The 71,537-nt window shown below is 42.5% G+C and overlaps 6 protein-coding genes and 1 long non-coding RNA gene across 27 annotated transcripts in view; 2 read left to right on the forward strand and 5 right to left on the reverse strand.

The window, feature by feature from the left end:
- ptprnb (protein tyrosine phosphatase receptor type Nb) overlaps positions 1–2,919 on the forward strand; it is a 20,343-nt gene extending 17,424 nt beyond the window's left edge. For all 3 annotated transcript variants that reach the window (XM_035526411.2, XM_035526413.2, XM_081710215.1), the window contains 3 exons: positions 60–124; positions 412–485; positions 1,945–2,919. In XM_035526411.2, the coding sequence (XP_035382304.2) occupies positions 60–124; positions 412–485; positions 1,945–2,016 (211 nt within the window). In that variant the 3' untranslated portion in view covers positions 2,017–2,919. The remainder of the gene's footprint in view (positions 1–59; positions 125–411; positions 486–1,944) is intronic.
- A 5,683-nt stretch (positions 2,920–8,602) lies between these two features.
- gca (grancalcin) lies at positions 8,603–17,464 on the reverse strand. 2 transcript variants are annotated; one of them, XM_027004629.3, is made up of 8 exons: positions 17,324–17,464; positions 14,369–14,605; positions 14,165–14,234; positions 13,911–13,954; positions 13,563–13,710; positions 12,827–12,940; positions 12,594–12,652; positions 8,603–9,079 (listed from the first exon to the last, which is right to left on the reverse strand). In XM_027004629.3, the coding sequence occupies exons 1-8, from the start codon at positions 17,345–17,347 to the stop codon at positions 9,053–9,055; spliced, it is 723 nt and encodes a 240-aa protein (XP_026860430.2). In that variant the 5' UTR covers positions 17,348–17,464; the 3' UTR covers positions 8,603–9,052. The 2 variants fall into 2 exon arrangements, with proteins under 2 accessions (XP_026860430.2, XP_081566347.1); XM_081710221.1 differs by lacking the exon at positions 17,324–17,464 and adding an exon at positions 14,743–14,760.
- Positions 17,465–18,238: 774 nt separating this feature from the next.
- On the reverse strand, positions 18,239–24,895 carry etv5b (ETS variant transcription factor 5b). Of its 3 annotated transcripts, none has more exons than XM_027004743.3 (12): positions 24,770–24,895; positions 23,495–23,571; positions 23,159–23,246; positions 23,012–23,059; positions 22,823–22,873; positions 21,695–21,818; positions 21,272–21,562; positions 20,495–20,784; positions 20,142–20,204; positions 19,754–19,992; positions 19,561–19,662; positions 18,239–19,414 (listed from the first exon to the last, which is right to left on the reverse strand). In XM_027004743.3, exons 2-12 carry the CDS (start codon positions 23,540–23,542, stop codon positions 19,196–19,198), a joined length of 1,563 nt encoding a protein of 520 aa, XP_026860544.2. In that variant the 5' UTR covers positions 23,543–23,571; positions 24,770–24,895; the 3' UTR covers positions 18,239–19,195. The 3 variants fall into 3 exon arrangements, with proteins under 3 accessions (XP_026860544.2, XP_026860542.2, XP_081566345.1); XM_027004741.3 differs by having other exon boundaries at positions 19,555–19,662; XM_081710219.1 differs by lacking the exon at positions 24,770–24,895 and having other exon boundaries at positions 19,555–19,662; positions 23,376–23,935.
- LOC145656934 (uncharacterized) lies at positions 22,996–29,564 on the forward strand. Its single transcript, XR_014122585.1, has 3 exons — positions 22,996–23,135; positions 25,765–25,891; positions 29,373–29,564. It is a non-coding gene; the product is annotated as an uncharacterized LOC145656934 (long non-coding RNA).
- A 3,202-nt stretch (positions 29,565–32,766) lies between these two features.
- cacnb4b (calcium channel, voltage-dependent, beta 4b subunit) lies at positions 32,767–55,580 on the reverse strand. Of its 5 annotated transcripts, XM_027004704.3 has the most exons (14): positions 55,361–55,580; positions 53,901–53,984; positions 47,464–47,595; positions 42,651–42,773; positions 42,126–42,253; positions 40,980–41,029; positions 40,704–40,723; positions 40,440–40,520; positions 37,094–37,152; positions 36,889–36,998; positions 36,398–36,549; positions 35,943–36,038; positions 35,521–35,706; positions 32,767–34,853 (listed from the first exon to the last, which is right to left on the reverse strand). In XM_027004704.3, the coding sequence occupies exons 1-14, from the start codon at positions 55,421–55,423 to the stop codon at positions 34,563–34,565; spliced, it is 1,575 nt and encodes a 524-aa protein (XP_026860505.1). In that variant the 5' UTR covers positions 55,424–55,580; the 3' UTR covers positions 32,767–34,562. The 5 variants fall into 5 exon arrangements, with proteins under 5 accessions (XP_026860505.1, XP_026860507.1, XP_026860509.1 ...); XM_027004706.3 differs by lacking the exon at positions 40,980–41,029 and having other exon boundaries at positions 40,704–40,722; XM_027004708.3 differs by lacking the exons at positions 53,901–53,984; positions 55,361–55,580 and adding an exon at positions 51,974–52,570.
- Positions 55,581–57,463: 1,883 nt separating this feature from the next.
- LOC113574061 (inosine-uridine preferring nucleoside hydrolase-like) lies at positions 57,464–60,364 on the reverse strand. Its single transcript, XM_027004725.3, has 6 exons — positions 60,292–60,364; positions 59,821–60,008; positions 59,455–59,634; positions 58,991–59,102; positions 58,640–58,776; positions 57,464–58,310 (listed from the first exon to the last, which is right to left on the reverse strand). The coding sequence occupies exons 2-6, from the start codon at positions 59,995–59,997 to the stop codon at positions 57,963–57,965; spliced, it is 954 nt and encodes a 317-aa protein (XP_026860526.3). The 5' UTR covers positions 59,998–60,008; positions 60,292–60,364; the 3' UTR covers positions 57,464–57,962.
- A 3,261-nt stretch (positions 60,365–63,625) lies between these two features.
- inpp4ab (inositol polyphosphate-4-phosphatase type I Ab) overlaps positions 63,626–71,537 on the reverse strand; it is a 44,795-nt gene continuing 36,883 nt past the window's right edge. For 5 of the 12 annotated variants that reach the window (XM_027004649.3, XM_027004646.3, XM_027004652.3 and 2 more), the window contains 5 exons: positions 70,531–70,798; positions 70,333–70,430; positions 69,934–70,046; positions 69,571–69,725; positions 63,626–65,142 (listed from right to left, as the gene is read on the reverse strand). In XM_027004649.3, the coding sequence (XP_026860450.2) occupies positions 65,010–65,142; positions 69,571–69,725; positions 69,934–70,046; positions 70,333–70,430; positions 70,531–70,798 (767 nt within the window). In that variant the 3' untranslated portion in view covers positions 63,626–65,009. The other 7 variants (XM_081710226.1, XM_081710225.1, XM_081710223.1 and 4 more) reach the window with 2 other exon arrangements.

The following is a 71,537-nucleotide window of genomic DNA, read 5'->3' on the forward strand; positions in this document are numbered from 1 at the left end:
GTGTGTGTGTGTGTGTGTGTGTGTGTGTGTGTGTGTGTGTGTTCTCCTTTCTTCTGCAGTGATGGCACAGGCCGAACTGGAACATACATCCTGATTGACATGGTTCTAAATCGCATGACTAAAGGTGGATCTTAAGATGTTTGTTTTTAATGCCTACCTGCCATTCCGTCTGCATAACACCTAATATAACATCATCCTTAAATGTTAGTCCCATATAAGTAGACTTGTATGTTTATCTGTTTAGTGTTGGCAGGGCCACAATGACCTTGTATTTCAGTCTAATTCTACATGAAACAACGGGGGATTGGTTTGCCTTAGTCTTTGGTGCCTGGAAAGGATGAGCTGTGTTTGGAATGATGTAGGAAGTGCTGTGTCTGAGGTGTGTGTGTGTGTGTGGTGGTCATCACACAGGGGTAAAGGAAATCGATATAGCTGCAACCCTGGAGCACATCCGTGACCAGAGGCCGGGAATGGTGTGCAGCAAGGTATGACAGCACAGTCCACACTGGGAAAAGACAAGCTCCCAGTACAAAGCAATAAACAGCACTTTCAAGTGCAGTACTCTAGTACTGACTCCAGTACTCACACTTGCTGACTCTTGTTGACTCTTGCTGTGAGGTGTGTGTGTGTGTGTGTGTGTGTGTGTGTGTGTGTGTGTGTGTGTGTGTGTGTGTGTGTGTGTGTGTGTGTGTGTGTGTGTATATATGTGCTGAACCCTGTGAGGTGTGTGTGTGTGTGTGTGTGTGTGTGTGTGTGCGCGTGCGTGCGTGCGTATATGTGCTAAACCCTCTGAGGTGTGTGTGTGTGTGTGTGTATAAGATAAACCCTGTAAGGTGTGTGTGCATGTGTATCTGTGAGATGTGTTTTTATGTGCTAAACGTTGTGGTGTGTGTGTGTGCGTGTGCTAAACCTTGCTCTCCTCTATGAAGGGTCGTTTAGGGTGAAATCAGTGAAACACTACTTACGCATACCTATAAAACACTTGCACATACCTATTAAACAAATGTGCATAAATATGAAACATTTTCACATAAATAATCTACTACTTACATTTGTGTGTGAAAACTTACACTTGCATATACACACACATGCACATTCATTCACCAATGTGTAAACAGTTTAACTAGGTTTGTGTGCATGTGTGCAGTAGCGTGTGTGTAAAGCAGTTTTCAGTGCACCCGGGAAGTCATTTCATTTGTAACAGAAAGGCAGATATTTAACATTTGTACAGCACGCTCATCAATATGAGGTGAAGAGAGGTATCTAAAAAAGGAAGAACATCGTCATGTCAGCATCTAATTCTGATTATACGACAGTTTGAAGATCAAAGACAATAATGAAGGAATATTCTTACAATTCCAACATTTGGAATTGATCTATGGATGTTTGACACAGAAAACATATTGGTCTCCCACCACTAGAAAACACTAGTTTTATCACATAAGAATTTTAAGCAAGTTTTTGAATACACTCCAAGTGGAGCTAGGGAGAACTATGTTCAGATATTTAACGTTCAAACATTCTAGCGTTAACTGAATTAGAAATGATAAGATTACATGCTATGTAGCCTGTAGACCTGCTGGTAACGACGTGGCTACATCATACCATTAGGCTACATGTTAGCTTCACAGTGTCCTCCAATCAGCCTACAGTATGTAAGAAAATATTCAGAACACATATCTCGTCATCATTTATTAGAATATACTCCCGATATCAATGACGTTCGTATCTAAATATAATTTCTAATAGCTATGTGCGATCATTAACCCACAAACTTAAATTAATTTCACACGTGCACAATCTTAGTTAAACTCTCTGTTTATGCACCAGTGAATTAATGTGCATGTGTGTGTGTGTGTGTAAGTAGTAGATTATTTATGTTAAAATGTTTCATATTTATGCTCAAGTGTTTCATAGGTATGTGTCATACTCCTCTTCCTGTAGGACCAGTTTGAGTTTGCGCTGACTGCTGTAGCTGAAGAGGTGAATGCCATTCTGAAAGCTCTGCCGCAGTGAGACCAGCTGGACCACACACAGACACACACACACACACACACACAAACACATACACACTACAGCCATGCATGAGAGAAACCATGCTGCATGAACCTGCCTGCCTAGACGACTCCAACACACACACACACACACACACACACACACACACACACACACACACACACACACACACAAACACAGATGCACATGTGCACACACATACACACACACATACACACACACACCATGCATGAGAGAAACCATGCTGCATGAACCTGCCTGCCTACAATACTCCAACACACACACACACACACATGTGCACACACACCAACTTGGGCTGCCTTCCTGAACCATACACCGTCTAATGTGGGCTTGGGTTGAAGTTTGCAGAGTCTCCACATATGCAGCTAAACTTCGTTAAGAAAATCAGACCCATTCCAGATTCATCAGGTTCCCCCTTTACCCTTGACCCTTGACGCTTTCCTGAGTTTAAAAAATGAAATGAGGTGAAGAGCAATCCTCTGGCCTCGTGTTTACCATTGGACAAGGTTCCGCCTCCCCTCTTGTTACCATGGTGATGGCATTGTCTCCTTCCCACCTAAACAGTGCTCTGAGTGTTTTTCCCAGGCAGCAGAAGTTTAGGGAACACATCTGATCTGAGATCTGTACAAACTCTGTGTCTCCATCTCTCTCTCTTACTTGTGATCAGTTTATTGTTCTTTCCCTGTTGCATAATACTATAAAAATTACATAAAAATACGTTTATATATATATATAAGATTTTGTATTGTGTGATTAATAAAACCTTTGTGAAGTGATGCAGCAGCAAACTGTGTACGTGAGTTTTATATTTTATGCGTTTTACATGTTTTAGATGTTTTATGTGTTTAATGTGTTCCAGTGTAATAAAGCATGTGCACTTAAGGTTTTGGGGTTTTTTTATCTAATGTTTTTTGTTTGTACTTTTTTTGTATAAGTGATTTTATTTTCATGCTGACAGTCCTGAAAGATAAGAGCAGAACATTCTAGTGAAGAACAAACTGTACAATTATTTTAATGGTCAAAGAACTGCTCTGAATATAACAATATGAATATGAATATAACGGTAATGGTTGGCACCAGGCCGAGGCCCCCTCCGGCCCCCAGAGGGAGGCCTCGAGTCAGGCACGCCACTAATCAGGCTTAACAGCCAACAGCTAGGCTAGATCTTATATAATCCCAGTGACCCAGTCATTTAGTGCTGGGTTTTTGCCAAAGTTCTGAGCCAAGCTCCTAGCTGGTAACTTTGGTGATTGAGGTCTGTGAGCCCTCGTGGTACACCTCACTTCTTGTCTGTGAGGGTGTTGGTGCTTTTACACATCACCTCTCCAGTTGTCTATCTCCCGAGGCTTCCCTTAGCCATTAAAATTCCTCACCATTTTCTGGTTTTGTTTGGGAAGTTTTAGTTTGGTTTTCCCCGGTGCATCGGGGTTGCCATTTCTTCCTGTGGTGTCCTTTGTTCTCCCTTTCTCCACGCTCAGCATGGTGGTTAGGTTTGCCTGATCCAAAATCTAACTGTTTTAGAACAGGCCTGCCATTGTTAGAGTGTGGTTGCTCACCCAGTAGGCTGTTGCTGTTATCACCTAGCTAACCTGGGTTTGAGCCCACCTTACAATAACGATATTCACTAAAAGGAGACGTGATAACAGACATGAAGAATGAGCCATGATTAACAATAATAATACAAGTAATTAATAATTGCATGGTAAGTAAACCATATTGACATGAGGATTTTTTTACTGCATAAAACACATGCAGCCAACACACCGTTCAATATGAATGATTCACTTACTGGTAATGTTAGTAGAAGGAAACCTTTTCTTGCTGGTTATTACATCCACCAAGAATATTTTACTAATGCATACAATATAACAGCTCTGTCACGGTGGGTGTAGACGTGAATTTACTTAAAAACACACACACCACTGAAGCCTCTAGTAGTGTCACCATCATCAAACTGAACTAAATTAAAGATTACTGGTTAAAATGTCAAATCTATTATTATTTTGTGAGTGAATCATAGCCCAAACACTGAAATATTTAACTGAAATATTTTACAGTTTCCCTAAGGACACTGGTCAGAACAGTAACCACATTCTCTAACCAGCCAAAACAGCCTGACAAACATCAATACAGCCGAGAAAACCCGACATCTCTGAAAAACTTTCAACTTCAATCAAAACAATAAATACATGCTGCGGCACTGTCTAACTCTGACAGTAAACACACAGCAGTTCAACAGTAAACACATACAGGCATTCATGACTCATGGACAAACATACAGGCATTCATGACTACCTCCATGGCTCACATGCAGATCACATTTGGTGGTTGATTCGAAAGTGCTGTGGATGTCCACCATGACTCACTGGAATTACAGGAAAATCATCATAGTGTGTGTGATATTACTGTCATCATTGTGTATATATTAATGTATATTATATATTATTATTGTTACTATTATTATTAATAGTGTGTGTGATGTTATTGTATATTATTATTATTATATAGCGTGAATGTTATTGTATATATTATATTATTATATTATATTAGATATGTGTGTATGTTATTGTATATATGATATTATTATTAGATATAGTGTGTGTATCTTAGTGTATATATGATATTATTATTAGATATATTGTGTGTATGTTATTGTATATATTATATCATTATTAGATATAGTGTATGTATCTTAGTGTATATATGATATTATTATTAGATATATTGTGTGTATGTTATTATTAAATATAGTGTGTGTATGTTATTATATATATTATATTATTATTAGATATATTGTGTGTATGATGTAAGCCGATGAAAAGATTCTGCACATTATTTTTCTTAATATGATGGAATCACATAAATGTTCACAAGTAAAATACGAAGGTCAAAAAACAGTGAAGATTGTGTGCCAAAAATTAAATATAAAAACCCCTTTAGAGAGAAGGGAAACAAATGGCTTTATTGTTGTCATAGTGTGTATATTATTGTATATTATATATTATTATTGGTATTATTATTAATAGTGTGTATGATTATATATATACATACATACCATATATAATATATATATACACATACATACCATATATAATATATATATACACATACATACCATATATAATATATATATATACATACATACCATATATAATATATATATACACATACATACCATATATAATATATATATACACATACATACCATATATAATATATATATATACATACATACCATATATAATATATATATACACATACATACCATATATAATATATATATACACATACATACCATATATAATATATATATACATACATACCATATATAATATATATATACACATACATACCATATATAATATATACATATACATACATACCATATATAATATATATATATACATACATACCATATATAATATATATATACACATACATACCATATATAATATATACATATACATACATACCATATATAATATATATATATACATACATACCATATATAATATATATATACACATACATACCATATATAATATATATATACACATACATACCATATATAATATATATATACACATACATACCATATATAATAGATATATATACATACATACCATATATAATATATATATACACATACATACCATATATAATATATATATACACATACATACCATATATAATATATATATACATACATACCATATATAATATATATATACACATACATACCATATATAATATATACATATACATACATACCATATATAATATATATATATACATACATACCATATATAATATATATATACACATACATACCATATATAATATATACATATACATACATACCATATATAATATATATATACACATACATACCATATATAATATATACATATACATACATACCATATATAATATATACATATACATACATACCATATATAATATATATATACACATACATACCATATATAATATATATATATATACATACATACCATATATAATATATATATACACATACATACCATATATAATATATATATACACATACATACCATATATAATATATATATACACATACATACCATATATAATATATACATATACATACATACCATATATAATATATATATACACATACATACCATATATAATATATATATACACATACATACCATATATAATATATATATACACATACATACCATATATTATATATACATACACATACATACCATATATAATATATACATATACATACATACCATATATAATATATACATATACATACATACCATATATAATATATATATATACATACATAACATATATAATATATACATATACATACATACCATATATAATATATACATATACATACATACCATATATAATATATATATATATACATACATACCATATATAATATATATATATACATACATACCATATATAATATATACATATACATACATACCATATATAATATATATATACACATACATACCATATATAATATATATATACACATACATACCATATATAATATATATATACACATACATACCATATATTATATATACATACACATACATACCATATATAATATATACATATACATACATACCATATATAATATATACATATACATACATACCATATATAATATATATATATACATACATAACATATATAATATATACATATACATACATACCATATATAATATATACATATACATACATACCATATATAATATATATATATATACATACATACCATATATAATATATATATATACATACATACCATATATAATATATACATATACATACATACCATATATAATATATACATATACATACCATATATAATATATATATATACATACATACCATATATAATATATATATACACATACATACCATATATAATATATATATACACATACATACCATATATAATATATACATATACATACATACCATATATAATATATATATATACATACATACCATATATAATATATATATACACATACATACCATATATAATATATATATACATACATACCATATATAATATATATATACACATACATACCATATATAATATATATATATACATACATACCATATATAATATATATATACACATACATACCATATATAATATATATATACATACATACCATATATAATATATATATACACATACATACCATATATAATATATATATACATACATACCATATATAATATATATATACACATACATACCATATATAATATATATATATACATACATACCATATATAATATATATATACACATACATACCATATATAATATATACATATACATACATACCATATATAATATATATATATATACATACATACCATATATAATATATATATACACATACATACCATATATAATATATACATATACATACATACCATATATAATATATATATATACATACATACCATATATAATATATATATACACAAACATACCATATATAATATATACATATACACATACATACCATATATAATATATATATACACATACATACCATATATAATATATACATACACATACATACCATATATAATATATACATATACATACATACCATATATAATATATATATACACATACATACCATATATAATATATATATATATACATACATACCATATATAATATATATATACACATACATACCATATATAATATATATATACACATACATACCATATATAATATATACATATACATACATACCATATATAATATATATATATACATACATACCATATATAATATATATATACACATACATACCATATATAATATATATATACACATACATACCATATATAATATATACATATACATACATACCATATATAATATATATATACACATACATACCATATATAATATATATATACACATACATACCATATATAATATATACATACACATACATACCATATATAATATATACATATACATACATACCATATAATATATATATACACATACATACCATATATACTATATACATATACATACATACCATATATAATATATATATATACATACATACCATATATAATATATATATATACATACATACCATATACAATATATATAATATACAGTAATAATATACAGTAACATCATATATATATATAGTGTATGTTACTGTTATACATTATTATATATCTAGTGTGTAATGTTACTGTATATTATATATAATGTATGCTATTGTATATTATATTATTAGATATATTGTGTGTATGTTATTGTATATATTATATTATTAGATATAGTATGTTATTGTATATATTATATTATTATTATTATATATATTGTGTGTGTATGATGTAAGCCGATGAAAAGATTCTGCACATAATTTTTCTTAAATTTCATTATAATCTAATTCATTTGTTAGAAAAGTAATCAACTAATATATATATATATATATCACATAAATGTTCACGCATTCATACAAGCACAGTACACAAGTGTTAAAATGATAGACAATTTATTAATGTAAGTAAAATATGAAGGTCAAAAAACAGTGAAGATTGTGTGCAAAGATTAAATATAAAAACTCCTTTAGAGAGAAGGGAAACAAATGGCTTTACAATAGATTTTGTGTGTCAAAATGGTTTAATATTTTAAATTTACAAAAAATATATTACGCTGGCACAAATCATATATATATTTCTGCAGGTTGATATCGTCTGACCCACCCCTAAACCTTATGTGTACAGAGTATATCTCTCTCCGGGTTATTATTAACATATGTTTTAAAAAAGAAACCACTGGTACTTGCATGTTGACAGAGGTAGCCACGGGAAAGCTTGTAATCAACACAGATTTTATTTTGCACATTTGCACATTTGCTTCCACACTGTTGCAGAGCCTGAGCCTCCGGGCTGTCCCACACCCCCGGTGCAGTGTCTCCAATTGCCTTATATAGACATAGTGCACTGGATAAACTGCAGTGAAAACACACAAAGAGAAAGAGAAAGATGGAGGAGGGGAGGAGGTGCACACTGGTATGAGTCATAGTACGCACTGGTATAAGTCATAGTGCACACTGATATGTCATAATGTGCACTGGTATAAGTCATAATGTGCACTGGTATAAGTCATAGTACGCACTGGTATAAGTCATAGTGCACACTGATATGTCATAATGTGCACTGGTATAAGTCATAGTGCACACTGATATGTCATAATGTGCACTGGTATAAGTCATAGTGCACACTGATATGTCATAATGTGCACTGGTATAAGTCATAGTGCGAACTGGTATAAGTCATAGTGCACACTGGTATAAGTCATAGTACGCACTGGTATAAGTCATAGTACGCACTGGTATAAGTCATAGTGCACACTGATATGTCATAATGTGCACTGGTATAAGTCATAGTGCGAACTGGTATAAGTCATAGTGCACACTGGTATAAGTCATAGTACGCACTGGTATAAGTCATAGTGCACACTGGTATAAGTCATAGTGCACACTGATATGTCATAATGTGCACTGGTATAAGTCAGTGCACACTGATAAGTCATAGTGCACACTGGTATAAGTCATAGTGCACACTGATATGTCATAATGTGCACTGGTATAAGTCATAGTGCGAACTGATATGTCATAATGTGCACTGGTATAAGTCATAGTGCGAACTGGTATAAGTCATAGTGCACACTGATATGTCATAATGTGCACTGGTATAAGTCATAATGTGCACTGGTATAAGTCATAGTGCGAACTGGTATAAGTCATAGTGCACACTGATATGTCATAATGTGCACTGGTATAAGTCATAGTGCGAACTGGTATAAGTCATAGTGCATACTGGTATAAGTCAGTGCACACTAGTATAAGTCATAGTACGCACTGGTATAAGTCATAGTACGCACTGGTATAAGTCATAGTGCACACTGATATGTCATAATGTGCACTGGTATAAGTCATAGTGCGAACTGGTATAAGTCATAGTGCGAACTGGTATAAGTCATAGTGCACACTGATATGTCATAATGTGCACTGGTATAAGTCATAGTGCGAACTGGTATAAGTCATAGTGCATACTGGTATAAGTCAGTGCACACTAGTATAAGTCATAGTACGCACTGGTATAAGTCATAGTACGCACTGGTATAAGTCATAGTGCACACTGATATGTCATAATGTGCACTGGTATAAGTCATAATGTGCACTGGTATAAGTCATAGTGCGAACTGGTATAAGTCATAGTGCACACTGATATGTCATAATGTGCACTGGTATAAGTCATAGTGCGAACTGGTATAAGTCATAGTGCATACTGGTATAAGTCAGTGCACACTAGTATAAGTCATAGTACGCACTGGTATAAGTCATAGTACGCACTGGTATAAGTCATAGTGCACACTGATATGTCATAATGTGCACTGGTATAAGTCATAATGTGCACTGGTATAAGTCATAGTGCGAACTGGTATAAGTCATAGTGCACACTGATATGTCATAATGTGCACTGGTATAAGTCATAGTGCGAACTGGTATAAGTCATAGTGCATACTGGTATAAGTCAGTGCACACTAGTATAAGTCATAGTACGCACTGGTATAAGTCATAGTACGCACTGGTATAAGTCATAGTGCGAACTGGTATAAGTCATAGTGCGAACTGGTATAAGTCATAGTGCATACTGGTATAAGTCATAGTGCACACTGATATGTCATAATGTGCACTGGTATAAGTCATAGTGCGAACTGGTATAAGTCATAGTGCATACTGGTATAAGTCAGTGCACACTAGTATAAGTCATAGTACGCACTGGTATAAGTCATAGTACGCACTGGTATAAGTCATAGTACGCACTGGTATAAGTCATAGTGCGAACTGGTATAAGTCATAGTGCGAACTGGTATAAGTCATAGTGCATACTGGTATAAGTCATAGTGCACACTGATATGTCATAATGTGCACTGGTATAAGTCATAGTGCGAACTGGTATAAGTCATAGTGCATACTGGTATAAGTCATAGTGCGAACTGGTATAAGTCATAGTGCGAACTGGTATAAGTCATAGTGCATACTGGTATAAGTCATAGTGCACACTGATATGTCATAATGTGCACTGGTATAAGTCATAGTGCGAACTGGTATAAGTCATAGTGCATACTGGTATAAGTCATAGTGCATACTGGTATAAGTCATAGTGCGCACTAGTATAAGTCATAGTACGCACTGGTATAAGTCATAGTGCACACTGATATGTCATAATGTGCACTGGTATAAGTCATAGTGCGAACTGGTATAAGTCATAGTGCATACTGGTATAAGTCATAGTGCATACTGGTATAAGTCATAGTGCGCACTAGTATAAGTCATAGTACGCACTGGTATAAGTCATAGTGCACACTGATATGTCATAATGTGCACTGGTATAAGTCATAGTGCGAACTGGTATAAGTCATAGTGCATACTGGTATAAGTCATAGTGCATACTGGTATAAGTCATAGTGCGCACTAGTATAAGTCATAGTACGCACTGGTATAAGTCATAGTGCACACTGATATGTCAATGTGCACTGGTATAAGTCATAGTGCGAACTGGTATAAGTCATAGTGCATACTGGTATAAGTCATAGTGCGCACTAGTATAAGTCATAGTACGCACTGGTATAAGTCATAGTGCACACTGATATGTCATAATGTGCACTGGTATAACTCATAGTGCGAACTGGTATAAGTCATAGTGCGAACTGGTATAAGTCATAGTGCATACTGGTATAAGTCATAGTGCGCACTAGTATAAGTCATAGTACGCACTGGTATAAGTCATAGTACGCACTGGTATAAGTCATAGTACGCACTGGTATAAGTCATAGTACGCACTGGTATAAGTCAGTGCACACTGATATAAGTCATAGTGCACACTGGTATAAGTCATAGTGCGAACTGGTATAAGTCATAGTGCATACTGGTATAAGTTATAGTGCACACTGGTATAAGTTATAGTGCACACTGGTATAAGTCATAGTACGCACTGGTATAAGTCAGTGCACACTGATATAAGTTATAGTGCACACTGGTATAAGTTATAGTGCACACTGGTACAAGTCATAGTGTGGTTTGTGTATTATACTTTGGCAGTAATGCTTAATGAGTTCTCAAAGTGAAAGTCTGAACAGAGATTTCTGGACTTTTAAAAGCTCCTTTAAAACTATAAAAAGAGGTTAGCAGGGCTGATCTGTAACTCATGAAATGTAATTCTCTTTTTTGTTGCTGTGAAGCACTGAGTTGTATGAAAGGTGATGTATAAATAACAAAGAAACATCAAACTCCAACTGCAGCATTATGTCATTGTAAACACTCACAGACACGTTCACTTACGTCATCGTAAACACTCACAGACACGTTCACGTACGTCATTGTACAGAGTAAACACTCACAGACACGTTCACTTACATCATTGTACAGAATAAACAATCACAAACCCGTTCACTTACATCATCGTACTGGAAGTTTGCTGCTCCTTGATGCATAATGTCTCTCTTCCTGAAATGTTCTGCAGACAAACCCAAGTTGTGTAAGCACACACACTTACCACAGACCTCAATACCACAGCCTGTCTTTACTCACAATTCTCACAGTTTTTACTGCAAAGCCTGCTTAGTTGGTGGAGGAATAATTAGAGCTGTTCCTGCATTTCCACAGTGGCAGTGCTGATGTTCCCACTCACCTGTCATAGCACGCAGTTTCACACAGCAGGCCACGTAGTCATCAAAATAGATTCTGCCCCCGCGACTGTAGCGCATGATGATGCAGCCCAACGCCTGAGGACTCAGCCTGTACCCTGTAATCAGACCACAACACGAGTACAGCTACACAACAGCCCAGCAAGAGCATGTGCACTTTTATTGTGCAGGACCTAGGAGGTACAGGAATGTTATCCGATGGCATCATGCGTGTGTATAACCCTGCTAGTCTTCGATGAAGATGGAACTGTAGAAGAACATTTGAAGGAATCAGACAAGATAGAATAAATCAGACAGTCAGGCGTATGTGTGATATGAAATGATGTGATACTACTAAGGTCAAATACGTCTGGCTTTTAAAAGTCCGGTTTTAGAGATTCGTGTAAAACTGTTTTAAGTCCATAAATGACTGTGGAGTGCAGAAAATCTTTGAGATTAAGCTTTTCAAATCTCTCCTTAACAAGGTCCAGGGAAGAGGGTCTCTCACTTGTTTGCAATTTCATTCCCCTTGTGTTTAAGCTTATGCAATGCCCAGAGTAAGGCATTCCCAACCAAGCCTGAACTTCCGGGATGCGACCTAGAGGAGTGCAGTGATGGGATTTAGCGATGTAGCTTTTGTTTGGAGCAGAAACACACCCCAGCTCTGTTGTTGGTGTAAATCTGCTCTAACCGGTTCAGCGGTGCAGCATTACCCCAACCCCAGGCTGTTAGCCAACTCACCCATGCTTGCGATATTCTGAGACATCTCACGAGGTTCCAAAGTTCCACTGCGATCTTGGTCCATCATCACAAAGTTCTGTTTCCAGCTGTTCAGGGCACTGAAGAGCTCCTTAAACTCACTGAAGCCCATCGTACCTGAGGAATCTCTCTACAGAGGCAACGTTACGGAACTCCACAACACCGAAAATGTAGCCTGACGTACGGGACCGTTAACAGAGATGGTTCACTCCAGAAGTCAAAATAAGGGTTATGAAGCAATGAAGAATTTAAACTCTTGAAATAAGTCAATAGAGAAAGAAAAACAGAAAGATAAGAGTGAAGATCTGTGTCTGTTTGCGTGAAGGATACATCCAGCATGGCAATCATGACCTTGCACGTGTCCAAGCTGAACGCTGCACACAAAGGTCAGAGTTTAGCTACAGGAAATAAGGCACATCTGTTCAACCAGCAGGGTACTGGTAGAGTTTAGTAGCATGCACAGTACGATATTTAACAGAAACAGAACAACTCTGTTTCCATTTCCAAAGACAATTCTACAGTCTACGATAATTCCACGATATTTTGACAATTCCAGTGCTCAGCATTTTCTTCTCTGTACTTACGCATGTAGCTTCCACAGATCCCAGTCTGTGTTAAACATCTCTGCAGCTCCTCTGCATCCACCTCACCATCCTGACAACACAGGAAGTGTCATCATCATCATCATCATCGCCTCGCTCATGTAAACCGGGTGATCTGGCTCAGACATAACGAATCCAAGACTGTAAACGTGTGGCTGGCGACGTCACTGAGCATGTCTCTCTTACCAGGCCGGCAATGGCGATGAAGTAATCCCACATGGGGTCATAAGCAGGGGGCGTGCTGAAGGCACTGGGGTAGGCCCCATATCCTGCTACAGCAGGGTCATGCACAGGGGCCCCTGCCATGGCCATACCCTGGAAGGAAACCCCTGGCATGCCCGGCAACCCTGGCAACCCCGGCCTCCCTGGCAACCCCGGCAACCCCGGCAACCCCGGCCTCCCTGGCAACCCCAGACCACCACACTGGGGAGGAGAGAAAGAAACGAAAGAAAGAAAGAGAGAGAGAGAGAGACAAAGACACACATGTTCAGAAAACAGGAGATTGCAAATTTGAGTTTCTCCACAAAAGCACACACTTCCTGTTTCACAAACATCCTCACCAGTTAACACACCTGTTCCTGTGGCCATCAGCTGTCTGACATGCATTCAAAAAGAATGAAAAAAGTTAACTTAACAAACAAAAAATATAAAAATATATATTCCATACTCATTAAATAGGTCCTCTAGTGCCATTATTAGTTATTATATTATTAGTGCCATTATTAGTGCCTCTAGTGCCATTGATTAAAGAGGTTACCCGCCCCTCACTTTTACGTGTGGTGTACGTAGTACATTTCACACAGAAACTGTTCACCCCACCTACGTGACATTTCTACTTACACACACAGAAGGATGACTCACCACTTTTTTTGGAACTGCTTTTACATGTTTAACATGTTCAGACATGGTTTGATGCTAAAGTTAAGCGTTGACTACATATTCCACAACAGCAAGGTCTATGATTTCCTAGGAAGAAGCTAAGCATCTTTTATCTGATATCACACACATCACAAACCACATTCTGTCCACATTTAAGCAGGCGTGTCCACGACTATGACTGACTGTGGGATCATGACGGCGTGCGCATTGCTTCATATTATCATTTGTGACACTGCCTTCCATATTTCCAGCCATAAGAGGTGAAATTAAATAAAAATATTTTATTTCAGGAATTGCCATAAGAATTTATTTTATAATAAGACGTTCAATCCTTTTTCTCACTCATTTGAAAAGTCTGAATTATGGTGACCTTATAGCAGTAATAAATATTTGCATATTTGTAACTCAGAGTGAAGTGATGTCAGACGCACATGAGAGTCAATGAAGTGAACACAATAACTAACCAAACAGGGATATAACCACAATAGACAATACACAGCTGAGAAGATGGGGTAGCCTACACGCGCACGCACGCACACACACACACACACACACACACACACACACACACGCACACACGCACACACGCGCGCACACGCGCACGCACGCACGCACGCACGCGCACACGCACACGCACACGCACACGCACACGCGCACACACACACACACACACACGCGCACACACGCGCACACACACACACACACACACACACACACACTCACACACACACACACACACACACACACACACACACACACACACACGCGCACACACACACACACACACACACACACACACACACACACACACACACACACACACACACACACACACTCATGAAGTAAGACCACTTGTCTCACAGAAATCAGGGACTCCCAGTGACACCCAGATTAGCTATCAGGCCCCACTACATGACAACCAGACTCTGAAGTCGTGTTGTCAATCAGGCCTCAGAATTGTGGTAAAATAGTCTGAAAAATGGAAAATCACCTCTGTTGCAGCGTGTGGTAGACAAACGTTCCAAACCTGATATGTTTCTCTCTCAAAAGAAAGAGTCAAAAACTAAAATGTACAAGTTAAAGCTCCTGGATGTTGAACTGATGTTCTAATACTACCAATGTGTCCTGTTGTTGTAGTTTTAGCTTGCAACCTCTTCCCTTCTGTTCAGGTTACTCTGACCTCTACGCTGACCTGCACTCAGACTACAGAGCTCAACGTGGTCAGACTGAGCAGTGACCTTCACTCTTTAACTCCGCTGGTCATCCACACAGGGACATGAGTCCACACGTCCCACATGCGTCAGCTTGTCAGCAAGATTTCTACTCTGGAATTCAAAAGAGCCAGTAACGTTTTAGATGTAGGACAAAATGGTGTTTAACTTTTAACATTTCGTGACAGAAGCGATTTACAAATGACGCGTTATTTCAGTGTTCTATGCCAGACTAAATTATTCTGCAGTGAAATATATGCGATTACCGAGCATCTGGGTCCAAACCTAAGCGCTTTCCTCCTGACTGAAAACCTTAGCAGCACAGCGGCCTGTGTGGGACAGCTGGGAGTTTTTAAAAATCATATCATATCATATATACATATATATATATATATATATATATATATATATATATATATATATATATATATATAAAATTATTATTATTATTATTATTATTTGCTGAACATGTAGCCAGGAAAGCCCTCCCTGATTTTCTAAATGAGTTTCAGAACTCCCTAAACTCGCCCTCACACGCGGCCCATGCTCAGCCTCTCTGACCGGACCCGGAAAATTTAGTTTAGTCTCCTGCTTTGGGAGTTTTCTAAGGTTGGAGGAGCTCTGCAAAGACGAAAGCGAGTAGAGCACGAGCATGGAGCGCGTGCAGGAGCGCGTGTAGGAGCGCTGGCCTGCCGAGCTCGCGAGTCTCCCGTTAACGATCAGCGTCGTTTACCGGAAGAACATTTGGAAGGTTTGCAGGCTCTTCCTTCTTCCCCGATGAACGTGTATATCTCGGATAATTGTGAACGAGAAAACGAAAATCTAATACTAAGATAAAAGCGGTGGCGCAGGACCGAGAGGTTTCCAGGAGACCGGGAGGATCTGAGCATAAATGCGTACTTTCATTTTAAGTGAACCTTACTACAGTTTTACTTATTCGAAACATTTTCCTCCAACTAGAACAGATAAATATTTATTTTAAAATTCTAACGAGCTAGTTAATTATTTTTCTATCTTCACGAAATAAAACATTTCAAACATAATAACTCACTCCGCCGTATCCTGGGTATGACATGACGTGGAACCACTATCCTGGAGCTGGAGCTGCTCAGACTGGAGGAGCAGCTGTGCGGAGCTGTGAGGAGCCTGGTACTGTCGCACCTCCTCCTGCACTAACTGGACACGATCATCCGACGAACAGGAAAGGGCGGCAACATCTGGACTTCTTCGGGAGAGCACCACTCGCTAATGAATAAAAACAAAATTATAAAAATGTTTTTGGGAGTAAGTTGGAATTATTGTAATTATTAATTATTATTGTAACTATTATTTTCAACTGTCTATATGCCACACCTCATACCTTAGTCACAGCGCACCCGTAGTTCACGGTCATGGAAGTTGAACTATGATATTTCGACAGCAGAGGGCGCCAGAGGTCTGCTTACAATCGCAGAGGCAACTGCACGTCCCGGAGCCTCTAAATTTCACCGCTTGCAGGGTTTTCATCTTTAATGTAAATTAATTATTCTAGTTTCAGATGTAAAATGCAGGAACATTGGAACAATTGCTTTAAAGCATTTGATTGATGACTTTTTATTACCATGTTTGCTCGTTATTAACAGACAGGTTGCCACCCTTCCTGTGAAATATCGTTTATTTCATTGTTATTTGCAGCCTTCTTGACTAGGGCACAATTAGAAATAGATTTGAATCTCAGACTGTGTGCAGTACACTGTACCTAACAGCCTCAGTCTACTGCCACTACAGGAGTGAACGTGTGCACCGCAACGTTCACTACACGAGTGGTGATGTGAGTTCCTGCGCTCTGCCCTCACTCCCACAGCACTGCATTAATAGCGTAGACAGATGAGCAGGCATCAGGTACAGTCACCACACCTGCCATGGGCTCTGGGGGATTCTTGTACTTCAGTGGATCTTAAAATAAAACATCAACCTTTACACAGACTTTTAGTGAAGCAGAAAAGATTTTATTGTTCCCAGTTCAGGTTGTAAATCTTAATATTGGAGGTAGGGGCACAGGGGAGAAGCCCAGGAGACGCGTCTCTTGCTGCCATAGAAAAATTAGTTCTGCTTACAGCAAGTCGGCTGTTCCGGATCCTGCTTCACACATTACTGCGCAAGGAGGGCTGTGACCTTTAGACAGAAACTGCACCACAATGCAACTTCTCACGTCCACTCCGCCTTGGACAAGCTCAGTGGTTGTGATCATGTCCTGAACTTAAGGTTAAGCACAGAAACAAACTCCCAGTGTGTTTTTTTGCATGCATTATACTGTTGCTTTAGTCATATATGTGTGTGTGTGTGTGTTCTTTATCTCGATTGAGCCTGAGTGCATTTCCCTCTCCACTGTGCAAAGTGACCGGAATTACAGTGACAACTGCCTGGGATTGATCTTATGCAAGCACAAAACCATATGCAGACACTGCAAAAATATATAATATACAGATTATACCCATACCAACCAGTCTACAAAAGCAGAAAGCATGCACTCCCTCTGGCTGGTAACAGCACATACAGCTCCAATAAAATGCCAATCTTTCATATTAAGATGGGTTTTATACTCTCTACGTTGACAGCATTAGAGGAGCACTGGTACAGTTTATCAAAGCCTCTTTAGAAATCGCACTAAAGCAGAGCGTTGAAACAGACAGCAGGCTCTACGCGGAGGAAACCGCACAGACGTCGCTCTCAAAATATATTTATACATAGAAAATCAGCGCTTATCAAAAAATACAGAGTACCTTTACGATTATTTTTCATTGATAAAGGAAAAAAACAAAAACAAAAAAAGCCCCGCTGTCATTCCAGAAGAAAGTGTGCAGAGTGTGTGTTTGACAGTGGGAATGTCAGTGAGCTGTGGAGCTGTAATAATCGGAGAATCTGGACCGGAGGCGCATTCAGTTCAGAACACGTATCCGTCAGGGAGAGGGAGCGCTGCCAAGCACTGATCCCGCCCCTCACCAGGAAAAGGTGCTCCGACCGCCTCGTCATAGTGGGGCAGGGAGAAAGGGTCGTCTTCAGGGTCAGCTTTTAGGCTCGGACGTCGGTTATCGGGAAAAGCCATGGAGAACAGCGCCTCTGGATCACAGACAAACTTGTAGACGTACCGCTCGCCTGCCACCTGCAGTTAATCAAAATTCCAACAGGCAAAACAGAGAAAAGTGAGCCTTGGGTGGGGCTGGGAGCAGCTGGGAGCTGCCAGGAGTGGCTGTGGGTAGATGATGGTGTCTTTTGGGTAACAGGGAGGGAACGGGAACGTGCCTTTACCTTCTGCATGATCCCCTTCTCATAGTAGTAGCGCAGGGAGCGGCTCAGCTTGTCGTAGTTCATGGCAGGTCTGTTTTTCTGAACACCCCAGCGTCGTGCCACCTGCACACACACACACAGGCACGCATCAACACATGCAGACAGCCAAACAGATGAGGACCCTTCCCACAAATCCTGGCTGGGGCAGGCTGACCTCTTCCGGCTCAATGAGCTTGAACTCGAGGCCGCGGCCAGTCCATGCGATGAAGTGACTGTTGGACGGGTCGTCCAACAGGGTGACCAGGAACTGCCAGAGCTGCAGGGAGCCCCGTCTCTGGTATGGTGGTCCCTCCCTAAACCCCGCCCCCTCCTTTTTGGGCTTGGCATCGGTGTGTTCGGGCACCACGCACGCGTCGTCGTAGTAGAGGCTGGGGTCTGCGTCATACATGAGCCCTGCGCCCGGGGAAATGCCAGGAGCTAGAGTTAACACCACACTCTGTAACCATGACACCCACATCACAGTACAACCACAGATAAACGGCATCTGCCCAACAGGCACAGTCGCTGCTCACAGTCCAGATGATGTGCGATTTTTCTTTTACCTTCACTGCTGGCCCGACAGAAGCTCAGCGTCTTTACGAAGGACGACTGGCACTTGTGCTGCTCTGAAATAAAGAGACTCAAATCAGCCTGTTCTGTTCACAGAACCTGTGAGCACAACCACCTGCTGCCACAGGGGAGCACTTCCCTTCAAGTGTGACAAACGACCGTAACACACCGTTCTACCCAGACTGAAACTCGTCTGAGCTAGCAGAATCCACTGTTACATCTCACCATCTCCAGCAAGTGGAGACAAAGGAGAGCAGGACGAGAGGAACGAGAGGAACAGCTATGAAGCAAGCGGGAAGACTCTGTAGCTATTCCTGCCTCCGACAATCCCACCATCCTTGCTCACCTGTGTCAAAGCCGAAGTCTCCGGGCTCCTGTTTGATGGTTTGGTGATGGAACGCCAGCCCGTTACTCGCCCCTGTGCTGGACGCGCTGGGATCAGGGTAGCGAGGGTCCACCATCTCCTGCTTAAATGCCTGCGGATCAACAGGGATGAGCGGCTCCGACATCTGCCGGTGGTATGGGGGCCGGCGGTCGCGGGGGAAGGGCTGGGGGATCTTTGGGGGGAACGGCGTCAAGCAGCGGCTCTCTGGCCGAGGGGACAGCAGACACGGTTCTGAAAGCTGTCTGTGGAACCTGGAAACAAAAAAAAATCACAGACAGGAAACAAAAAATTCAGCACCCAAGGACACGCACCAAGGTCGGAAGAAAGGATCAAACGATTTTCTGGAGTTAAATCTCAGGATAAGACCGTTGGGTTCCAGGTCAGACTTTAAGAGGTCGATACGCAACATCACAGCCTGAACTGATTACAGCACAGACCGTCCAACACCACAGGCCAACTGACAAAGCAGTAGAATCAAGGCCCTCCCTTTAAAAGTAGAGTTAATAATGATGAAAAACTCATGTTCCTCACATAACTGAAAGAGCAACACGCATGCAGGCACACAAAAAGAACCGAACATGAGAAACATTTCCGAGTTATGTGTTCAAAAAGCACAGCGGGGTGTAGTGACAGACGGAGGGTGGTTTTATTAGGTACCAAGACAACAAAAGACGTCCCCCTTCAACAGTGTATAGATCCCAGTGCCAGAGGACCCAAAACGGCTCAGGGACAGCATACCTGTGGTCTGTGCTGTAGGGGGCATCTGGGTTACTGACAGGTGGGCGGGGCATGGCAAAAGGTGGGCTTTGTCTGTGAACAGAGGTCTGTGTTCTCTCGTACGGCTGATTAAGACATGTGTGGGTGTGACCAGGCAAGGCTGGCAGCCTCTGTGTCCGAGCATGGACTGGGGGCGTGGTTCTCCTCTGCAGGGGGTGGGACTGTGTGTTGTGGGAGGGGTCACAAGGTGAGACAGGGGTGGAGGGTGGAGTCAGTGGCCTGTTGAAGCCGAGCGACTTCCTGTCATAGGCACTGAGAAAGACAAAAAACTCCCATGAGTGCATTTCATACAGTAGCAAGTTTATTTTTCTTTTAATTTACTGTTGCTGTATTTTAAAGGAGGAGTTATCAGTATACAGATTAGTGCAGCAGGGGCACACGCACCTGTAGTTGTAAAGGCACTTCTCAGCACACGGCGCGAGCCTTGGCTCTTGCCCACAGGGGGAGAACACTCTGCTGGGACCCGTTTCCCTTTTCACTTTAGTTTGAGGAGGACCATGGAACATCACTGCAGCAGCAAACAAACAAACAAACAAAAACAAACAAACAAGTCATTTATACATGACTGACTGAATAACTGGATCAAGTGTGATGTTGTCCTGATCTGAAAAATCTGACCCTCAGTAATCTACTCTGTACTGGGTTTTATGAGAGGAAAAAAAAAGACACTGAACAGCAACAACAAAGTTCCTTCCGAATCCAGCATCACAGGATATTGGGACCTCTAAACTGAAACACAATCTCCATGGAAACAGTTTGTCTGTGCCAGGGCATGGTAAGAGGGAGAGTCTGCAAGAGTAACGAGCCCTCTGCCAGACACACACAGACACACACACTTATTAAAATGCAAAATGAAGTGTGTGTGTGAGTGGGGGGGGGGTGGGGGAGTGTAACAAGAGTAACAACTAGACCAGTGTTCAGCACATAATGAAGTGTGTGTGTGTGTGTGTGTGTGTGTGTGTATATTCTGATCCATTAAAATGTCACTTAGCTAAAGGCTGTAGTGATTTACAGCACTGCAGTAATACAGTGGGGCCTGCGTAACCCCTGTGCCAAGCACACACACACACACCACTCCAAACTTTCAAAATTTATGCACAGAAGTCAAGGCCTGTGCAAAACATCTGGAAGCCCAAAGGCACTCAAGCAAAAAAAAAAAAAAAACAAAAAAAAAAAAAAAACCCACACAGCAGCCTCCCAATGGCCCTGAAGAGGGACTTCAGGCCCCAAGGAACTGGGTTTAACTGTACACACCAGATGATAAAAAAAAACCTGAATATCAAATCAAGGCTCAGCATTAAAGTTGCCAATCTGGGTATTAATGTTTTCTGGCAAAGGTTATTAAATGTGTGACCTTTTTTATAGCTGGGTCCATGGTCCATACACAGTGGAACTTACCCCCCAGACCTCTATTAATAATTCATGAAACACACGTAAATGAGCAACACTACTGGCCACCCCACACTCAATCCCATCCCTGCCTGCGCTCATGTTTTAGCATCAGATACTCACAGTTATCTGACTGGAAATCTGGAACAAACTGTTCATCATCGGGTACTTGGGCTAGAGACAGAAGCACAATAAGGGGAGATCAGCCTGGTTCTGTCTGGATGTGTGAGAGAGGAAGGACACTACAAAACTAAACATATTACACCAAGACCCAGCGAATGAGGGAAACGGTGGATGTGAACTGGAACTCACCTTCTGCAATCCAGATCTCTTGCAACTGCCTGAGGTCCTGGAAGAGCTCTGTGGGATGAGGGAGGTTGCATGTTCACGCGCGACAGTCATGGGATCGGGATGTTGTTCAAACGGCCACAGTAAGGTAAGGGACTCATGATCTGTTACCTTCAGTGTCCTGGGCGAGCTCACTGTCCAAACACTTACGCTTCCTGTCACTCAAAGACCTGGAGGAAGGTTCCTCGGGATGGCATCTCTGTGGACACGGAGGGCTAAGTTTAGCAGCAGACAGCACTCAGGCACCCACAACCATCACTCTCAACAACAACTACTACTACTCCTCATATTTATATATAGCGCTTTTCAAAGACCCAAAGTTACTTACTATAGTCAGTACATCACCCACAATCATCACCAAAGACTTATTTTAAAGGAGGGCAGCAGGAAAGAGCCTGCACTGCACTTCCTCATGCACTGGGAACGAGCAGAAGACTGGGCACTCACGCTGGGTGGCACCACAAACGGGACCTGCTGGTCATAAAAGCCACTCATGCTGTAGTTTCACCGGCGTGGCTGACAGACTGGGGAGAGAGAGAGAGAGAGAGAGAGTGAGATTGGGAGAGGGTGGGTCCTCTCATGTGGATCTCACCTCGCCTGGTGGGTCCTGGTGTAGAGAGAGCAAAGAAAAGCCAAGGCTCCCCCAGCTGTCTGGACATCTCAACCCTGACAGGACAAGACCAAGTGTCCCTTTGATCTGGGAGCGCTTGACTCGTTTGTTTATTTGGTGACGCACGCAGTCCTGTAGCGCGCGGCGCTCTCCTCAGAGGGACACGCGTACACACCACAGTTTAAGCCTCGTGGTACAGACAGGGGGTGCCTTACGTAATCACACACAGCCATCTGCTGCCCACGGAGCCTCTAAGCCTGACTGGCAGAAACGAGCGACTCAGCCGCTCTGCGTACACAAATCCTTTAACGCTCGTGCAGCACTACGCCCACCACATGCGCAACATGGCTCACCTGGTCACGTAAAAGGTTTATGTTGACCGCGGTGTCACACGTACATACTGCCCCTGACGCACGTACCATTAACCGTTTTACTGCTGCGAGGCCAAGGGACCTGCAGATTTCGCGAGCTCCCTGCCAGAACATGATGTGATTAAGTGATCCTCGTTAATGTTATTGCTTCTTCTAGATGATCACGAATTCCTGAGCGTGTACACATAGACTGCAAGTTGAACATTTACACACACGAGACAAAAGATCTTTGGTCGAGCCTTTGATGGACACAAACTGGCATATTTAGTTTGGGGAGGTTTAAAGCGGCTTGTTTTTAAAAGGTGGCAGGAAAGGGTTAATTCTGGAAGCCTTTGAGTTCAGGAAGTTCAGCGCCTCGCGCTATGCCCCTCCTCGCGGGCCGCTTGTTTTTCTCAATGAAGTGGAATTTGATGCTTCGTGCGCTGCGCGAACCCTCCAGTCACATAAACCCACAGAGGCATCTGGCGAAACCAGCAACGCTGGCCTCGGATCACACACATATTACCACATCTACATATGTCTGTGGAGCAAAAATAACCAAACGCTTTAAACACTGAGAAAACAAACAGAAAATGGTTGACCAAAATTTGCGCAAAGAAAATGGCGCTCGCTCCAAAAGCCCCGAGGATAAACTCTGCAAGTCATTTCAACTTCGTGAAAATAAAATGCAAGCAACGAAATGCATGCAAGTCTATGGCAAAGCACCGCAGAACAGTAGCGTGCGGTATGCAAAACACTCACCTTTCAGTGATTTAAGCCTTTGATTTAACTAAAAAGCTCGAGCGATTTCTTAAATCCCAATAAAACCCAACGCGCGCAGACCAGCGCTGCACTCCGCGCGCACAGATTTTTCTCAATGGATCTCCTACTTTTCTGAAAGGGCAGGCTTAACCCTGGAATGCGCGCTCATTGGCTAGCTCCTCACGCCATTCATGACGGTAACCAATGGGTGCCCTGAAATTACTTAGGTCTGTATTAGGCCACTCGAAGCCAATCGCTGCCGGAAGCGGTCCTGTTTTTATGAATGGCTTGGTTTCATTCAAAAACCAGATGTTTCTCCACCGTGGACACTGTTTAAAGGGGCAGCTACACAAAGCCAAACTCCCTTCTGTCGGATTCCAGTATTTGCGTATCTTTAATGTTTTAGAAATATATATTAATCCAGTACATTCCATAATTATTTTTCATTAAGTGAATTCGCAGAATACTATTGCTTTGTATTGCTAAATCTAATGAAGTTTTCAAATTTCAACATCTATTAACTGAAAGCACACAGTGTAGGAACCTGGAGTAGTTACCCATAAAACATAAACTAACTTAACAAGATATTTCTTCCAACATTAACTTTATTTACATTAACAAGAAGCTCTCTCTTAAAAATCAATACATAATCCAACATATTTTCAGAACATGGAGAGTTAACCCTGGATTATGTGGAGAAAAACTGGCAGAAGCATCTGATCATTACAACAGCAACATCCTCTCCAGTGATTGTGCATGATGACAATGTCTTAGAAACTACTGACCAAATGTATAATTACAGACATAGATATGTCACTGTCCACTCGAGATAATCGCAACACATGAGAGAAGACCAACAGTTCATGCATACTGTATCAAACAAAACTGGTCCGGTTTATCCGGTTTATCTTTGGGGGAGGGGTGGGGAGGTACTCCAGGACAAGACCATCCTTTAGTCTCTGATGAATAGTCTCTAATATGGTAGTCTGTTATAGTGTGTTCTTCAAAGGAATGGAATATCCCTACAGCTGACAGGAACGCCCGGAATGTGTCCAGCACTGGGAACTACCGTGGGCCCTCAATGGACCGGGACTAATCATGAAAGCCACGTACAAATGAAAAGTGAGATCACATATTCCTCTAACCTTTTTATGATTTGCCAACATAGCATGATTCACTGTGTGTGTGTGTGTGTGTGTTTGTGTGTGTATGAGAGAGAGAGAGAAAGAGCGAACATGCAGGCCTACTATGTATTCACATACTCTTATAGTGACAATATTAAAGGCATGAATATTGCAAGCCTCTCTGTAAATAAGGTGATGAGTCATCGTTCTGTCATCTCTCTCTCTCTCTCTCTCTCTCTTCTCTCTCTCTCTCTCTCTCCATACTAAATTACAAAAGATCAGTTATAACTTGGAAATTCATTTTTAAATATATCATCTTTTCTGGAACAACTTAACCAAAGTCAGCATTATTAGCTAAACCAATCAGCTAAGTCAGTCATTATTTCCTTTATGTGTTTAGCCCTCTCTGGGGCTTTAGTGACGACTCCCCACTGTTTTATTGGCTCCTTTTATGACATGGAATCAGCTGTTTATCTTTGATGCATGTCATCGTGCTCCTGGTAACCTGAAAAAGTGGTTGCCATAGCACCATCTGATCCCAGGTCTTTTTTGCCCCTCACCAGGGGCCTGTTCTAAACATAGTACTGAAACATTTCTGTTATATAACACCTTCTTAAGGCTTATAGTTCTGAAAGCACACAAACCCCTCAGAGACTGCGAGCAGGCCATTATATTCCCTGGGAAAAAATAGTATGAAAACTGAAAAATAGTAGAGGAGTTCAGAAGCTGTTGTCACAGTCAGAGATGGCCTACACTGAAAAGGTCCCATTTGACAAATCAGTCAGTCAATGAATAAATGAATGAATCAATCAATTGGTCAATTAATCATTTTTGATGTTGCAGAACAGTTAATGTTGTACACTTATATTCTAAATGTTATATGAACCAGTGAAACTTACATAAAACTGATACAAGTGGCCAGAATCTGTGATACATTAACGTTAACATGTTTGTTCTTGTATATACATATATGCCAGACATTTGCTGCACTTAGACTGACGCACCCTCTCCAGACAAACTTCTTCCACACTGTTCATGAGGTTAGAACTTCTCAAGGCTCCCATTTTCCATATCGTTACTGACATAACTAAAATGATTTAGCATTACTGATAGCACCTGAGTGAAACTCACTTTCACTCACTGTTCTGTGTCCGGGAGATTTTCAATGCCACAATTTAATCCATCTGCGCAGCTCCAGATAGCACTCACCCACACATCCTCTTCTACAACCTGAATACTTCTGGTATCCATGGCTACACCTGAGAGAGAGAGAGAGAGAGAGAGAGAGAGAGAGAGAGAGAGAGAGAGAGAGAGAGAGAGAGAGAGAGAGAGAGAGAAACTGTTTCTTAATTCATGATTTCTCATACAAGGCTACACAAGCTAGTCTCTTCTTAGCATAATATCATATTAACATGACATGGTAAGCTACAATTTGAATGGTTGAATTTCATAAAGGTATTTCTTCATTCTAATATTACATCATCATGTTTTAAAGTTGAACTTTTGATACAGTAGCTATCATTTTATTAAATATCAGTTTAACTACTTTTTAGCTGTTTTCAATTAGATAATTTTATTTGAAGATCCAGAGATACAGAAATGTTAGTTCAACTTAGAACTGATGGTCATAAAAGACATTTTCCCCATGAAATTTGCATATATATAATTTTTTTACCCTTTCCTTAACTGATGCAACTGAATCTAACTTTACTTTCTGGGTTGATGGGCTCCTCAGCCTGTTCCTGCTTGCAGACGACAATAAGGACCACAGGCCAGTCTGTGCACGTCACCAGAATCACACATGCGAAATGTGATAGGACAGGCTCTGTGGCTTACTGCAGACAGGGGAGCAGAAGCATCTGTCAGTCCTTGACATCTCTCAAATACAGCTTGTGACCGTGTTGCTATAAAAACAAACAAACAAAATAGTGACGTTAAGTGCTGTGGTTTGAGTGATGCTCTATGCGAGAGGGAGTTCAGACTGCTAACCCTGGTAGGGGAGAGATGTATAAATATAAGCTGTCGAAATGGCCTGCCATGCTCAGGTACCCGCTGACAACCTCCCTGCAGCAGCTACTAGTGCTGCTTCCTCTACGGAAGCACAGAAAAACCCGAGCTGTGCTTCCATTAGCGCTTCCAAGATGGATGGAGCAGGGAGTCTCTCGTCCTACCACACCTTGGATGGACGTGTGCCTTAAGATGGTGGCTTTGATGCATGCTGAGGAGACATAAAAGACACTGCACTGGGTGCAGTAGGAGGACACTCCTGTCTCAGGCATAGGGATACACGGCTGTGCACCATAAGCTCAGTTGCCTTCAACTGTGGGGGACACGTCTGGAAGCCTGCAGCTGGTTTGGAGCCTCCACCCCGAGCTCTGCTGAAACCCAGCGTGGGTGCAGACTTCCACACTGCTGTCTTTGGTGTGTCTCTCTGTCTCTGGAACTCTGCTGCTTGCCCTGTACACTGTAACTAAGAGGGGAATAGAGTGAGGCAAAAGGGAACGAGAAGTTCAACACAATATGCAGGCAGACAGAAACACACGTGCGCGCACACACACACACACACACACGCGCGCGCACGCGTGCACACAAATACACACACACAGACGCGCGCACAAATACACACGCGCGCGCGCACACACACACACACATGCACGCACAAATACACACACACACGCGCACACACACACACACACACACAAATACACACACACACGCACAAATACACACACACGCGCGCGCACAAATACACACACACAGACACGCACAAATACACACACACGCGCGCGCACACACACACACACATGCACGCACAAATACACACACACACGCGCACACACACACACACACACACACACACAAATACACACACACACGCACAAATACACACACATGCGCGCACAAATACACACACACGCGCGCACACACACACACACACAAACACATACACACACGCACACACAAATACACACATGCACGCACGCACACACACATGCACGCACGCACACACATGCACGCACGCACACAAATACACACACACGCATGCACACAAATACACACACGCATGCACACACACACACGCACGCACACACACACACGCACACAAATACACACACACACATACACAAATACACACACACGCGCAAACACACACACGCACGCACGCATGCACACAAATACACACACACGCGCACACACACACTCGTGAACCTAAATCTTTCCCAGAGTATGCGATTGTAAATGCATTAATATTCAGATAAGGTGATCTAGATTAATAGTGGGCACACTTAAAGACTATCATGGTACAAAGTCCACAGCAGATTGGAAATAATTTTCCTCCAGCCAGACAATAACAACAAACATCAGTAATACCTCCCAATGTAATAACCTTTGAAAACTGTGCTTATCTCAGGCTGGGTATGAGAGGCTCTAATGAGACAGAAGCAATGTTATGATCTGGGCTTATTTCTGGCTGGCAGGTACTCACTGTATCCAGAGCACACAGAGACGTTCTTGAGTTCATCACACTCGACCAGACTGTCCCAGATGATGGTTGGCCACTGGTCCTCTTGTGGTGCAGGAACAGAGCAAAGCCATGACCCTACAGACACTGGCTGTGTTGCCGTCACCTCTGTGTACAGAGAATAAATCCTTTATACCCACATGCCATATAATTGTAGATCATTTGATGCGGTTAAATGTGTTAGCGATTTAATGATATTAGGAGCATAAAACATCAACAATCTACCACACTGAAGCAGTAACTAAGAGAAAAGATGGAAGGTCTGGGCATTATTAGGAATCACAGAACAGCAATCTTTCATTAACCGGCAACTAAATGTGTGTGCAGACGAGCCCTTCTTACCACTGGCAAGAAACGACAGAAGTGGATGAGCTCTCCAACAGGGGAAACGTGATGAGAGATGTGATGGCTGGGTTGTAACTAGCAGGTGTTTATGGATTTATGGTCAGTGAATCGGATGTTTTCTGAACAAATCTATGAACGTTGGCAATCTCATCTGCCAAGATCTGAGCCTGCTATTTTGATGAGTTCATCAGTTGCAGCCATAATAAACGAATACCGAGTGTCCAAGGCCTGCTTAATGAGATGAGATTTATACACTGGTGACTAGTAGTTCAGGTGCCAGTTCATCTACTCAGTCCAAAGAAACAGACTTCATTAAGTTTATTACACTGAACATTCGATTAGACCCAAGTTAAACATCCAAACATACATACTATACATGTTGTAACAGATAATAGAGGCAAACTGCTGCCAAGTTCACAGAGGCCTAACTAAAAAAAATACAGAATGATTAAATTCTGAAATATCTTCATTAGCGTAGCTGACTCTGTCTTCGCAGTCTTAAAGTGTCACAGTCGGTGTTCCTCATGTTCCTAAACCCCATAATTACACATTACTGCATTACTAGTGTGTTCTCACATGGTTAATTGCAGTGGTATAAAGGCACTTTCTGTATTTCGTCACAGTGGCCAACGGCTAAATATCTTATCTTTAAGCCACCTTATCTTTGAGCTGTGACCTACTTTTTCCAAAAGACAACAAAAGAAACTAACAGAATAAGAGAGAAAAAGAAATAAAAAAGCTAAGATAGAGAGAGAGAGAGAGAGAGAAGGTGAGAATGAGAGTGTGAGAGCCAGTGACAGTGAGGGAAAGAACAGATCCTTCTCAGCACAGGCCGTCGAGTAAAACAGCTGCTGACCAGCGTGCCAGCGTGTTAGTTTGGATGGGCCACTCTCGGAACGCTCTTTCCTTTCTCATCCACGAATCACTGGCAGAACTGGACGCAGACCGACATGTTGCCATCTGCGCTTGGGCGCGTGTACTGCCGTCTCGCATCTGCACGCTGTACATTTGTACCCGATGCCAACTTCCATTTCACTGAAAACCACTGTGTAAGAGAGTATGGGGGCCTCTGCATCTCCACAGCAGAAAGAACATCCCCACTTCCATACTAAAATTACCTGTTTAATCTAAAATTTCAAGGATCTATAGAACTTAACTGCCTTTTGCAAACATACACTCTGTCCAAGGCTGTTTAATACAAGCTGAGCTACTTCAGCATGTACTGCTGTTTCAGTTACACAATGTTCATGTATTTGCCTTCGCCAGCTGACCTTACGTCCACGCGCGTGTTCACTGAGTTGGCCTACGTCCATGGAAGCCTAAAATACTCCTCTGTGCTTCCTATGAGGAGACAGAATATTTTAATTGAAGTCAACAGAAATGGTTTTAGTCAACACTAAGTTAAGGTGACTTACTGCACACAGATAACCAGTTTTTCGGTTTTAAAATTGCGCAGGTGATGTAAATATCCAAAATACTGAGACCAAACATAGACAATGTCTAACATAGACAATGTCAGACATAGATGATGTCTAATAAAGAAGACGTCAGACATAGACGATGTCAGACATAGACGATGTCTGACATAGACGATGTCTGACATAGACGATGTCAGACATAGACGATGTCAGACATAGATTATGTCTAACATAGACGGTGTCAGACATAGATTATGTCTAACATAGACGATGTCAGACATAGATGTCTAACAGACGATGTCAGACATAGATTATGTCTAACATAGACGATGTCAGACATAGACGATGTCAGACATAGACGATGTCAGACATAGATTATGTCTAACATAGACGATGTCAGACATAGACGATGTCAGACATAGATGATGTCAGACATAGATGTCATTCTGTACAAGAGCTCTTGCCATTTTATCGAATAAAGGGTAATAACGTTGCTTGGCAACAGAAAAGTGGCCATTTTGTTCTAGATACTTAATGAGCAATTAAGAAAAGACATACGTTAAAAACATGATCAGCTTTAAGATTCGTGCTGGCATGATCATTTTCCTGACAGATGCTCAGGCATATAAGTCAGAAACAACCCCCACTTTCATACGTGATAGCTGCTAAGGAATATTTAAGAGCAGTGCTAACCTCCTACCTTCCTCTCAGCCGGCTAAACTCACAGGTCCTGGGACACTTCTGAGACAAGATGTGGTTGTCATCACTCAGTGTTTCTGAGGACGAAAGAAAAGTTTTAAACAGATTAAGGAAACCTGTTGCTGTAATTTCTCAATCGATCTATATTCCCATATCTTCATTCGAATAATATAATGACACTATCAATAATCGAATAATGTTTTATAGGTCTTAAATAGGTGTCATTTAAATACAAGATTTCAATTGAAGTAGGAAAAACAAAGGAAAGAAATCCACACAACCTTTGTTAAGTGTGTTGTGCTGGGATTGTCAGAGACAGAACAGAGGCTGTTCCCGTGCTCAGATCTTAAAGGTGCTCTCCACTACAAAGTGCCTTTAATCAGGAATAAGAGGAGGAAGACAGAGAAGAGGACTCTAAGGGGGAGAGAGAGCGGGACAGGAAAACACTTTCATCTGCAAAGGCCAGCTGCTCTGCAGAAGAGGTGGCTGTTGTAGACTATTACTGCCCTCTGCTGTTTCCCTGGCGCATTACATCAGAATGTAGGGGGAGATGTGCCGTGTGTGCTGGCTTGAGTTAACTATCAGCACAAGGGCGCACACTGTCCACCACTTACATAGCACCCTTCCTGAGTACTAGTAGCTCCCCCTTGTGGAATGTCTTAGATATACTAAATGTGTGAATCAGTTACTCACTAGCTCCGTAACATGCTTTAAAAACATCCGGTTAGCATGACAATCACAGTATTATCCAGCTGTAAGGTTTTTCCCTTCTGTCTGAAATTAAAACAATTAGAGTGACATCTTGTGGTAAAATAATGTTGGTTGTGATTTTTCTTATGTTATTCAGACCTGTGCATGCCAGACAGAGCCTCAAAAAACTCCAACACATTTTCAAAACAACCATTTATTTTTTACTCTCTTTCATTTTTTTTGTAAAAGAAAACTTAAATACTGCTAGTTCGTGTTTTACACAATTATTTCCATAAAACATTTTTTTCTTTCAAATTTGTTTTTATAAATTAAAATCATATATTATTTTGCATGCTGTTTGCATTTCCCTCATTAATTTTAGACTTTCACAAAAAAGAAAAAAAGTAGAGTTGGACGTGTTTTATTTTTTGAGCTCAGATGGACTTGAAGGAGAGCAGGTTGCTGGGAAGGTCTGAAGAATGTTCTGGATGAACGAAGAATTTCCATCTGATTGTCTGAAGCAGCAAATTCAGAGATGAAGCTCCAGTTATGGTCAAACGGGCATCGGCTCGTGATCAATGCTGCCCGTTCATCCTCAGTTACAGAATTAACAGAGAAGCATGCTCATAGACCACTGCATACAGAATGAAGTTGTTTGAATACTTCTTGCGTTCTTAAGATTTTTTTTCTTCTATTAAAATCTTTTTGAAAATGCACAAACTAGCATAACTCAAGAGACATTTGCATGAAAAATCAATTCCCCCCCCCCTCAGGGGGTTAGGGTTCACGACCTTCAGGTTCCTTGTCCTACATGCCTAGAATCTGCAACCGTGGTTTATGGACCAGGTGAATATCTACCTTTATTCAAACACGCAGACAGACTGCAGCCATCTTGAATATTTAACCTCTAGCAGGCGTGGCTACCGTCTGTCTGTCCACACGGTGATGGATATAGGGTCTCTAGGGTCTCCTGACTCACCTGATCCCTGCAGTCACAGGAATTATCAGTTATGTTATCAATCTGACATGCAGTACCCTACGATGAGGATATATCTCATGAAATCTTAGCACAATTTTCTGAGGTGCAATGGACTGGGTCACCTTATGGAGATGTCCTGAACTATGACAATGACTGAAGACTGAAGAGCGACATCACCTACACCTATTGTTATCTAGCTGAGAGCAAAACACTAATGTTCAATGGGTGTCTGCGTGAAGCAGCCTCTCTAATGAGCACATAGTACTCTCTGCTGATTGGCCAGTCAAGGCCCTGGAAGCTATGGGGAGGAGCCTTGCTTTTATGAACGGATACATTAGCACGAAATACGCAGGTTCAATAACCTTGCAATGTCTGCAGCACAAAGGCTGAGTGAATTCCACTGATTAGTCAGCTGTGTAAAAAACACCCATTCATCACCACTAGATCCTAAGAGTTTGTCAGTCTCTAAGAGCCTGGTCTCACAGAAGTCTTTCCAAACTCTAGAAATATGCCCATCACTGACGGGTGGAGGGGTATGTTATGAGAACAGGCCCGACTGACCTCTGGTCTATCTGCGGTACCTCTGTGGGGTTTGTGGACGCATCATGGTAGTGTCCTGTGCTCCACACTGGCAGTCATGGTGCCACACTGCCTTGTCTGAACGGCATTCTGGGGGAGATATATGTCCCAACTGACTTCTCTGCCTTGTGGGTTCATTGCTCAATTTAATCTCGGACATCCATCTCCGCGTTTTGGCTGGGAAACCCCGGCCATCAGCAACAAAACAGACACACAAACAAAGGAGTAGATCATGAAGAAAAAGTGCAGTGGAAGAAGCAGGCCCAGTTTCCCTCTGGAGGCGGAGGCTGTCCCTCTGTCTGGGTCACGTGCGCGATGAGGCACCGTCGAAAGAAAGGCAATGGAAGATGAGAACAGATGCCATGTTGGCTCTGGTTGCGCTGCAGCGCTGGCCTGGCGGGTGGAGGGATGGTGGGGAGAGGAGAGAGCGGTGAGCTCAGAGCCGGTGGCGGGAGTCCTGGCTGTAGCTGCCTGGAGAGCTGCGATTGCGATGGGGCTTGTAGCTGTCCTGGTATGGGTCCTGCTGCTCGTCCATGTAGTGGGTGTCTCGTGCACTGCCGCCACCGTGCTGCGAGCCCGACGGGCCGCGGTTGGCACGGCCCTTGTGCGCCCACTCGTTGTGGTAGTTCTCATCCGAGGTCATCAGGTTGCGGCGCTCGTTGGCTGTGGAGTGGTCGCTGGCGTGGTTGGCGTGGTTGCCGTGCCGTGTTCTTTGGCCCTGCTGGTTCTGAGACAGAGAGTACGTGATCGAGACATCAGTCACACACTGACAGTAAGATTGTTGCATTCTCACAGATAATCCCTATAGCCAGAGCAGTTTACTGGCTGGATTTCAGCTAACACAACTAATACTAATACATGATTTTATTATTTCTAGGTTAGATTACTGCAATGTGGTACTAGCTGATCACTCTGCTAGCCCATCCTCTGAGATGAGATGAGATGAGATTTATTCATCCTGAAGCAAGTTCTTCTAGCCCAGCGTTACCCAGGTTACATGGGCTTCCTGCTAAGACCTCTGCTGGACTCTTATGTAAAACACTTTGAGATTTTGGAAATAAACCATACTTAACCATAAAGCTTTTAAGTCTCATCCTTTTCTTCTTCTTATTAGATGTAATATGTTAAATATGCATCAGTAACCACCACCATAAAAAACAACCCCCAAAAAACAACAACAAACCCAAAAACGTAATCGGTGTGTATGTGTCTATCGTCTCTGGCAGGATTGGCAGCTGAATGGTGTCCTTACACTCAGGCCTGGCATACTAGTGTAAGGGGTTTTTCCTGGATACAGCACTTTAGTAAGTTACTCTGGACAAGAGCATCTGGTAAGCGCTGTAAATATAATGTAAAGGGAGAAAGAAGAAAGTGTGTGTGGGTGTATCACAGACCTGCAGGCTGGAGATGGTGGAAGGGTAGGGAGCAAGTGCGCTAGGCCCGAGGTTTCTCCCCAGCAGTGGGTTGAGCGGGGTGCTGCTGGAAGTGTGGGTGGACTTCCAGTACGCTTCCAGGTACTCTGCCAGGTGTTCACATGCATCCTCCAGCTGGTTCTCGTCCAGGATGATGTCAAACATCTCCTGTAAAAAAAAAAACACCAGGAGGACATCCGCACACACACACACACACACACACACACACACACAATGCACTATAAGAGAATCAGTAGCTTCTGTGGTAAAAACAAATACAGTTACGTTATCTGCTTGGTTTATGCATCAGAGTTTCAATGTACAGCCGTGCGTGTGTATGTGTGTGCGTGTGTGTGTGTGTGTGTGCGTGCGGGGTTAGTGTGTGTGTAATTGAAAGAACATACCGGAGGACACTGAGCCAATTTATCAGCTGCTACGAGCTGCACATTAAGATGTTTGCTCTGAGATTTTCCTCTGGATTTGATCAACCTCTGGAGGACCTGCACAGTACAGACAGACCTGGACACTCTCCTGCACAGTACAGACAGACCTGCACACGCTCCTGCACAGTACAGACAGACCTGCACACTGTCCTGCACAGTACAGACAAACCTGCACACTCTCCTGCACAGTACAGACAGACCTGCACACTCTCCTGCACAGTACAGACAGACCTGCACACGCTCCTGCACAGTACAGCTGAGCCCTTCACTTCAGAAACAGCCTCTCCTGGTGCTTCTATTATTGTTACCAGCGTGGTTGATTGTGGTTGTGTATATCCGAGGAACAATTTGATCGTATTTGCCTACAAGTGCTATGTACATTACTTTTATGGAGTGTGTGTGGAGGCTGTGAGTACCTTTGGGGAGGACACTTTCACATGGACAATGATGGGAGCTAGAGAGGTCTTCATCAGCTGGGCGGGGTGGTTGATGGTGTCTGCGTCGAGCACCACCAGCTGCAGAGAGCGGGCCAACTCGAAGATGCGCTCAATCTCGCTTTGCACTTCGGCTGCACGCACACACACGCACACACACACACGCACACCCATGCGCACACATGTACGCACACATGTACGCACACACGCACGCGCGCACACACGCACACGCGCACACACGCACACACAGCTATTCAAATAAAATGCTAACACACACCTACACCTACACAGTTTTGAAGAGAGTGCTATTGTGCTGTGGCATCATAATTTAGAACAAGCTGCTATTATTATCACATTAGATAAAATATAATCAGCTGCACCATTACAGGTGTTCCTAGACCATCTGCACTCACCGAGGCTGGACCTGGTGTTCGAATACTCACTGAGGCTGAACCTGGTGTTTGAATACTCACCGAGGCTGGACCTGGTGTTTGAACGCTCAATGATAGCTCTCTTGCTGGGGTTGTTCAGGACGGATCTCTTAGCCAGGGAGATGTCTGCTGTCACACGGGTAATAGATATTCTACAGAAATCAAAAACACTCATTTGATCTGTTTCTCACAGGCTAAACTGTATCTGAACAGTGTCTTTAGTGGAACCCAGGTCAAAAATGCTTACCTGCCATCAAACCTGTGCTTCAGGAAATCAAACAGAGCCTTCTGCATCATATCAGTTACCTGTGTCACACACACACACACACACACACACACACACACACAGACGAAAGTGGAGAATAGACGACTGTTGGAATGCTACTACACAAGCAACCCCAGTGTGAAGGGGTATATGCAGGGGATGTGGGAACTACAAACACTACGATACACAACATCTAGACTAACACTGAACCAAATAGTAGCTCAGTGTTCCAACTGCTGTCATAATTAGAGATCGAAGAGGTACAACATAAATGCTACAGCAAGGCGGAGCCAGGACGACAGGTGAGAGGGGAGACATCATTATCGTCGTCATAATCATCCCCACACCCAGAAATTGGGGACCAAGAGTCCACCAGAGCTGCTGACCTGAGATTGAAGGTCATGGGTAAAATGGACAGATGATTAAAACCCAATGAAGCACCAGAAAGGCTGACAAAATCAACCACAGCAACGTTGACAGGGTCATAACAGCACCGAACAACACTGGAAATAATACTGAGAGAAGGAGGCATCACACAACAACGATGCCCAGTGGTTAGAGAACCATCACACTAGCAGATATCTCAGGTATGAAGAACTGGACAGCCCCATGCCTGCTGACTGCATTCCATGAGCACCTGAAGATGGAACTAACAGATTAAACCCCTGCAGTCCTGATCCAGAAGGACCCAAGAAAGGGGCAGAACTATTTAACCTGCCCATAACCTGCCTCTGCACAACATGAAAGGCATCGTTGTGGCTAAGATGAGTAGGCACATGGCGCAATATACATGAGCAGGGCCCAGAAAGGCACTGGCAGGAACACCAGAGGAGCCAAGCAACAGCTACCAGTGGATGAAGCTACCAGTAGATGAAGCTGCTGGTGGAAGAAGCTACCAGTGCATGAAGCTACCAGTGGATAAAGCTACCAGTGGATGCACTACACATGAATCCTGAAATGTTTGAGGCTGTATAACAAGACTCTTCATCAAGAACTCATTGGGGCTCTGGAAGATGACCCTAGAGGCCAACTTCAAGTCAATACCATGAGTCACCATCAAGTGCAGGATTTACCAAGGAGACGCCCTGTCCCCACTGCTGTTCTGCACAGGCTTGAAGCCCCTAAGTGAGATCATCACCAAGAGTGACTACAGATGCCAGCTGTATGCCAGAAGTGAATGAGACATCGACTCACTAATCCATCTCACCAGGGTATACAGCAACGACACTGAAATGTCATTATGACAGGATAAGTGTGGTTGGATGGTTACAAGGAGAGGGAAGGTAGTTCGAAGAGATGGTATCGTATTACCAGAACATCCATAACAGATGTTGAAGGAAGCTACAATTACCTTGGAATCTCAAAATCAAACGGGAATCATGAAGAGGCCACGAGGAGGCAATTACAGCCAAATACCTACAAAGATTGAGGCAAGTCAGCGGAATGGGAGAAACATCAACACCTGTGCTCTACCAGTCATCAGATACCCCACTGGCATAATAACATGACCTAAGGTGGAGACAGAAGCCACTTACATCAAGACAAGGAAACTCCTCACAGTGCACGGAAGGTTTCATCCCAAATCCAGCACTCTGAGAACGGAAGGAGGGGGGCGAGGACTAGTGAGCACCAGAGACACTATCCAGGATGAAACAAGCAAGGTCCAGGAATACACGAGGAAGATGGCTCCAAGTGATAAAGGGCTTAGTGAGTACCTCAGACAGCAGAAACCCAAGGAGGATAGAAATGAGGAGGAACAGGGACCATCATGGGAGGATCAACCCCTGCATGGTACGTATCACCAACAGATAGCGGAAGTGGCTGATATTTGAAAAATCCTACCAATGGCTGGAAAAGTTTGGACTGAAAGACAGCACGGAGACACTAATCATGACAACACAGGAACAGTCTCTGAATACCAGATCAATAGAGGCTGGGATCTACCACACCAAGCAGGACACCAGATGCAGGCTGTGAAAAGACAGATAATCAAGCACATAATGCAAGATGCTAGCAGGCAAAGCATACATAGAACGCCATACATGGAACATGCTAAGATCCTGTGGGACTTCCAGGTACAGACAGACAATAGTAATGGCTAACCAGCCGGACATAGTAGTGATGGATAAACAGCAGAAGAGGGCTGTACCAAGATGTGGCAATCCAATATGAAGGCAACATCAGGAACAAGGAACATAGAAAACTTGAGAAATATCAAGTTCTTAGAGAAGAGCTGGAGAAGATGTAGAAGGTGAAGACATCAGTGGTTCCTGTGGTAATCAGGGCACAAGGGGCTGTGACCCCCAAACTGGGAGAATGTGGATTGGAACAACATCTCAGATTTCCATCCAAAAGGGTGCAGTCCTGGGAAAAACTACAATTCTATGCAGAACTCAAGCTCCCAGACCTCTGAAGCTTGAAGGAAAAAGACAGCCCTGAGAACAGTGAGTAGGGAATTTCTTGTATGGTAACAGAAACTAAATGTTTTTGTCCCTTGAGTTTTAATAAGTGAAACGTAGCTTTTTGTAAAAAGAGGTGTGTCTTATGAAAACATAAAGGGAATGCAGAGATGACTTTTATATGAAACACTACTGGTGTATATTTGTGTCTGGCATATTTCCTGTTTGTTCTTTATAAGACTATATTACTCCTTTGGGCAAAAACATTTTCCTTTAAGGGACATCCAAAACTAGAGGCACACTAGGCGGTATGACACACAGTGTCCTTTCTGCTGAGGTCTCTCTCTGTCTCTCTCCCACCAAGTCTGCCAGCTTATTCATTCAGTCCCTCTTCCCATCTGTTTGTCTCTCTCTTTTTCTGGCTGTCCGTTTCTCTCTCACTCTATCTCTATCTCTTTCTTATTTCTGTTATTCTTTCTCTCCACTTCTCTCCCACTCTCTTTCTAAATTCAAACCTTGCTCTACTTTCCATCACTGACGTCTCTTGGACCCTGGAAGGTTGTTGCCATGGCGACTGAATGGCGGAGGGGAGGAGTGTTTTTGTTTTGTCCATGCAAGTACATGGAGACAGGAGATTTGGCCTTCTTTGTACATCTTCACAGACACATTCACAAATACATATGAGGAAAAGCCCAGAAACAGCCCAGTGACTTAAAAGATGAAGAATCCTTCAGATTAAACTGATTCTGATTCTTACACTGATTCTGTTTTTGTGCTTTTTAGATACATAAAACACTAAAGGACCACACATGTCACTAAATGTCACAAACCTCAAATTAAACTGAAAGGAAAAATAACAAACAAGCATAAAAACTGACAGTTGTGTTCTATGAATGACTGAAACTGGACCAAATCACATTGCTACTCACCTCGTATCCCTTTAGGGATGGTCCAACCAGGACCACGGGCCTCATGGAGGGCACAACATCGTAGGGGGGCACATGTTCAGTCTGCAAATGAGCCACAGGCCAGTGAGCAGAGAGGCTATCGGTGCTCTCACTTCAGCATGCAACATCAGTCACAGAAACACTGGTCGGGACTGACCTACTGCACAGCACTCAGATCAGCGCAGAAATGTGCATTTGTGTTTTGATTGGCCAGATGTTGAGTGACGATGACTGGCACACACTTACCACTTTTTGTTTCTGCTTGCCTGTGAAAAGAAACAAAGAAAAGCAGGTCAGACTAGTTTTTCTCGCCTCGATAAATGCTGAAAGTTGATACGAACCCTCAGAACATCATAATTCACTGTCCAAGCTCACAAGAAGCTGCTTGTTCATTCTTTAGCCTTACGCAGGACAGTGATGAAGTACAATCGCCCACATTGGTGAAATGTCTACGATTCCATTTTTCGTGGGGATTCCTGTGACCCCAACCCCAAGCCCCACCCCCCGAGACCAAAGGCTCACCTGATGTCATCCCATCCCCCAAGCTGGAGGAGGAGCTTCTGCTGGACTTACTAAAGAGCAAACAAACAGAGACACAGACAGAACAGTATTAGCACCTCCTTCATACACAACAGTGGCTGCTTCCAATAATCTATATAAACTATAAACATATATTATTATTATATAATGTCTATTACTATTTAATTATATCACTATTATACCAAAGTGAGAAATTTACCTTATTCTTTATTAAGTACCAAGTACCGTACAGTTAGTTTTAGTAAGCTTTTCACTGCTGCAAACTGTTATAGTGGTTATGATATAGAAGTGAGGAATGTTGAAAAGAATCACATTCTGTCAAGTTAAAATGATTAAGAAAGACAAACAAAGATAAGGGTTCTGTTAATATTAATGTTTACAGAATGTTAAACTGAAGGTAACAAGAAACAGGTCATTTGAGTCATGTGTGAGATGTGGTGTTCTGACTTGGTGTGACTATGGAAATCCCCAACCCTCCGAGTGTCAATTCAAAACACATTTCTTCACATTTCTATAAACCCATAATCATAACTCTGCAAGGCCAACTTTCCCCAAGTGAAATCAACAGATATGCCATCCTAATTAGCAGTCCTATCAATGTCTGAGATACCATATGGAGACTGCAATGTTTATTACCAAATAAAAATATTCTAAACAAATTAGAGGCTACAGTTTTATTTGATCTTGCACTCTTTAATATTCTAAAAATACTAATAACAACTACAATATCTAAATAGAGCATTTGATTTTCTGGGAACAAAATGCACAGGGCAAAACAACCACAACAACAAACCCATTTCTGCACATACTCGAGATGCTGAACCTAAAATCCAAGCTGAACTGAAAACGTTTGCCAGTCAAATAAACCGAAAGCCAAATGAAACACAGAAAAAGGACAAAAACGTTCAAATTAGCCACCTGGTGGCATGTAGTAGACTTTGTTATAGAATGTCTTGCAAAGCTAGCGTAAAGGTGCAAGGGTTTTCCAAAGGCAGCCAGATTCTATCAGTACATTTTCTAAAGGAAAAAATCGAAACATAATAAAACAAGATTCACAGTCTTGTGCAAAGCCAAATGCTCTAATTCAATACTTAACTGACCGGCAGGGTCGGTCTTGTGGGTGCTTACCCTTGCACACGGCTCTTCTTCTGCTCCAGTAGGGCTCGGATGTTCTCCAGCTTCAGAGGGCTTGGGATGAACCCGATCTCACAGCCCTCCTTCACCAGCCTCCCAATCCACCAGTCATTGTTGAACTTCTGCCATGGCCCGTACGAGAAAGGGTGAGAGGGGAAGACAAGCGTGGGAAATGCGCCTCTGTGCTCAGTGCGCCTGCGTGCTATTCCCAGTGTATTTCTGTGTTCTGCTTAAACGCTTCTGTAGCTGTTCTATTCCTGTATTATCATTTGACTTCCTTTGCAAGTGAAATGCAGCTGATATTTACTAAACTGTTATTTATTTACCATAAAATATCATTAATTTGTCATAGAAAATGTGTGCATTGCAGCCATTTGTTTATAATGTCGTATGGTTATAATGTCATAGAGTTGGTGGGGTTGGTCAAAACAAAATAAACCGACACTTCCTTTCAGTTGCAGTCGTGAAGAGATCTCAGGCATCAGGATTGTGAGCACATGTGCCTGTGGGCTACCATACCTCTTTGATATGTAGGAAGTCCTTAGCATCGAATGACATGGCTGTGCCAGGTACAGGCACGTCCTCATCCAGGGCGCCGCAGTAACTTACATTTGTCTTCACGGCGAAAGCCACCGGTTTGGCCTGTGGGTCCACAGCATGCCAAATGTTACAGCGGTGACATGTTAAAGACATGTTAAAGATGGGATAAAGACGGGTTAAATCTGCAAGACCACCTTTGTCTCACTTCTCTAATTACTCTGTGTATTTATACATGTCATTTTGTTACTGATTGTCGGTTCTTTGTCTTCATCTATGTTTCAGTGAAGGTATGTGTGATGGCTAGCCCCTCCTAGCATCCTGCCTCTGTGGTAACCCTGTCCTGGATCTTTGTTTTTCTTTGCTTCCTGGTTAGTCACACCTCTCATTTGGTTGTCCCTGCCTGTCATTGGTATCACCTGTTCCTTGTTTCTTTTCATTAGCCTTGTTATTTAAACCCTGTGTTTTTCCATTAATTTTATAGTCATCGGTTGTCCTAAGCCTGCTTTGTACTTGTCCTTTGTTCTAGTCTCTGTTTATTATCACACAGCCTGTGTTCTCTGTTCTAGTCTCTGTTTATTATCACAGCCTGTGTTCTCTGTTCTAGTCTGTTTATTATCACACAGCCTGTGTTCTCTGTTCTAGTCTCTGTTTATTATCACACAGCCTGTGTTCTCTGTTCTAGTCTCTGTTTATTATCACACAGCCTGTGTTCTCTGTTCTAGTCTCTGTTTATTATCACAGCCTGTGTTCTCTGTTCTAGTCTGTTTATTATCACACAGCCTGTGTTCTCTGTTCTAGTCTCTGCTTATCATCACATAGCCTGTGTTCTCTGTTCTAGTCTGTTTATTATCACACAGCCTGTGTTCTCTGTTCTAGTCTCTGCTTATCACACAGCCTGTGTTCTCTGTTCTAGTCTCTGTTTATTATCACACAGCCTGTGTTCTCTGTTCTAGTCTCTGTTTATTATCACACAGCCTGTGTTCTCTGTTCTAGTCTCTGTTTATTATCACAGCCTGTGTTCTCTGTTCTAGTCTGTTTATTATCACACAGCCTGTGTTCTCTGTTCTAGTCTCTGCTTATCATCACATAGCCTGTGTTCTCTGTTCTAGTCTGTTTATTATCACACAGCCTGTGTTCTCTGTTCTAGTCTCTGCTTATTATCACACAGCCTGTGTTCTCTGTTCTAGTCTGTTTATTATCACACAGCCTGTGTTCTCTGTTCTAGTCTCTGCTTATCATCACACAGCCTGTGATCTCTCTGTTCTAGTCTCTGCTTATTATCACACAGCCTGTGTTCTCTGTTCTAGTCTGTTTATTATCACACAGCCTGTGTTCTCTGTTCTAGTCTCTGCTTATTATCACACAGCCTGTGTTCTCTGTTCTAGTCTCTGTTTATTATCACAGCCTGTGTTCTCTGTTCTAGTCTGTTTATTATCACACAGCCTGTGTTCTCTGTTCTAGTCTGTTTATTATCACACAGCCTGTGTTCTCTGTTCTAGTCTCTGCTTATCATCACACAGCCTGTGATCTCTCTGTTCTAGTCTCTGCTTATTATCACACAGCCTGTGTTCTCTGTTCTAGTCTGTTTATTATCACACAGCCTGTGTTCTCTGTTCTAGTCTCTGCTTATTATCACACAGCTTGTGTTCTCTGTTCTAGTCTCTGTTTATTATCACACAGCCTGTGTTCTCTGTTCTAGTCTGTTTATTATCACACAGCCTGTGTTCTCTGTTCTAGTCTCTGCTTATCACACAGCCTGTGTTCTCTATTCTAGTCTCTGTTTATTATCACACAGCCTGTGTTCTCTGTTCTAGTCTGTTTATTATCACACAGCCTGTGTTCTCTGTTCTAGTCTCTGCTTATCACACAGCCTGTGTTCTCTGTTCTAGTCTCTGCATATTATCACACAGCTTGTGTTCTCTGTTCTAGTCTGTTTATTATCACACAGCCTGTGTTCTCTGTTCTAGTCTCTGCTTATTATCACACAGCTTGTGTTCTCTGTTCTAGTCTCTGTTTATTATCACACAGCCTGTGTTCTCTATTCTAGTCTGTTTATTATCACACAGCCTGTGTTCTCTATTCTAGTCTCTGTTTATTATCACACAGCCTGTGTTCTCTGTTCTAGTCTGTTTATTATCACACAGCCTGTGTTCTCTGTTCTAGTCTGTTTATTATCACACAGCCTGTGTTCTCTGTTCTAGTCTCTGCTTATTATCACACAGCTTGTGTTCTCTGTTCTAGTCTCTGTTTATTATCACACAGCCTGTGTTCTCTGTTCTAGTCTGTTTATTATCACACAGCCTGTGTTCTCTGTTCTAGTCTCTGCTTATTATCACACAGCTTGTGTTCTCTGTTCTAGTCTCTGTTTATTATCACACAGCCTGTGTTCTCTATTCTAGTCTGTTTATTATCACACAGCCTGTGTTCTCTGTTCTAGTCTCTGCTTATCATCACACAGCCTGTGATCTCTCTGTTCTAGTCTCTGCTTATTATCACACAGCCTGTGTTCTCTGTTCTAGTCTGTTTATTATCACACAGCCTGTGTTCTCTGTTCTAGTCTCTGCTTATCACACAGCCTGTGTTCTCTGTTCTAGTCTCTGCTTATTATCACACAGCCTGTGTTCTCTGTTCTAGTCTCTGCATATTATCACACAGCCTGTGTTCTCTGTTCTAGTCTGTTTATTATCACACAGCCTGTGTTCTCTGTTCTAGTCTCTGCTTATTATCACACAGCTTGTGTTCTCTGTTCTAGTCTCTGTTTATTATCACACAGCCTGTGTTCTCTGTTCTAGTCTCTGCTTATTATCACACAGCCTGTGTTCTCTGTTCTAGTCTGTTTATTATCACACAGCCTGTGTTCTCTGTTCTAGTCTCTGCTTATCACACAGCCTGTGTTCTCTGTTCTAGTCTCTGCATATTATCACACAGCCTGTGTTCTCTGTTCTAGTCTGTTTATTATCACACAGCCTGTGTTCTCTGTTCTAGTCTCTGCATATTATCACACAGCCTGTGTTCTCTGTTCTAGTCTGTTTATTATCACACAGCCTGTGTTCTCTGTTCTAGTCTCTGCTTATTATCACACAGCTTGTGTTCTCTGTTCTAGTCTCTGTTTATTATCACACGGCCTGTGTTCTCTGTTGTAGTCTCTGCTTATTATCACACAGCCTGTGTTCTCTGTTCTAGTCTCTGCATATTATCACACAGCCTGTGTTCTCTGTTCTAGTCTGTTTATTATCACACAGCCTGTGTTCTCTGTTCTAGTCTCTGCTTATTATCACACAGCTTGTGTTCTCTGTTCTAGTCTCTGCTTATTATCACACAGCTTGTGTTCTCTGTTCTAGTCTCTGTTTATTATCACACAGCCTGTGTTCGCTGTTCTAGTCTGTTTATTATCACACAGCCTGTGTTCTCTGTTCTAGTCTCTGTTTATTATCACACAGCCTGTGTTCTCTATTCTAGTCTCTGTTTATTATCACACAGCCTGTGTTCTCTGTTCTAGTCTGTTTATTATCACACAGCCTGTGTTCTCTGTTCTAGTCTGTTTATTATCACACAGCCTGTGTTCTCTGTTCTAGTCTGTTTATTATCACACAGCCTGTGTTCTCTGTTCTAGTCTGTTTATTATCACACAGCCTGTGTTCTCTGTTCTAGTCTGTTTATTATCACACAGCCTGTGTTCTCTGTTCTAGTCTGTTTATTATCACACAGCCTGTGTTCTCTGTTCTAGTCTGTTTATTATCACACAGCCTGTGTTCTCTGTTCTAGTCTCTGTTTATTATCACACAGCCTGTGTTCTCTGTTCTAGTCTCTGTTTATTAGCCTGTTTTTGTTGTGGTTCTTTCGGTTTGCTTGTTCTTAGTTTGTCTTTTACTTTCTGTTTGTTTTGTCATGTACCCTGAACCCATTCATATTTTCTCCTAGACCCTGGACCGTTATTATGACCATGATACTGGATTTGGCCATAATAAATCTCACTCTTCTCAGCGTTTGTGTCTGTCTCATGTTTGCTCCATGTTACAGTTACTACATGTTACTCATGTTTGTTCTGTGTTTGATATAATTCCTATTAAACCCAGTCCAGCTTTATTTCGCCCGCCTGTATCACACTTGACTATCATAAACACAACATATCTATATTGATGACAAACTGCATGGTAGCATATGGCAGGTTTTTTTTTTCCAACAGATTCAATGCTTAAAAACATAAATATGGAAAAGTTAATATCGCAGTACAAAGAACATGCACTCAAATGTTTATGTGAGTCAGAGCCACAGTGGAGAAAGATGGGAGAGATTGAGATAGAAGATGAGGCAGTCACATCAATGTTGACAGAGAGAGCATAATTAGCCTCAGTCCATTACAACAACACTCCCATAGCTTGTATAATATGCTTCTAAAATATATACACACATTATAAGGGTGTTTTGCCATATAGTTATATCAAAATGATGACAATATCTAAGTCCATATTGCTCAGCCCTAACACATGCTATGATCCACACTACAGCCCCACATTTTATCCTCACTCTGACATTTAACACTACATGCAATACAGAACGCACTGGCCAGTGGTTGTAATAACTATACAGTAGTGAAGTCAACATAAACAGTAGTAGCAACTGCAAGATGTGTTAACACCTAAAGGTTGACTTACAAAACATAATCATGACTTCAACTGCAATGAGAATAACTTGCAACAAGAAAAATCACAATTAAGGCATTTCTCCCACATGACTCAGCCCTGGTCATTAGCATGATATGGGTGATTACGCGTGTGGTATGTGGTCGTACCTTGGCCCTCTCCAGCTGCACGGCCGCCTGCTGCTCACGTTCCTGCCTCCCCTGGCTACCGGCCTCCTGCCTCTCTTCCTCCAACGACACATCTGAGTCAGATGGCCTGCTAGTGTAGGAGTCTGCAGAGCCCTGCAGGAGGAGGGAAGGAGAGAGAGCACATATCAGCATGTCACTCACGTGTGCATGCGTGGAGAGAGGGAGAGAGAGCACGTGCCAGCACGTCACTCACGTGTGCATGCGTGGAGAGAGGGAGAGAGAGCACGTGCCAGCACGTCACTCACGTGCGCATGCGTGGAGGGAGGGAGGGAGGGAGGGAGAGAGAGCACGCCCCAGCACGTCACTCACGTGCGCATGCGTGGAGGGAGGGAGGGAGGGAGAGAGAGCACGCCCCAGCACGTCACTCACGTGCGCATGCGTGGAGGGAGGGAGGGATAGCACACGCTAGCACGTCACTCACGTGTGCATGCATGGAGGGAGGAAGAGAAGGCACACGTCAGCACGTCACTCACGTGTGCATGCGTGGAGAGAGAGAGAGAACACGCACCAGCACGCCACTCACATGTGCATACGTGGAGAGAGAGAGAGCACGCGTCAGCACGTCACTTACGTGCGCATGCATGGAGGGGTGGAGAGAGAGCACACGTCAGCACGTCACTCACGTGCACATGCGTGGAGGGAGGGAGAGAGAGCACGCGTTAGCACGTCACTCATATGTGCATGCATGGAGGGAGGAAGAGAAGGCACACGACAGCACGTCACTCACGTGTGCATGCGTGGAGGGAGAGAGAGAGCACGTGTCAGCACGTCACTCACGTGTGCATGCGTGGAGGGAGAGAGAGAGCATGCGTCAGCACGTCACTCACATGTGCATGTGGGAAAGGAGGGAGAGAGAGCACGTGCCAGCACGTCACTCACGTGCGCATGCATGCATGGAGAGAGAGAGAGAGCACGCGTCAGCACGTCACTCACGTGCGCACGCGTGGAAGGACGGAGAGAGCGCACGCGTCAGCACGTCGCTCACGTGTGCATGCGTGGAGGGAGGGAGAGAGAGCACGTGCCAGCACGTCACTCATGTGCGCATGCATGGAGGGAGAAAGAGAGAGCACACGTCAGCCCGTCACTCACGTGTGCATGTGTGGAGGGAGAGAGAGAGAGAGCACGCGTCAGCCCGTCACTCACGTGTGTTTAGCTTTGCACTTGTCTTGACAAGCGCATAATTGTGGTGTTGGGAAGGAACTGATATTGATGCTTCTTTCTGTCACTTTGACTTATTTTACCATTTTACTTATTTCACGTGTGTTTTTATGCCAAAGCCAAGCAGACATATCTGCAGCTAAGGTGTATTATCAGTCCTGCGGCGCGGAAAGTCATTTCCTCTCAGAATCTGAGACCCAAAATAAACGCTGTAGTTTCTCAACATTCAGAATGCGCTGTAGGCCGTGTATGTAGTAAAGGAGCTAGCTGCAGTTTCAGTAGGCCAGTAAAAATGCAGTAGTAATATGAGCACCCTACTATGAGGAACTCGTCCTAAAGCAGTTTCCTGAAGCACTTTTTTCTCCCTGAATTTCCTTCTGAAATTCCAGGACCTCTGCAGGAATTCAAGGCTAACGTTTCTTCTCCTTCACTCACTGTAACAAACGCATCATCATGAAAACTGTCAGACTCATGCAGACCAACTACATCAAAATATAAGCTTCTTAAGACTGCAAAAGCAAGAATGAGCAATGCGATTTAGTCCTGTAATCCAGTTTACAGAAATAAATGTTAAGTCACACAAGATACACCTTAACCCAGAAAAACACCTGCACATTGAAAGGTAAACTTAATTTTCCTATTGCTGTCTTTTTCCACATCAAGAATCAAGAATGAGACATTTCTGGTCTACTATGCCAACATATCTTTTTATGTCCTATTTAACCATATACACTCATATATATATATATATATATACTCTCTCTCTCTCTCTCTCTCTCTCTTTCTCTCACACACACACACACACACATATAATATGTTTTATTTGAAATTTCCAAGCCAAATATATGCACATCCTAAGCACCCACAGAACAAACTGCAGGTTATTTTTGCTTTCTTCTTTTACATGAGCACCTTCAGCATTCCCCACTAACGGCTCTGCTACACTTCCTCTCACGTATCTGACTTTACCAGAGCACTTCAACACAACTTCACCTTCAAACACCTTCAAACAGAGCAGAGACTCATCATTCACTTATCTTCAGAGAGGTCCAATACATTATACAGTATTTAAGCTGCATGTCTACTAACATCTCCCTGTTTCCCAGTATGTGATATGCTGTTGTCCAAGTCCACATATTAGTAGTACCTTCTTAGGACTATGGAAGACTTCACAGTACCGAATCTGAGGGTTTTCCTCTGAAATCTGGATCAGATCTTCGGACAGCTCCATGAAGCAGATGGACTGTGTCTCGATAAAAGCTCCAACACGAACACCACAAACTGTATCCCGAGCGTTCGGCTTTGCTGAGATAACGAGTGACGTCTCGCCAGCAAGTGCAGCAGGTCTCAGTGAATTTGAACTGTAGTAACAGTGCGGAAGTTCGGTTCTGAGGACCCAAACGGGAACAGCCTTAGTTTGAGCTGGTAAAAGAAGCAGTCGGGTCAATATCACATTAGGAATAGAGAAAGCATTGCAGTTGGCTTAAGACACACACACACACACACACCCTCCAACACGCCCATGGCAAAGCATTTTTTCCTACATTGCAGCAGCAGCCGTTCCACTCTGGCTTACTTCAGCAGGGACCCAATACAAGTCCACAGCATCCAATCACAAAACGCCTGATTCGGGAAACAAGAAAATGCACAAGCATGCTTATTTCTTGCCCCTCCCCCCAGAAGTGATGATTCTGTGGGAAAATGGAATTAAAATGAATGGCTTTCATCTTCGATTCTGATCAGATAACAGTGTTTTGCTGAAGAATGACTTCCTGATGTCAGTGGAAGACTTGTCCAAAACTCCTGAATGAGTAAACTGTTCGTAGCAGAGTGGAGATGTATTTATAATGATTATAGGACTCACTTTCTGTTGTGATTGTGAATATTACAGCTACATTTAAGATGAAAGCCTATTAAGATGAAAACAGACATAATAAGGCTGTTCTTTTTATTGGATGATAATGCGTTTCTTTGGTCTTTTGAAAAATCTCTCCATTGGTAGATTAAGACTTAGCCATTCTAAAATAGTGCATCTTACTCAGACAAATCTGCTTCCCAAATTAGAAGGTAGATTTCCTCTTTTAAAATCCAGGATGTCACATTAATGTAATAGACAAGAAAGAAGAAATAGCTAAATTCTTGATTCTTCAGCTCCAATAAAAAAAAGAATCTGTCTGAACCCCAGTGGCGTTTGAACAGCAGCAGGGAAGCCACTAAAAGAGCTGCTCTGGATAAACCCGCCGTTAGTCTTGGGCTAGTTATAGCATTTAGTTTGGAATTAAACAGCATGTCATTTATAGCCTTTTGGTCTTATGTCATGATTTTGACGATATGTTTCAGCCAATGTAAACACACATACATATATCTCTCTTGCTGTCTCTCTCTCTCTCTCACACACACACACACACACACACACACACACACACACACACACACACACACACACACACACACACACACACACACAATAAATTACACAAAGTGCATCAAAACCCCCCCCCCAAAAAAAAGCCATTTGCACAGCCACCATAAATTTCACCTCTCCCTCTCTAACAACTACACATCATCTCAGTGGATCAGAACAGAACATCTAACATCCTACTGCGTGTGACACCCCAGCACTCAGTCACGCTTTCACCCTGCCCCTCCTCTCAACTCAACTCCTCTCTTTTTACAGCAGGCATTCACAAGGGCCACCTAAACTTCATTATACTGCACACATCATCGTGGGGTACCTGTCTGAGCAGCGGCCCTGGCCCTTTAACACCCCGCTGTAGTGCAGAGATCTGATGCCACAGCCTATATCACGACATGGAACACAAGACCCCTTAAAGGGCCGGCAGGTATAACTCCCTGACTCCTGAGTAAATATGAAAACCCTTTGCTAGCACCCGTCTGACAGAGAGGAATGCATTCGAGATGTATGTCCACTAAACAAAAACAAAAACAAAAACAAAAAAAGGAAAAAAAAATCTACATATTTGTGGTACCGTAGAAACGAATGCTATTGATAAATTTCCATGTATGAACATGCGCACACACACAGAAGCACAAGCACACACATGCACACAGTTCATACAGTACACCCACAGTGATCGGTCGGTTGCATCTCTGAACATTCTGTTACGGTGAGTCTTACAGGTCCTGTGCGTGCAGCACAGCTGGGCCAGTGCTTGTCTCGCACACACACACACACACACACAAGCAGCAGTAAAATACCGTGGCTGAAAATCACAGACAAGAGGGAGAGGAAAGGGAAGAAGGAGAACAAACAAACAAACAAACAAACAAAAAAACCCTAAAACCCACTTACCGCCTCCGAGTCTTCAAATCCATGCAGGTACAAATTGTCATACATGGAGGTTTGTTATTCCAGAGAGCCACTCTTCACGGACAGGGAAAAAAAGAAAAAAGAAACAGAGAGGAGGTGAGGGGTGCACCACCTCCACCTCCACCTCCACCTCCACCACAAAAAAAACGGCTTGATGAGGATGACGATCCTCTGGCTCACCCCAAGAACATGGAGGGGAAAAAAAGCTAAAGATGACTATCGGAAACACGAGCAAAAGAGGGAGAGAGAGGGATGGAGAAAGAACAAGCAAGAGAGAGCGAGAGAGAGCGTGAGAGAGAGAGAGAGAGAGGCAGGCCGGTACAGATGGCTTGGCCTTCAGGCTAAAGCAGCTCCCTCGTTCAGCCTCCGATTCTCTCGCGTCCTCAGGCTGGGAGAAGCTCCCGGGAGGCTGCTTGACGCTGGCATTTCATCACCCCTCAGTACACAGACACACACATGCCATATACACACATAAGCATGGGAGCACACACTCGCACGGCACGGCTCCGCGCACCGGAGAGCAAGAGAGATGGAGAGAGAGAGACAGAGAGAGAGAGAGGGAAAAGGGGGAGAGAATGAGAGAACCCTTCCTCAATCTCAGCCTGATGACACACTTGGCTAGTTCAATGCTGATTGGCTGAGCAGGCTCCCAGTCAACATTGGTGCTGACGTGCGTTCTCCTTGGCTGGGAGCATTAGATACTCCACCCCCCCACCCCACCCCCCAAACCAACCACCACCAATTTCCTCTGTTCTCTGATGTAATTTCAACACACAGTCATATGCTTCATTCTCTCAACGTATTCCACTCTCATAGCACATCATCCAGTACCATACATGCTGTTATTATGAATAGAATCCACTGTTCTATAATTAGATGTGCCAAAAATAGTATTAATGACAACACTGTCACAGGCGAAACCGTGCTGTGTGCCGCATGAAAGTTTATGTACAAATACATGTCTTCATTACAGGAATAATGAAAATGAAATTAAAAAAAAAAGATACAGAATTAAATTCTAATAAAACATTTTTTTAATACATTCTTTTAACTGATTTTTCTGATTTATTATAATGATAACAGTATACTGCAGAGTATGTAATGCATGTCTCAAAATGTCCTTTTTAAAAATCTTTCCCTTTTGAAAATAACTTCATCAATTTTATGGACGCAATTAATCAACAGGCCAGGCAAGCTGATCCCTATGACAATAAAAAGACCATTCCAAGCCACAGTCCTAAAGGACACAAGTAATTCGTAGTGCTTTAGGACTGTCTAAATTATGAACCTAAAGGAGCATCTTTGTCTTGTGGTGTCCCACAAAGACACACACTTGGACCCATCTACCTCTACATGCTTCCACTAGGTCAAATCCTTAAAAATGCCATTGGTCAGCTCTGCCACATCTCACATAGACCACGTTACAGTGCCCAGTGCTCACAGGATGTTCGTCTGGCATTGCCAACTGCAACTTTACCACAGTCTGGAAGAGGCCGCTAGTTGACAGCCTTTTCAGCCAGAGTGACAAAAAAGATAATATGGATTTTTTTCATGACATGATTTCACTGTTCAATCTTTTTGGCCTTCTTGGCCTTAAATCACATCCACTAAACAGTTTCTCAGCCCACCTGAACACACAGCCAGACCAATCAAGCCAGTAGTGTCCCCCAAAAACATTCAGACAAACATTCACAAAAACACTCAGACACACAAACACTCAGACAGGACATTTCAGTGGTGATTTGACTCCCCAGCACATCCTAAAAAAGCAGCTGCCAGCAGTTCAACATCCCAGTCCAGAAGATGAAGATGAAGAAGAAGGAGAGGGGAGGAAAATAAAAGACAGCCAGACGTCTTGCTGATGAAGGTTAGCAGAGGTATAAAGTGGAAGTTGAATGTCTAGGCTCACCTGTCTGAGAATGAAACTAGTGGACGTGGTGCTGCCATCCGAGCGTTTCAGCCGGCTCCGTCTCGAGTATGTTCCTCTGCTCACCTTCAGGGGCAGCAAAGCACAACACAGTAAGTCAACAGAGGAGAAATGTTTCTATATTTGGAAGTGACAGGGGAAGAGTGATGAATGAATATTTCAATATGGCGATTCATGCATTTAAAAATACAGTATGAAATAAAACCAAACCTTTTGTCTCAAATAACCCTATGCAAATATAATAAGCAAAAAACAGGATGTTATGATTCTTCTATGACACGCGCACGCGCACACGCACACACACACACACACACACACACACACACAGTATATCCTTAATACTCAACAAAACCAATCAATGACAAAGTAGCATACATTCTAATTATAACAAGAATAAGACAAATTATGACTTTATTCACAGAACTACTAATACTGTTAGTAGGGTTAGGGCAGTAAGTAGAGTTAGTAGGTGTCCTGTTGTTATTCAAATACCTCAATTGTTGCACTTTTAAAAACTTTCAATTGCTGTGATTCCTAATCAGGGGACTAAGATACCCGCCAAAAAGCTAAAGCCCGAAAAACAAACAAACAAACAAACAGGCCAACAAACAAACAAGGCTCCTGCTGTCTATGATCACTTCAGCGCTGTTAGACCATTTTCTACACTACAGAACCTGCTGGGTTCTTTGTGGACAACAGCGGGGGTGTAGGTGCAGCCCTGCAGTGGGTCGCCGTTGCTCAATTCCCAATTAACACCCACTGAAGATCACCTTTGTCCATTTCTTTAGTATAGGTTTATGACACAGAAGCCATCCTAAACCCTGTAACTCTGATACCTTTACCCAGCTCCGTCTGACACTGTCGTAGCATTTATAGAAACATTAGCCTCTGTGGGATAGGTTAATTAGTACATTCTGTATTTGATCCATTTTAGGAGTCTCCCGGGGAGCTATCTGGTAGTGGGGGCATGGACTGCTAATTCGTCTTGGAGTTTTTTAATCAGGGACACCTCAAAGTGTGTCAGTGCAGTGGCGTCTCAGTAGTTAAGGTACTTGACTAGTAAACATAAGGTTGCTGGTTCAAGCCCTGCCACTGGTGGGCCCCTGAGCAAGACCCTTAACCCTCAGTTGCTCAAGTTATACTCAGTCATGATTATAAGTCAGATAAATGCTGTAAATTTAAATGCGTCATGGTGCTCGTGCCTACCGTGGTCATTTACCGCCGACTAACAGTCAAGCGCGAGGGCGCCTCTAGTTAGCAAAATAATGTCAGAAAAATATCAACAAGTAAAAGTCTAAAGACTGACATGAAACGAAACTCACAGCGATAATAAATGCTGGTTTACAAAGCAATGTCATGAACTTTCTAGATTCACAAGTATCAACATATTAAACTAAGAAGTCCTGGTGACTTAAGCTTATTATTATTATTATTACTATCACCTGGAACATGGGCGCCTGCATGCCTTCGCCGATCTTATTCCTGATGTAGATGTGTCGGGACATTTCGGCCAGAACATCGGTCCAGATCGGGGGCTGTCCTCCCGCGGCCCAGGGCAGGTGCGGAGGCTTGCGCGCTGCCTGCTCCAGCTTCGGTGATCTGGGTTCCCCGCCGCGCGAAGAGAGGCGCTCCCTCGCGCCAGACACAGCTCGCGGATACTCGTCACTGTGTGTGACAGGTGTCTGCACGCGCGACGGTAAGCTACGTCGCGCGCACCGCCAGAGCGTGCGCTACGTCAGCTCTATAGGGGCGCGAACAGAAGATGGAGCTGAAACTAAAACGCCTAAAGTAGGTTATACACCACTTTGGTTAAATTAAAGGGCACAGGGCTCACTGTGACTGTGGGGTATGCTGAATAAATTTCTTTGTGCAATAACTATTCCCTCTAATGGACACATCCAGAAAGAGATTTTAAATGACTAACAGTCTTAAACGAAAACGGGTATTTGACGTTCAGACAATGTGCATATGAAGTAGCTAATGATAATTAATCTCTGGTTAATAAAGGCATTCGCTATTAGTTGTTTTGGGTACATCGTAGGGGAAGCTTGGGTACAATGAAAGTTTTTGAAATCAAATGTGATATTTCAAATATCTTGCTTCAAGAATTTAAAAACGGCTGTTTTTCAGCACAATATACTCATGGAATTTGTGAACACACACACACACACACACACACACACACACACACACTCACCAAACAACCTGTCCGTAGCCGAAAAAAGCTTTTAGATACTTGTTTAAAATGTGCACACACATGCATAAAGGAAGCACATATGTAGTCACTTTATTTTCTTTATTTCACAGTTCAGAGAATAAAAGGCTTAAGTATTTGTTATGAATACAAAGATCATGTGTGATATAATGTCCCTTGTTGTCGGTAATGTCCTTACTGTGGTGTGCTTGAAAGCTCGGTGCTATTATATACTGACATGATTGATGCTCTAAACCCACACATCAATGTCTTAAGACATCTCATGACAAACTTGGGATGTCTTAGGGCGTCGTAAAATAGCTTAAGATTGGTAGATTCTGAAGACCGAGTATGTTTCAAATTGAGCACAATGGTGTCCTCTCGTGGCAATCATAGGAACATGCAGGTGTGTATATTGCCTGCTGTAGTGACGGTCCAAGGCGGATAAAGGCTCCGTAACCTGATTTCAGCACGGCGCATTAGCAGTGAACGATCCCCGCAGGCCTGCCATTCTGTCGCCTTTAGTAACACTAACCTCTAACGTAGTTATTTGTCTACTTACTGCACATGAAATAACGATTAAAAAAAGGCTTTTTTTTTTAAATGAAGAGAGAAATTAATTCATTTAACGCTAGTTATTATTTTAGTGCTGCGTCTTGCAACAATTTGCCAGTTTGATAGTCGAAAACACACCCACCCCTTTGGGCTAACAAGAAGATCCAAAATAGAAATAAACGTCTGGCTACAAAATCCAGTATCTCTCTTTCTGCTTTACGTCACCAGTTTGGAGGAGCTGACCAGCTGTGAAGTCTGTTCTCATTTTCCACTACCAGTATCTTTTTTGAAGGCCATCTGTTCCTTGTCCCAAATCTTCAGCTCATACACGCCTGTCCTCCAACTCAGCACTAACTCACTATGTACGTCACCAGCTAAGCTATGCGTGTTAATATGCTCTAAGCAGAGTTCATTTAAATAATTATTATAATAATTAAGATTTTTGCACTAATTTCTCCTTTACTGGAAATGAAAAGCACATGGCTTGATGCATAACTAAATTAAACTAAACACTAACATATCTTGGTCAGTTCCCAATCTTCCTGTTTGAGGCCACACTAATGCGGACCTACTGTATAATTAAGGACATACATCAGCAATGTAAATTGCTCCCATAAAATGACATGAGTAAAAATAGATACATTCCATCAATATTTTGAGTAAATGTAAAAAAAAAAGACATTTTCAAAAATATTAACCTATAGAAAGTTCATTTTACAATAATGTGTATGTACATGTATGTGTACCAACCAGTACAATACATTTTCTCTCACAAGGATGTGCGTTAGATGGTCAATAACTGTGTTTATTATATACAGGTTAAAGGTTCTGTTGTGACTCCAGCCAGCCATGGACATACATGTGCTCACACTTACAGACAAGGGCAGTCTGTGTTCAGTAGCTGTGTGTCGCAGTGTGGTCAGCAGCTGTGTGTGGTTGTGTGTTCAGTAGCTGTGTGTGGCAATGTGTTCAGTAGCTGTGTGGCGGTGTGTTCAGTGGCTGTGTGTTCAGTAGCTGTGTTGTGGTGTGTTCAGCGGCTGTGTGTGGTGGTGTGTTCAGTGTATTCAGGGGTTTGTGTTGCGGTGTGTTCAGTGGCTCTGTGTGTGGTGTTAGAGGTGTGTGTGTGCTTGTTGTTAGAGGTGTGTTATGCCATAATTCTTAAACAAGTATGATACATTTCAAGAACAACAGTTTTAGAAGTATTTATCTTTAAGCAGGTAGAGTACAAGTACAGAAGAGTTTGTAAACAAAAACAACCAACCAAACAAACAATATGATTATCCCAAACTGAAGCTCTAGTTAAGAGCATCCATCATCATCCTCTTAAACGTCTCCACGTTCACCTTTTTCATGATGAACACGTTCCTCTGCTCTGGGAGGAAGCCGACTGTGTCCAGCACCAGCATACCTCTGGTGTACCTGCCACAAAGCTCCACAGAGACGGCCATCTCCTCGTACTGCGTCACCAACGTCTCGTCTATGGCGGCCGCCATGGCGTATGAGTCACATGACACAAATCCCACGCCATCCACCATCTCCCTCTGGAACCGGTCCTGGTACGCCACCTCCATGGTATGGCGGAATATTCTCTTCATGAAGTCGGCCTTCTCAGAGTCCTGGGCCAGCCACCCGTCACAGAACGACTTGGGTCAGAACAGCAAGCACAAAAGAGCGATTCTTACAGGAAACCCAGACCAAAACTGTTAGAGGAAAACTGGAAAATGCTGAGAGAAACTTGAACAAATAAATCAGACACTAAAATGGATATTAAAAAGAATAATAATAATAAATCAAACAACCACAGAGTGTTTACAGGCAAACTGATACACAGAAAAAATATTTTAATAAAAATTTTCATGAAATTGGGAGATACTCAAATATAACAAACAGACAAAAATGCCTGTAAGCTGAAGCTTTTCTGAGGAGGGTTTAATGGTAGCGGCCAATGTGGAGAGTGGAGCACTTCCCTCACCCAGGGCAGCTTGTTACGGCAGGCAGACTCCCATGTTGTTATGTAGGTGGGACAGAGGAAGGAGCTCAGGACGATGGAGGCAGCCTCAGGGTCAGCGGCGAAGTTAAACTCTGCGCACACTGTGGCGTTGCCTCGAGCTGGAAGCAGAAGTAGGCTCTCTCACCTCAACAGTGTAAGAAAACAATCCTAAATTTTTAATCTAGGGGAATAGGAAACCTTGGCAAATGGAGAACTGATAACCATTAGAATTAGGACCCTGGATTATACCGTTTCAAGCCATGAGACAGAGGAGAAACTGCCCAAAAGCTCCTAATTGTGGTGATAAATATCAGTCAGCAGCAGAAAGCTCACAGTCTGTGTTTCCTCCCATCACGTAGAGGCCTTTGAGTTTCTGTGGGAGAGAGGGGTCGATCCGCACAGCCAGCGCCAGGTTAGTCAGGGGAGCAGTGGCGACGACAGACACCTGGGAGTGCACACAAGATATGTGGGAGCCACACTGCAGACACGCACAGAGACATATGGGAGACGAGACACACAGCGTGGCGGACATATGGGAGATGAGACAAACAGTGTAGTGGACATATGTCAAATGAGACACACAGTGTAGTGGACATAGGGGAGACGAGACACACAGTGTAATGGACATATTGGAGATGAGACACACAATGTAGTGTGGTGAACGGTGAACAGTTGGTAGAGCAGGTTAGTAGGTGCAGGCACCTCCAAGGTCATAGTGAACACATATACAGTCATACTGATGAATATGTAAGTGGCTCTGCACAAATGCTAAAACATAAAGACTGTCTCTCCTTTACCTCACCCGAATGCTCATTGGCCAGGCGAATGAGGGCAGCCACAGCGCCCTCCCTCTGCAACTGCTCCAGACCTGCCCCCTGGGGGTCAGGGACATCACCTAGACCATCCTGTCCATGGAACCGCTCAGCATTCAAGGTCTTTCCCAGTAGAGATCTCCCTGCCCCACAGAACACTGGGATCTGTAGGCATGAACAACAAAGCAACAGCACTTGAAGAATGACCCATCATTCCCAAATGCACATCAGAGTGACTGCAGAAAAACTTCACACAAGTGTCACAGTGTGGGGCAGTCCTTTTGTTATGTAGTTTTAGTTTGACATATATCTAATCATTACTGTAACTGCTAGGTTTCAAAATAAGAGTACCTCTTGCCGCTGACAGACTTTGAGCACCCGCAGAGTGTTCTTACACACATTCTCCACTGAGGTGTTGCCATGGACACACGTGATGCCCACGATCTGGACGCCTGGTGAGGCCAAGGCCATCATTATCGCCTGGGCGTCGTCCACACCACAGTCCACGTCTAGCAGGAGCTTCTTCATGGCGGCCCCGCCTGATACCCACACCAGTAAGTACTCACGGAACTGTAATTGGTTCTTGGACACTGTATTTGATTCACTGCTCCCATGGCAGTGCATACAAAGATCTATATCAGCTAATAAAAGTCCCCATGAAATTGTTTAAAACCATCACACATAAGCCAGCACACATAATTAATCAGTATCATCAACTTTTAGGACTTAAATCATGCTACATTTTTCATCTAAGATCTTGCGCAGTGGTGGTGAAGTACTGACTCTGAATAAGGCACATGAATCACTGTGCACAAAACTCACATTGGCCTTGCTTCTGGCTGGACAGTAACCTATGTCTGTCTGGTCGTCTCAACAGCTCATAATTAGATGGACAGTCCAGTGACCTCCTAGAAAGTCAAACCAAACATGTCATCATGCCATTGAAAAACAGGCTGAATGTTTGTAGTGTTTCTACAGCCTGAGAAGACCACAAAGAAAAAGCACTGTTCAGTACTGCTATCAGGTTTAGACCATGGTAAATCATTGTTCAGTATTGCCATCAGGTTTAGATTTACCATGGGGTAAATCAGAGTGTTGAGTACTGCTATCAGGTTTAGACCATGGTAAATCAGTGTTCAGTACTGCTACCAGGTTTAAACATGGTAAATCAGTGTTCAGTACTACCAGGTTTAGACCATGGTAAATCAGTGTTCAGTACTGCTATCAGGTTTAGACCATGGTAAATCAGTGTTCAGTACTGCTGTCAGGTTTAGACCATGGTAAATCAGTGTTTAGTACTGCTACCAGGTTTAGACCATGGTAAATCAGTGTTCAGTACTGCTGTCAGGTTTAGACCATGGTAAATCAGTGTTCAGTACTGCTATCAGGTTTAGACCATGGTAAATCAAGTGTTTAGTACTGCTACCAGGTTTAGACCATGGTAAATCAGTGTTCAGTACTGCTGTCAGGTTTAGACCATGGTAAATCAGTGTTCAGTACTGCTGTCAGGTTTAGACCATGGTAAATCAGTGTTCAGTACTGCTACCAGGTTTAGACCATGGTAAATCAAGTGTTTAGTACTGCTACCAGGTTTAGACCATGGTAAATCAAGTGTTTAGTACTGCTACCAGGTTTAGACCATGGTAAATCAAGTGTTTAGTACTGCTACCAGGTTTAGACCATGGTAAATCAGTGTTCAGTACTGCTACCAGGTTTAGACCATGGTAAATCAAGTGTTTAGTACTGCTACCAGGTTTAGACCATGGTAAATCAGTGTTCAGTACTGCTACCAGGTTTAGACCATGGTAAATCAAGTGTTTAGTACTGCTACCAGGTTTAGACCATGGTAAATCAGTGTTCAGTACTGCTGTCAGGTTTAGACCATGGTAAATCAAGTGTTCAGTACTGCTACCAGGTTTAGACCATGGTAAATCAAGTGTTTAGTACTGCTACCAGGTTTATACCATGGTAAATCAGTGTTCAGTACTGCTACCAGGTTTAGACCATGGTAAATCAAGTGTTTAGTACTGCTACCAGGTTTAGACCATGGTAAATCAGTGTTCAGTACTGCTACCAGGTTTAGACCATGGTAAATCAGTGTTCAGTACTGCTACCAGGTTTAGACCATGGTAAATCAGTGTTCAGTACTGCTACCAGGTTTAGACCATGGTAAATCAGTGTTCAGTACTGCTACCAGGTTTAGACCATGGTAAATCAAGTGTTTAGTACTGCTACCAGGTTTAGACCATGGTAAATCAGTGTTCTTACCTACACATCCTCACTTGGATCTTTCTGGCAGGCACCACCAACCTGCAGATATTCCAAAGAGCAGCCATAAAGAGAAGTGAAAGGGAACTGTTACGGAACACTTTATATATTTAAAAAAATAAATAAATAAAATAACCCACATGCGGTACTCTGACGTAGTCTCACATTTTTGTGGGGGCACAAGTTACAAAAGCAGAAACACTGTATTCACTGTTTGCTTTAGTAGGCTTTAGTATGACATGTTATATCCTTACACCAAACCTAAAAGCAAACCTGAAAAAGCAAAGGTGAAGCCATTGTAGTGCGAAAAGAAAATCTAACCTGGTTTAGCGGTGGCAAAATCTAGCATTTGAGATCACTCAGGACCTAGCTGAGATAACTGTTTTAATGGAGCTAGAATTTTTAATTGTGTAAATTAACAGTTGATCTCTACAGACATAATATGCAGCATTCTGCGGTTCTTCCTCTTTATGGAATACAGACCTGCTATTGTTTCATATCAGTCACAATCCACAGATTTGGAGAGACAGTCAGAGAGAGAGAGAGAGAGAGAGAGAGAGAGAGAGAGAGAAAGAAAGAGAGAGAGAGAGAGAGAGAGAGAGAGAGAGAGAGAGAGAGAGAGAGAGCGAGCAGTGTAGTGACCCAGTACAAACTGCTCACAATCCCCACTGCACTAATATGCATACACATGTACACACACAGCGTGTCTGCAGACATCTTCAAGTCAGATTTCCTTTTTAAAGGCTACTTCAAATGTAATTTATGACCATATTTGCCATGATTAAAAATCATTTTAAATAAATATTATATTGTAAAAAGCATTGAGGAGCAGATACTCTCAGACCAATGTTAAGGGTTCATCATTTTTGAAGAGACACAAGAACATCCAATAAACCAAATGGGCAAGAAACTGACAAAATCTGTCATTGTTATGTAATTTTAGTGTTCAAACATACCTAGTGAGACAAAGCTATAAATAATGACCTGATTTCCCAGAGGATTCTAAGCCATATTCGAAAAATATGTAGCTAGATACAAAATTAGAAATACGTTGAGATGGACAATGATGGACGGATGAATCAGTTTGACTAGACTTTCCGCTTGCTAGTCATCTGGCCCTGGTAACATTAGCTAGTTAGCTAGCTAGGTTAGCTTGTTAATGCCATTTGTCAGTAAATGTGATGGTAAGATTGAGCAGGACCAATGAGTGTTATTGGATAGTAAGACTGAACAGGACCGATGAGTGTTATTTGATAATAAATATCAAGGCACACAGATTTTTCCTCATGTAGATTGACAGTCAGTGTTAGCTGTTTAGCTGCAGTGCTAATGGACCTGCTGTCGACATCGCCTCAGCTGTGAGAAAACGCGGACAGTATATGCGAACTTCTAACAAAAATGTCAGGATTTCGAGTGTAGAAACATTAATAAATCATTGTAACAAACTGTTTTTAAAACGTCTTAACTATCAGCTGATTAAGTACTTTTCTCCTTAAGTAAAAGCTTGATAACCGACCAGTTTCCCAGCTGTGAGGTTTTTACCCGCCGTAACATTAATTATGGAGACAAACATATGACCAAATCTCTAAATTATAACCGTAAACTCTTATTCATATCCCAGTGTAGCTCGTCGTCTTCACCAGGTAGTTGGTAGGTTTGTAATCGGTGTTTGGGCACCTGACCGTCTTAACCGTGTTAGTCACAGGAATGATACACGTCAGAAGCAAAACATTTACCATCGCGCAACTTTCAATTTAAGACAACTGTCAAATGTAATACTTATTAAGGCCTTAAATTTGTAAAATGTAATATCAGACAAAGGAAGACTAAAGACCCGCGGGGACCCTGAACAGAGGGTGTGTGTGCACAAGCAAGACGTGGAAACAGGTTCTAGGACAGAGTAATGGTCTTTTAATGGAGTCAGACAGAGATGACAGTATGCTGCACAGCAGAACTCTGCTTTAAACAGACAAAATTCACCTAAGAGGGCTTAATAAAACATACAAGTTCAGTAAAATAGAAATAAATACAAATCAAGTTTCATTCAAATATTTGTGAGCATCATGAATTAAATAATACATTACAGCTTAAAAAGTAGTCATGGAACACATCAGTATGTGTAAAACACAGGAAAGAATACAACAGTAATGTTATAAATATCAGAATTTAAAAAAAAGTGTAAAATAACTAGAAAATAAAACAATTAATGCAAAAACAGGGAAACTGCATTTCAGCTTGTCTGACTGTCAACAGCGTAGGTTCATACAGCACACTGCCACTTGGTGACTGTGCACAGCTCACAGACCTGAGCAGACAAGCGAGACCAGTAATGGTGAAACGTCATTAAACACATGACCTTTATGCATGTGACAGCAAAACAAACAAACAAACAAAAAAGCCAAAGAGTGAGACAGCACATTGTGAGACATGACACATACTACATGGAAATGATATGGTATTCCTTAAACGGCGGTCAGTGATGGTTGGGGGGGGGGGGGGGGGTGGATCCAAAAAAAAAAAATCCTGTCTCAGAAGAACGCTCAGTGCAGACCAACACTCCAGCATCACGTGAGGCTCAGTGCAGACCAACACACCAGCATCACGTGAGGCTCAGAGGAGTCAGAGAGGCAGGCAGGTGCTTTAACCAGAGGACACTAGGACCATAGTGAGCAAACCTTGTGCACTACTGAGGGGAAAAATGATGTCATCTTAAGCAGTTGCACATGGTATATGACAGCTAAGGGGAGTGGAAAAAGGATGTGGTGATATATATAGGTTTTCTTACTCTAGTGATGGTGCCTTTTAATTTGAAGAGGCAGTGAAACTGCACAGATATGAAATGGACACTGGACACCATTACTACTGACTGAACTACTGAAATGCACTGCATTACATGAGGGACCTGGGAACGCTGTGTCCACGAGGGACCTGGGAACGCTGTGTCCACGAGGGACCTGGGAACGCTGTGTCCATGAGGGACCTGGGAACGCTGTGTCCACGAGGGACCTGGGAAAGCTGTGTCCACGAGGGACCTGGGAACGCTGTGTCCATGAATGTCTGAAGAGTAGGAGAGTTTTCTGCTTATAAGGCAGATTTGCATTCAAATAAACATTAGCTCAGAAACGTGAGACGGTTTGTCTCATGAGGTCAATTCTAATATCAGTGTGAGGTCTCTGACTACAGCATATCAGATGCCAGCTTCACAGTAATGTGGTATATCTGTGGGGAGATGTAGCCACTCAGATGGTGACCCTGACCCTGATGGCAGCTGCTCAGGACTCCACCTTCCCGAAGGTCCCGTCAGGAGGGCGATACTGTCTGGGGAAGGCTTTCAGCTGCAGAGAGTTGAAGGCGTACTTGCGACATCCCACGTTCTTCAGAGCATTCTCCCGCCGGCAGCCCTCACTGGGGAGGTTGGGTGGGGGTGAGATTAACCCACGTGGGTCCCCCCAAAAAACAAATAAAAACAAACAAACAAAAACAACAAGGGGCGATGTTTAGAGACCATGAGCAATGGAAAGCGAGACAACCAATCAGCAGACAGATAATGATGTCACGGCACAGCTGTGGTTTGGTAGCGAGAAAAAAAACAGACAAGCTAACAGTGAGACAAGTGAGAGAAAAGAGAAGACCAATGGAAAATCACCACACACACCCCTGCACACACACACACACACACACACACACACACACCCCTGCAGACACACCCACACACACCCCTGCACACACACACCCCTGCAGACACACACACACACACACACACACACACCCCTGCACGCACACACCCCTGCACGCACACACCCCTGCACGCACACACCCCTGCACGCACGCACACACACACACACCCCTGCACACACACACACACACACACCCCCACCCCTGCACACACACACCCCCACCCCTGCACACACACACCCCCACCCCTGCACACACACACCCCCACCCCTGCACACACACACACACACACACACACACACACACACACACACACCCCTGCACACAAACAAACAAACACACACACACACACACGGTTCATTTCCCCTCTAAATGAGCTAAATTATCAAAAGCTGTAAAAAAAAAAAAAATCATAAAAGTTGCATTTTCACAACAATTTATGCAGCTGGGAACACAAATGACTGCAAGATTTTACATAAGTGACGGATGTTATGAGCGTACAGTGACAAACATTGTGTGTGTACAGTGGTGGATATTCACTGTGTGTATTTTCACACCCGCTTTTTAACTGAATTTCCAAATAATTATTTTTAGAAAAGCTCAAATCTAGTGCACATCTTTTTAGTTCTCAAATGCACAAATAGAGCTAAACAGAAGCTCACTTCAATCTTAAAAACAATTATGACTTAAAAATATTAATATATTCTTATCACAACAATATCTGCTAATAAAAAAGCAAATTTAGGCAAACACCATGTACGGCAATATAGAAGATGCTTAGACAGACGTGAACACCAGGGGGCCCTCTAGTCCTGCCTGGACTACGGCAGTGCTGTGAGATGAACCTAAAGCACACCAGGCGGAGGCAGAGCCATGGAGATGCCTCACCATTTGACGACAGGTAATGACTCACCTAGTCCCATTACACACATGCGCTGGCCTCACAGGAGCACCTGCATTTCTGATCGCCATGTGTAACAATTCTGGGAATCCAGAGGTAGTTCAAGGCATTTTCCGTAGCAATAGCAAATTGCAATGTACTTGAATACAATGTTTTTTTTATTATTTTGAAACTAAAATGATCTCATTAAACTGGATTATTTAAATAGTGACTGGCAACAAAAAACACTTGATACACACAGAATGTTTACATTCAGGGAAAGCAGAAATCCCAGCCAAAACCCGATCATCTACTCAGTAAAACCCAAGAAAGCTAAACAATCAGAATAATGCGCAGACAGAGTGAGCTCAGGAAGGTGCAGATCCCCATACCAGGGACAACCCACAGAGACTGTCCTGCACCCGGCGAAACTGTCCTGCACCCAGTGCTCACAGTACCATCCCTAAATCAGTGGAGTGCCACAGCATAACCTATGATCCTTAAACCTAAATGGACAAAACCACAATTACATATTATTATATATTATGATATATTATTTCAGAAGACTCAGTGCAAGTTGAAACATCAGTTGGTTCCTCCACAGAATGCATCTGTAAGTGTAGACATGGGCTTGTGACAAGACGATAATAAAGCTAATACAATTCCCAAATAGGAAATCACAAATTTCAGGACAGTCAGTTTCTTTAGTGGGTCAGAGGAGCCTGGTTACAACAGTGTTTCTAAATTCAAATGTCGACCAAATAATCAGGCCACTGCTGTGTGTCTCTGTTCGACGAACCATCTACAACGTGCAAACGTACAGACCTAAACCTTCTCTGAACATGGACACCCAACGAAAAACAGGAGTCTGTTTATTTCTAAATAAACTCTATTCTCAGGTGTTTCAAGTAAACATGATATATACGTATTCTGTGTAAAGAGTAAAAATATAAAGCACTATTAGTAGACAATGCACTGGGAAACCCAGGGAAGAGACTGGAAGCTTCGGAACCTGAAGGATACGCCACAAGGAAATCAAGCAGAAATGTTCAGTATTTGGCACTATCAGTCAGATTCTGTTCATTGATGCTGCATAACTGACCCAGAATATAAAGCCACACTCGCGATTCCGCCCTCAAAAATAAGCTTTAAATATATGACTCTGTTGGAACTTCCCAGCCAACAGAACCTGGTGCTGTTTGCTCCGCATGGACTCATCAACACTCGGGCGTTTCTCTTCAAATGACTGGCTAATAAAAAAGATCCATATTAAAAAATAAGTAGCTATATTTACTGCATAATTAAATCCCCCTGACCTAAATGATCTGATCTGGTCAAATTCCATCTGTTCTTGAGGGCTTCATGGTAGAAGTGCACTGGCCTCGTGTAAATCAGACCAAACTAAATATCGACTAAATATCGGAAGACACAAACACGCGAACGCCGCAGATGCCCAACCAGTGTCAAAGCTGCCGCCAAGCGAATCAACCCATCCAGCAGGCAGCCTCACAAGCCCAGGGACAAGAGGAAGACGGAGAAACAGCGCGGAAATACGATAGTCAAGTCATAATAATAATAATAATAATAATAATACCTCGATTAGGTTCTGTATTTACAACCAGCAATTCTTTAACATATGCTGAAAAAATAACTTTCATAGACGGTTTTGTGACATAAATAAAATGATTACACTTTGGGTGAATATTCCATACTTAAATTAAACTCTTATGTGTATGAATATATATGCATATATATTTGAGATTAAAGCTGAAATAATTTTAAATGTTTGCAATAACGCATTTCAGAAAGTTTACAAATCTTGAAATTCATCCCTTAAGTAAGGCAAAATACTGACTGCAAATGAGGCGTAAGCCTTTACACTGGCTGTTAGAGGACAACAGCTGGGGGGTGGGAGGGGAGAGAGAGGGGGGGGAGGGGAGGGGAGAGAGAGAGAGAGAGGGGGGGAGGGGAGGGGAGAGAGGTGGCGTTCAGCTGCAGCGTAGCTTGGCCAGCAGGTAGGCCACGCTGAGGAAGAGCCAGACGATGAGCAGATTTGGGCTGAGTGCCAGCAGAGGCAGAGAGTAGACCAGGCTGGGGTCCAACCTCAGCTCCCGCACGGGCAGCACCCCGCTCAGGTTCTTCTGCGTCACCCCCTCCCTGGTCCCAACACTGGAGGAGGGCGGGGCATAGGGTGGGGCGTGGGGCGGAGCCAGGGTCCGCGGGGAGGGGCAGTAGACAGTGGTAACAGGGCAGTACAGGGCAGTACCAACATTGATGAAGATATACAATAAAATGACAAGTTGAAGAAGAGAAGATTGAGAAAAAAAAAAAAAGAAAAAAAAAGGGGAAAAAGCGATTGACAAAAAATGTTTAGTCAAGGAGTCAGGATAAAGACAAACGAACAACAGAGAAAATAAACAACAAAACATCACAGAAGACGCAAAGAGAGAGAGAGAGAGAGAGAGAGAGAGAGAAGATTAAATTAAGAAGGTTGTCATGTTTCATCAGTGAGTAAAGGTGTAGTTTCTGTGTGGGAGTGGGAGGTGGAGGATGAGGGTGGAGGAGTGCTAGCAGCTGTAGCTCCAGCCCGCGTGCAGTTTGAGCCCCACGTGCGCTAAATGCAACCGCACAGGCAAAAACACTACCCCCCTCTGGTCATTCACTGCAGTGCCAAGGATCAGGCAACATGACCCAGTGACAGTGGGACAATAGTGAGCATGAGCAGTGTTACAGGCCTGGGGGGGGGCTGGAAACACACAAACACACTCACTCACCTACCTCTCTTATAGTGCCTTCATACTCGCACGCACGCACGCACGCACGCACGCACGCACACACAGAAAGTAGGCCAGATGGCATGGACACACTGCTCTCATGCACAGTCAGTGCGCAGCTGTACAACAGTCCCTTCTCTTGACTCTGCTTCTGAGTCTGTCTCTCCTCCACAGGGGGCGACAGAAGTAGCAGAAAAAAGGAGCAGAAAGAAGGGGCAGAAGGAGCACGGCAGAGAGAGGCCACTTCTACGCTCCGAGAGAACCCTCACTGGTCTGAAAAGAGCAGTCCCGACAACCATGATAACGATGCCAGCAGCACACAGGCAAGCCATGCTGCGGAGAACACAGGAGGAAGAGGACGGAGATGAAGAGGACAAGTGCTGACGTCAGCAGGACAGAGAGAGGGGCAGAGAGAGAGGGAGAGTGGGGAGAGAGAGAGAGAGAGAGAGAGGAAGAGAGAGAGTCTTCATGGTTTTTGATCAGGCACCCTGGCGTGCGTCCTACCTGCGCATGCAGTTGAGAGCCTGCGTGAAGACCTGCGGCGCCATGCCGTGCTCGTGCTGTAGAATGAGACACTGCTCCAGCGTGACCGACATCGCCGTGCGGTCCTTCGCACTCTTACAGCTGGTGAAGCGCACACCGTTCAACCGCCGACAGATCTGAGAGCGGGCGGAGTCAGGGACAGGAGTAGGTCTTGGAGAATTACATGAACAGCATGTAATACGGTGCAACTGAGGACACGTGGTAACTAACACAATCCTACCCCATTCAAATGTGCTTAAGCTCCACCCACATGGTAACTAACCCCACCCAGCACACCACACTGGTGGAGGTGCTGGACACAGTGCCCACACGCATGGCCTCTACCTCTGCAGCCTGCCATAAGATGTCCACATTCTTGTTTTTCCTGGCATGGACATTCTGTCCGAGGAAACGCAGGAGCTCAGGAAGACACGTCTGACTGCGGGAATGAGGGAGACCTGAAAGAGAAAGAGAGACAGATTATTATATACCCTGCCAGGGAGGATTGAATGAGTTAAAAGAGTACATCTAACCAAAGAATTATGTCTTAATAATAATAATAATAATAATAATATCTTACACACACTTCACTGAGAAAGAAAGAAAGAGCAAGAGAGCGACAGAGAGACACAGAGAGAGAGAGAGAGAGAGAGAGAGAGAGAGAGAGAGAGAGAGAGAGAGAGAGAGAGAGAGCGAGAGAGAGAGAGAGAGAGAGAGAGAGAGAGAAAACACTGACTGACTCACAGTCCTCTGGTAGAACTTCTTTGAACTGCTCATAGTAGGAATTCAGACGGGTCAGACTCTCAATGTTAATAATCTCCTGTAGAGATGTGTCCCCAAACCTACACACACACACACACACACACACACACACACACACATTATTCACACGCTCTCCTGACTGTCACAGAAGGGGGGATTTTGCAGGTAGGTGCGACCCACTTCTCTGCGAGGGTCTGCTGCTCGTTGATGCCCACGTTGAAGTGCACGGGCTGTACGCGCAGGAGCATTCCGCTCTGGATTTCCCGTGGCAACGCATCGAACAGGCTGCCCGGCAGAGGGATGCGCACATTGAAGCCGTCGCGGTTGCCCGTGATCACAGGGAGTGTGTCAGGCGCAGATGCAGAGACCGCCTGCGTCACCTTGAACGTCACATTCCGCAGGTCCATAATGCCCACGCTCATGTCCTCGAGCATGGCCAGCTCCTCACCTACCACACACACACACACGCGCGGACATGCGTGCGCACACACACAGAAGCATGTAAATGTAACTTCTTGCTTTCCCATGATCAGACTTTGTGGTTTCACTGTAAACTAAAATCAAATCAGACTCAAGAAAAAGAGCTTTGACCTGTGTCAGGGTCACCTTGACCCTGACCTGACCCTGACCTTGATCCTCACCCTGGCTGCATTAGTGTTACAGAGTGCATTACCATGTGGGTCTTACAGTGGTTACTTTCTTGTTATTCTGGGTGCTGGATAACTCTGTTCTCAGTAAAAGCAGAGGTGAACATAACACTGTTACTGCCATGTTGGATTCACTTACTCTACTACTACTGCCATTAAGAACAATCCCCCTGTGGGCTAAAATTATGCCCCAGCCAACAGTGCCCCCTGTGGGCTAAAATTATACTCCAGGGAAGAAGGTGGATGACAGATGCAACTGATGGGCTACAGTCAGTAATATTACGGCCATAAAACGCTCCTGTAAGAGAGATACATCTAATAAAGAGGTGTGTGTTCACCACGGGCACTGAGCGGTGTGTGTTCACCACGGGCACTCAGCGGTGTGTGTACACCACGGGCACTCAGCGGTGTGTGTACACCACGGGCACTCAGCGGTGTGTGTACACCACGGGCACTCAGCGGTGTGTGTACACCACGGGCACTCAGCGGTGTGTGTACACCACGGGCACTCAGCGGTGTGTGTTCACCACGGGTACTCAT

The sequence above is a fragment of the Electrophorus electricus genome, chromosome 3 (genome assembly GCF_041902795.1).
Source record: "Electrophorus electricus isolate QZ-2024a chromosome 3, ASM4190279v1, whole genome shotgun sequence".
NCBI lineage: Eukaryota > Metazoa > Chordata > Actinopteri > Gymnotiformes > Gymnotidae > Electrophorus > Electrophorus electricus.

What these genes read in the sequence shown, in the direction of transcription:
- gca (XM_027004629.3), bottom strand. Translation starts at nt 17,347, where the DNA reads ATGTCATACCCAGGATACGGCGGA. An exon ending in CATACCCAGGATACGGCGGA is followed by an intron (nt 14,606 to 17,323) that starts GTGAGTTATTAT and finishes TCTCCTCCCCAG; the next exon opens with TGTGGTGGTCTGGGGTTGCC. An exon ending in GATCTGTGGAAGCTACATGC is followed by an intron (nt 13,955 to 14,164) that starts GTAAGTACAGAG and finishes CTTTGTGTGCAG; the next exon opens with CGTTCAGCTTGGACACGTGC.
- etv5b (XM_027004741.3), bottom strand. Translation starts at nt 23,542, where the DNA reads ATGAGTGGCTTTTATGACCAGCAGGTCCCGTTTGTGGTGCCACCCAGC. An exon ending in CGTTTGTGGTGCCACCCAGC is followed by an intron (nt 23,247 to 23,494) that starts GTGAGTGCCCAG and finishes CCGTGTCCACAG; the next exon opens with AGATGCCATCCCGAGGAACC. An exon ending in GCTCGCCCAGGACACTGAAG is followed by an intron (nt 23,060 to 23,158) that starts GTAACAGATCAT and finishes CTCATCCCACAG; the next exon opens with AGCTCTTCCAGGACCTCAGG.
- cacnb4b (XM_027004704.3), bottom strand. Translation starts at nt 55,423, where the DNA reads ATGTCCCGACACATCTACATCAGGAATAAGATCGGCGAAGGCATGCAG. An exon ending in ACTTCCTACATATCAAAGAG is followed by an intron (nt 42,254 to 42,650) that starts GTATGGTAGCCC and finishes GGGCCATGGCAG; the next exon opens with AAGTTCAACAATGACTGGTG. An exon ending in AAGCACAGGTTTGATGGCAG is followed by an intron (nt 36,999 to 37,093) that starts GTAAGCATTTTT and finishes TGATTTCTGTAG; the next exon opens with AATATCTATTACCCGTGTGA.
- LOC113574061 (XM_027004725.3), bottom strand. Translation starts at nt 59,997, where the DNA reads ATGAAGAAGCTCCTGCTAGACGTGGACTGTGGTGTGGACGACGCCCAG. An exon ending in AAGTCTGTCAGCGGCAAGAG is followed by an intron (nt 59,635 to 59,820) that starts GTACTCTTATTT and finishes TCATGCCTACAG; the next exon opens with ATCCCAGTGTTCTGTGGGGC. An exon ending in GCCGTAACAAGCTGCCCTGG is followed by an intron (nt 58,311 to 58,639) that starts GTGAGGGAAGTG and finishes TTCTGACCCAAG; the next exon opens with TCGTTCTGTGACGGGTGGCT.